Source organism: Peromyscus eremicus, chromosome 10, assembly GCF_949786415.1.
Source record: "Peromyscus eremicus chromosome 10, PerEre_H2_v1, whole genome shotgun sequence".
Classification (NCBI taxonomy): domain Eukaryota; kingdom Metazoa; phylum Chordata; class Mammalia; order Rodentia; family Cricetidae; genus Peromyscus; species Peromyscus eremicus.
In genome coordinates, this window is record NC_081426.1 from 92,444,374 (window position 1) to 92,516,462 (window position 72,089).

General features: G+C 41.9%; 2 protein-coding genes and 1 pseudogene across 3 annotated transcripts; all 3 read left to right on the forward strand.

The window, feature by feature from the left end:
- Window positions 1–5,474: 5,474 nt before the first annotated feature.
- On the forward strand, window positions 5,475–6,048 carry LOC131920842 (large ribosomal subunit protein uL22-like; annotated as a pseudogene).
- A 14,042-nt stretch (window positions 6,049–20,090) lies between these two features.
- Window positions 20,091–28,790, forward strand: Ibsp (integrin binding sialoprotein). Its single transcript, XM_059275304.1, has 6 exons — window positions 20,091–20,756; window positions 20,846–20,896; window positions 20,988–21,065; window positions 24,844–24,906; window positions 26,752–26,916; window positions 27,379–28,790. Exons 1-6 carry the CDS (start codon window positions 20,703–20,705, stop codon window positions 27,907–27,909), a joined length of 942 nt encoding a protein of 313 aa, XP_059131287.1. The 5' UTR covers window positions 20,091–20,702; the 3' UTR covers window positions 27,910–28,790.
- Window positions 28,791–42,994: 14,204 nt separating this feature from the next.
- Mepe (matrix extracellular phosphoglycoprotein) lies at window positions 42,995–53,559 on the forward strand. Of its 2 annotated transcripts, XM_059275305.1 has the most exons (3): window positions 42,998–43,061; window positions 46,762–46,822; window positions 51,388–53,559. In XM_059275305.1, exons 1-3 carry the CDS (start codon window positions 42,998–43,000, stop codon window positions 52,685–52,687), a joined length of 1,425 nt encoding a protein of 474 aa, XP_059131288.1. In that variant the 3' UTR covers window positions 52,688–53,559. The 2 variants fall into 2 exon arrangements, with proteins under 2 accessions (XP_059131289.1, XP_059131288.1); XM_059275306.1 differs by lacking the exon at window positions 46,762–46,822 and having other exon boundaries at window positions 42,995–43,057; window positions 51,389–53,559.
- Window positions 53,560–72,089: the final 18,530 nt, after the last annotated feature.

Genomic DNA, 72,089 nt, shown 5'->3' on the forward strand with positions numbered 1-72,089 from the left:
TCTTCTTTTACTGGCAGGCTGCATTTTGTGGTTACAAAGAAAGGACCAGTCACTTTATTACTTATCTTGAAAGGTAATCTTATAAAGAATCTTAAAGGAATCACAAATCTAAACTTTTATGTATGAAAAAGCATCAGTCAGCTCTACTTTAAATCTTTAGCATACATACCCACTCATCAATAGTTTTTTATATCGGGAAATTGAGGGCAAAATGAGTACAAAGAATTAATCATCACCTTTGATCATCAACCAGTCCTAGCAAGGAAAGTACATCATCTAATAATAATTAGGCTGCTTTGTTCTTGTTCCCTGACCTTGATGAGTTCCTCACTCAACTATGTGCCTTTCTAAAACTTTAGATTGTCTTCTTGGGTTTTTTCACCTTAAAACTATTTAACAAAAACATCTTAGTCTAACTTTAAGTTATTTTTAAAGCTTTGTTTCAGCTATGATGCATTCCAAAACTATAAACACATCTCCCAACATTAAAGTTAAAAGTATTGAAGCTAGCAGGGCCATTGGGACTCAAATGTTTTTCTTAATTATTAACCTAAGCCACCATCTATATGGCTCCTCAATAGAAACGTATGTGTTCTAGCTGTGTGACACTTCATTATTTTATATCATAAAACTCTATTTAAACTAACATTATTATTATCAGTTAGACAGTACAGCTTAGGAAGGAATCATCTTCATAATAATTCACAGGTAAAAATGCCCAGTAGAATAGGAAGTTTCCATGAGAAAAACACACTACATTACAGGCAATGGGGGCCTCCCACACCCACTCCCACCATTGCAGATACCAGAGAAAGATGGCAGCAGCAAACATGTAAAGGCACAGCAGAATCAAAAGACATTCTGGAGTCTGTGGTCTTGGGGACTTGCCTATCTGAGATTTACCCACCAGGGAGTTGCCTCCTGGTGGGTTGACACCTTGGACTTCAATTTCCACCTGCTGCTCCTCTGACATGGCCACTGGCAAGTTACACACATGCAAGGCATTTTCATACAGTCCTTCTGCCCTATTCTTTGGGAGACATGTGGAGACTGCTCTCTAGGGTAGTACCTGCAATGGAAGAAAGAAGGTAGATGGGCTGTGCCTCAGTTTGCACCAAGTGTTGCAGCCAATTCAGCGGGAACTCTAAAGCGGCAGTGGCCCTGGAGCTTATACCCTTGATTAGGCAAGGGGTCTAAGTCTTGGTGTCCCAGTATGATTTGGGGTGAAGCAATTCCCTCAGGAATACCTTACAGAGGGTCTTAGCTCACAGCCACATTTCCAATAGTGGGGCGGACAAGCCTAAGCCCTGGAGGTAGGATCTAGAGGTTCACTTTTCATGGTCCTGTGTACCCCTGAACCTTCTTCGCTAGCAGATCTGTTTGTAGAAGGGTGATGATGTATGTACTGAAAGAAAAGAAGACTGGAACTTTCTTCATTTAGTCAACTTGGTTGTTTTATTTGCTTCCTCCTTGTCCTAGTTAGGTCAATGTGAAATAGGCTAGAGTTGTCTGGGAAGAGGTCCCCTTAATTGAGAAGATATCTTCATAAGATTGGCCTACTGGCTAATCTGTTGGCTAATTTTCTTGATTAATGATTAATGTGGGAGAGTCCAACCCAAGGGAGGTGGTGCCACCCCTGAGCAGGTGGGCCTGAGCTGTATAAAAAGCAGGCTGAGCAAGTCAGTGGACTGTATTCCTCCATTGTCTCTGCTTCAGTTCCTATGTCCAGGTTCCTGCCTTGAGTTGCTGCCCTGGCTTCCTTTAGTGTTAGAGTGTAACCCTAAAAGTTGTAAGATGAAATAAACCCTTTCCTCCCCAGGTTGCTTTGAATCATAATGTTTTATCATATATAGAAATCTAACTAAGACACTTCTCTTGGGGGAATATAGTGACAGCAGAAAATCTATAGTTTTTCCTAAACAACTTCTAGTATCTAGAGAAACTTATTAGTCATACAAAGAAACAAGACCCAAAGAAAAACTAGAGAATGGAAACTGATTCATAAGGGGCATGTGTTGTTTCAGTTGTATAAAAATTCAGTAGAGAAGATACAGCTTGAAGTATGAGTCAATGTGAAATAATCTACATATGAATAATCATTTTTTTCTTTCAAGCGTCTTCTCTTAATATTAAAGAACTTAGTTTCACGGAGGAGCTTTAGTTATGACTGTTTGGACTGGATCTACCTAAGCACAGACAATGTGTTTGTTGTAGTTGCTGTTGAATTGTAGCTAGAGTTTTCCTGCCTGGCCCACAGTCAGGACAAATCTCTCTCACCCGCCAGTCCCACAGCCCCTCAGACCCAACCAAGTAAACACAGAGACTTACATTGCTTACAAACTGTATGGCCATACCAGGCTTCTTGCTAACTATTCTTGTATCTTAAATTAATCCATTTCTATTAATCTATACTTTGCCACATGGCTCGTGGCTTACCGGCATCTTCACATGCAGCTTGTCATGGTGGCGGCTGGCAGTGTCTCCTCCCACCTTCCTGTTCTCTCAATTCTCCTCTCTGTTAGTCCCGCCTATACTTCCTGCCTGGCCACTGGCCAATCAGTGTTTTATTTATTGACCAATCAGAGCACACATTTGACATACAGACCATCCCACAGCAGTTTAATACTAAATTCAAAGACACAGGAAACATATGTTTTCCATAAATGTCCAAGGCTTTGGTTGCTCTGTCCAGGATGGTCTGTGTTCTCAAAGAATAATACTATTGCTCATTCTGCTTCTGGGAATGGCGTCTCTCACTGTTCTTAAGGTATCACTAAAATCCATATTATTCTGGTATCTAAAAGACACATGATTTACAAGACTATCAATAGGCTTCGTTATTCTGCTAAGAGTAATCAAGAATCATGTGAGTGATGATGGATGACCTTACCAACTAGAGGTGCCTCCTTCAGGAATGAGTAGACCAGTAGGATGAAGGATTCACAGTACAATGATGAGTCTTTCTGTCACGATGAAGTAGTTATGAAAAGACACTGTTTGTGATATGGACTCACAAAGGATAAGATAATGCCCTGACCTATATAGATTACTGCATAAGTCCTTAAAATGTCTATTTTAATTATTATAAAATGAATGCTAATTGAAAAAATGAGCCAATAGCAAACCCAGTTCTATATGAAATAGAACAATTACATGGATTGTAAGGAAAAGGAACTTGACGAAGATGAAAATGTAACATGTGATACTTTAGCAAGACTGTGCCAGAAAACTGTGACCTTTCTCTGGATTGTGAAATAAATTACCCACCTTCTTCTCAAAATTAGAGTTCTGACTTAAGAAATCAACAAAGCATTTCCCCCTCTCCTCAGTGCTTGGTCAAGCTTTGAATCTGCTCTGCCTGTCTCCGTGGTTAGATACAGGGATGGTGTAGTTTCTCCAGTGAATTCACCTGGCTTTGCCACACCTGTGTTTCCCACCACTACCTCAGCTTTGTCTGGTGCTGTGCGTGTAACATGCTTCCCCAGGGGCCCTGAGCTGGAATGTGATCTACTGCCTCATTCAATGCACTTGGTTGGCTTTTCTCAGATGACCCATTCCTTTGTAAGTCTCCTCTTGGATGCTTCATAGAATCTGCTTCCAATTTTAAAACATGCAAATCCATAGGAAACTTCTCTCTCATGATGGTCAACACTCCTTCTACCACAGAGACCAATTCTGGCTTCTCATGGCCTGTGGCTTCTCACTGTTTGATACAACGGCACCAACAGAAGCCAGGACTCTTCCCGTTTACCTTAGGAAAGCAGGAACATGAACATGGAGCAGAGTTTGAGCTATTACAGGAACACATAATTACAAGGAGCACTTGGCTCTGGTTTTGAAACAGCCTGAAATTGAAGGCAGATCCCTTGACCCCCCACCCTTGATGCAAAGCCACAAGACCAAGGGAGGGCATCATCTCCCAGTGCCAACTCATCAGATTGGAAAAAAATAAGGTCGTCCATGTGTTTTAATTGTTTTATGACTTTGTAGAATTAGGCCAAGTATCATGACATTTTAATGGGTTGTTTAGTCTAACAATCCATCATTGGATTATCACCCTTACAATATGGAAAACTGAATTTGGCCTATTTAGACCAACTATTACAAAATGTATAATCTCTCAAAGATTTACTGTAGCCACATTTTTAGATATTTTAATAACATACATATATCTTGTAGAGATTGTTATTCTCCCCAAACAGAGACTTGCCAGATGTCAGGTCAAAGCAGGCATTATAGTGTGCATTTGATAGTACCGGCCTTAACAGTGACAAAAGTTCAAGTTTTCCAGAGTTGTCAAAGTTCCTGCTCAGCCTAACTCATTTTTGATGTTAGTCTACGATTTAAGTCATCATTACTTTATTCCATGTGACCTCACTACAATTATTTATAATGAACTAGTAACCATTGGGCAGAGATGTGCTGCTTTGCACCTTGACTTTGAATGCAGCAGTGCCTAGAGAACAAAGATATAGATAATGATTTTAACATATTTTTTAGGTATTTAAGTTTCAATCTAAATAACTGATATTTTCATCTTTGGTGTGGGCCATAGACAGACCTATGTTATTAGCTCATATTCTGGTTTAATCAGAAGGCCTCATACATATCAGTAGGGATAGATACTCCAAGAAATTAGTCATTCAGTCAGCCACCAAACATTTCAGTGTGTGTGTGTGTGTGTGTGTGTATGTGTGTGTGTGTGTGTGTGTGTGTGTGTAGAATAGTGAGAAAATTAGATTATCCCAAAAGAAATAAAACCCATAAAGCAAGAAAAAATTTACACAGGACAATTTAATGAAAGCCCAAATAACAGAAGAATCATGACAGGAACGTGAGCCATATGGGAAGGGAGGGCTCTCTTAAGATGTGGGAGTTCCTTGGAATACCCTGGGTCAGGGGTATCCCTGACAATCGTACTCTGCCATTTCAAGCAGGATATACCAATGTAGTCCCTAATAAGTGTTGACTACGTGGCCGGCTGACTTCAGATGTTCCATCAATGCTGTAACTTTTACCGTCGATGCAACAGAGTAAGCTCTATCATACCGCATTACCACACCACCATAAGTAAAGCCTGGCCATGACTTACTTGTAGTGGACTCACAAACTGTTATTATTGCGGGTTGTTGCAGAAGGCCCAGGCAGTGGGAAGCCTAGGAAACACCCAAAATACAACCCCGCTAGTAACTGAAGACTGTGTTTGTCTATTGTGGAATCCCTGAGAGAATTTCTGAGAACAGATTTCTTTACTCACCAAAGAATGTGCTGACCCAACATAAGGACATTAGGTCTTTTAACAAAACAAAACGGACAGTCATGGAACCTCCAGGCCAATCACAAAGTGATCGAATAATCAAGTAACAGTGTGAAACTCTCTTGGATAATTAAGAATTTGTTTCTTACTGAAAATACAGAAGGGCAAAGAAAATTATCCCACTCTTCCTGTAAGCAGCCTAAGGTGACCTGTGAAGATGGTTAGCTACTCTCTTGACCCAGAAAACCTTACAAAATCATGCAAATCAAGAGGTTCAAATCTTCGGTTTCACTTTAAGAACACCCATGAATCTGTCCAGGCCGTCAAGGGTATGCATATCTGAAAAGCCACCAAATATCTGAAAGATGTCACTGTAAAGAAGCAATGTGTGTCTTTCCGGCGGTATAATGGTGGAGTCCATAGGTGCGCCCAGGCCAAACAGTGGAGCTGGCCACAGGGTCGGTGATCAAAAAAAGAGTGCTGAATTTTTGATGCACATGCTTAAAAATGCGGAGAGTAACGCTGAACTGAAGGGTTTAGATGCAAATTCTCCAGTCATTGAACACATCCAGGTGAGCAAAGCAGCTTAGATGTGCTGATGAACTTACAGAGCTCGTAGGCGTGGTTGTATTAACCTGCATATGACCCCCTCCCCCCGCCCCCCGTGCCACATCGAGATGATCCTCACTGAAAAGGAACAAATTGTTCCAAAGCCAGAAAAGGAGGTTGTGCAGAAGAAAAAGATATCCCAGAAGAAACTGAAGAAACAAAAACTTATGGCACAGGAATAAATTCAGCATAAAATAAATGCAGATAAAAGTATAAAAGAAAAAGAAAGAAAGAAAGAAAGAAAGAAAGAAAGAAAGAAAGAAAGAAAGAAAGAAAGAAAGGAAGGAAGGAAGGAAGGGAGAGAGAGAGAGAGAGAGAGAGAGAGAGAGAGAGAGAGAGAGAGAGAAAGAGAGAGAGAGAGAGAAAAAATTATCCCATCAGGAGTAGACCAGTATTATCCTTTAGAAAGGTTATTTTTTTAATTTTCCTTAAACTGGGACAGGTACAGGATAAGGAAGAAATCCATAGTTTTCTAGAAGGCTAGATTGTGTACCACTAAATGCACTGCATGTTACTTAGCCTGTGTCTCATAATAAAAGACAGTCTGTTGTCTAAACAAGAAAGTGGGATACAAATTTCTTGGTAACTTTAATACACAAAAAATTGTTCTTGAAATTGAATCTGGAATTCTTTGAAAAAGATATATTAATAGCTAGGAAACATTTGAAAGTGTTCATTATCATTAACCATTAGGGAAATGCAAAGAAAAACTGCTTTGAGATTCTCTCTCACCACAATCAGAATGGCAATGATCAAAATCATCCACCCAATGATAACACACACTAGTGAGGCTGTGGGCAAAAGGGACCGCTGTGTCACTGTGGGTGGGGGGTATAGACTGGTACAGTCACTGTGGAATCAGTATGGAGGTGTCTCAAAAAACTGAAATGGAACTTCCTTAAGATCCAGCTATACCACTCCTGGGCTTATTCCTAAATAACTACATCCTACAAGGGAAATACCTGCATGTTCAAGTTGATCACAGCTCTATTCATAATAGCTAGGTAATAGGATAAGTGTAAACATCAACTGATGAGTGCATAATGAAAATGTGGTACACATACAGAATAGAATTCTATTCAGCCATAAAACAATAAAAATATATTCTCCTAGTTTTCTTCCTGTTGCAGTGATGAAACACTCTGGCTAAAAGCAGCTGAACGGGGAGGGGCTTCTCTTCATCTTACAAGTTATGTCAGTTATTGAGGGAACTGAAGGCAGAAACTCAACCAGGAAGTGGAAGCCGGAAACGTTGGGGGTGGCTGCCTGCTGGCTCACCCACTCCTGCTTAGCTAGCTTTCTTCTACAGCCTAGGACCACCTGCCTAGAGAATGGCGCTGCCCACAGTGGGCTGGGCTGTCCTGCATCAATTAACAATCAAGACAATCCATTATAGATATGCCACAGGCCAATCTGGTCTGGGAAATTTCTCACATGCAGCTCCCTTCCCATGTGATTCTAGGTCACATCAAGTTGACAGTTGAAGCTAACTAGGATGTATGTTTTTCAGTTTTTTTCTTCAATGCTTAAGATTAATAATGCTTTTAATGACATAATATATTCTGAGGAAAGCGAGTGAAACCAAAGTTCAGAGAATTATATATGTTCTTACCAAAATTTAGATTCAGTACAAGGCCTATAGATGACTCTTCAACTTCCTCCTTAATCATCAAATACACTTTCTTTTTTTCCACTTTATACTCATGATGCACTAATGTGACAGATTTGCTTATGTATTGCATTTGTCATTGGCCTCCCCCAACTAAAGTATATGGAGGAGATTCTGTCACGATTATTTCCACCATTTAGAACAAATAATGTAATGGTATATTAGAAACAATAAATACGTATTGAAGTAATAAATGAATGAGAATTAGGGCCTGAAATTATCTAGTTCTAAAGTACAACTTCTTTAGCTTTACAGTAAATGATGACATTTCTTGATAAATATTTAAAGCTTCCAGGATGCTTATTATTTATTTTTTAAAGAAAGGTTTCAAAGAAAAGTAATTCCAAGCAACACACTTATTAGTGGCTAAATCATAATTAGATTTGTCAATTTTATTCTTGAGAATTCAGGCTGTAGAAACAAATTACCAACCAGACTATTTACAAAAGAGTGAAAAGAAAGATACTATCTTCTGGTACGGTGTTAAAAAAGAAAAAAGAAATAGAACAGAATCTACAGGTTCGGCTTGAGAGTTAAGAGTAAGCCTGTGGCCATGAACTGAATGTATCTCCTTCAAAACTCCTATATTGTAACTCTAATCTCCAACATGATAGCATTTGGTAGCAAGTTCTTAGAAGACAGTTGACATTAGAATAGGTGATGAAAGTGGGGTCCGTTATGATAGCATTGATGAGCTTACATAAAGAGGAAGAGACATAAAAACCACCTCCCTCTACTATATGAAGACATGATACAAAAGCAATCTATAAATCACAGAGGACCTCCTTCCTGACATCAGATCAACAGACTCCTTGCCATCAGCCTTCCAACCTCCAGACCCAAGAGAAACAGAGGATAGTTCATGGTATTCCTCTAGAGCAGCACAAACTGAAGAAGATATACCCCCATAAAACATCTGGTAGGTAAAGGGGGGCTAAATCTTAATAAACCTTGTTTTGATTAATCTTCAATCTCTTTGGCCACAAACTGTTCCTATAATGGCTACTATATCAAACCTACTCTGAAGAAATTCTGAGAAGCTTTAAACACCAGACTCATTCCAGCATCTAGATTTGCAAACACAGACATCTCCCCTTAGCCTCGGCAAATATGCTTCAAGACCCTTAGTGCTGTCTGAACTTATGGGTAATAGTGAAATCTGTAGATACTGTGGTTTCTCCTATTACTTATCTCTGATAAAATCTAGTTCATATACTAGACAGAGTAATAAATCAACAATAGAACAATCATAACAACATGATGTGGCAAAAATTATGGGGCATGGTCTTTCCTCTTTTTCTTTTACTCTTTCCTCCTCAGACTGTCTTACTGTGGTCTCTATCCTTCTTGTGATGATGGGCACTAATACAAAGCCTACACAATAAGATTAAGATAAATGATAAAGGCATTATGACCTAGCATTAGGCTGCTGCTTCATTTTAGCATGTTTAACACAAGCCGAGTAGTGTTGAAAAGTGAATCTCATGATAGACATAATTCTAAGTGACTAACAGGCAGGAACATAAATAATATGGATACTGTGAATACAGCAATAATCCATATCTTGAAGGAAGGAGCCGGTGTGAGATTTCATCATGCCACACAGAGTGGTGTGCCACCAAAAGCTTACAGATTGTGTATTTCTGGGATTTCCATTTCGTCTTCACAGACTCTGATTGAGTGCAACTGAAACTGTAAAAAGCAACTGTGGATAATGAGGTGGAACTATTGCAACAGATGAACCCTGAACTCCTTGTTCAGTCTCTTACAACCAAAAGCAACCTCAACAGATCTTCTGACATTGTCCATCAGAGACAAACTTGGCTCTCAGAGGGACAAAAGCATCTCAGATACTATAGTGGCTGAGGCCTTCTGAAGTCCAGCCCTATCCCAGATGATCTGATCCTTAGTATTTAACCTCTCCTCAGGGAAACTTTCAATTAATTAAATTTTGGTCTCTAGTAAAGCAATACTGAAAAGTGGTTGAGAACACTATGATAGTCTCTCAGTTATGCACTGTTAGGCATTATTTCAAGATTTATTGAATGTGTCAGGCGGAAGACTGAATGATAAGATTTCATCCCTATTCTTAGCAACTCACAACCTACTTGGAGGGAATGAAATAAGCAAATAGTGACAGTAGAGAGGGATCAGTGCTATCATGGGTACTTGGAGATATACAGAGGTATCTCAATGTAGCCAGGACAGGCTTCCTTCCTGCAGGGCGGGACTTTAGAACTCAATGACAGAGAAGTCAGACAAAGGAAGCCTGTGCAGTCTTAAGAAAATGATTCCCAGTTCAGGGAATGGATGGGAGTGATTGAGTATGCCCAAACTTAGTTTAAGGGAGGGAACTGCACAAGGAGGAATTGGAGAGAATTGTGCACCAGAACCAGATGACTACCAACCCTCTATGCAACTCTGAAATGTCAAACTTCTGTCTTGCCAACACTGGAGTGGTAGGATACTTTATACAGAGGCTTTAAACTTTTCAGGGTTTTAGAAGTTCACGTAGGCTATGGTGTGAAAAGTAGATTGCATGGAAAACAGTGTCAGCCCAGCTCAGGCCATAATATCTCAAGTAAGACAGCAGGGGCAGTATGGATAGCAGCAAGGTTTGCATTGACGGAGGGACAGCCCCACGTTGATGCAGGGGGAATAGATCCAGGCAAGTGATGATAAGGAAGCCATTTGGATTTCTGTCTTGAGGAGCTGGGCAAAACAATGCAGAAGAAAAGTCAGTTAAACCTTCCAGGTAGTGCTATTAATGGTCATCTTGAAGGATGGTATTGGAGCAAAGGAGAAGCATCTGTATTAAATAATAGAGGTGGAGCTGAAGGCGTAGATCATCTGAGACATTAAAGAATGGAAAGAGAAGATAGACACAGAATATCTCCAAAGTGCACAAATCTAAAAATCAGGGAATGATAGTGTGGCATGTTGGGGAATATTATTTTAAGGTGTGTTATTTTTGTTTATGTTGCATTTGTTTAACTCTGTGGAGCTGTGTTACTTTGCCTGTCTAAAACACCTGATAGTCTAATAAAGAACTGAATGGCCAATAGCAAGGCAGGAGAAAAGATAGGCAGGGCTGGCAGACAGAGAGAATTAATAGAAGGAGAAATCTGGGAGGAGAGAAAGGAAGAGCCAGAGAAGGAGGAGGACATCAGGTCCCAGCCACCCAGCTACGCATCAAGCCACAGAGTAAGAAACAAAGAACGGTATACAGGAATAGAAAAGGAAAATCCTGGAGGCAAAAGATAGATGGGATAATTTAAATTAAGAAAAGCTGGCTAGAAACAAGCCAAGCTAAAGCCGGGCATTTACAATTAAGACTAGCTTTCATGTGTGATTTATTTAGGAGCTGGATGGTAGACCCACACAAAAGAGCAAAAGCAACCAACAATAGTGGCAGAGAGGAGAAGCTTGGGAATGGTGGGCAGAAGGGAGGGAGAGAACTGAGTACAGAGCCATGGGTTTGGAAGGAGGAGATAGTGACCGTAGAAACCATGTAAGAATGTGGCAGAAAGTGTTCATTCCAATGTACAGGCAAGACACAATGGTTAAAGAAGATGTTATCAGTGGCCTTGTGCACCCAGGTTCCCAGAGCTGGGCAGGCAAAGGCTGCCTTGAGGAGGCTGAAAGGTGACTGTGATAAAGCACCGTGACTACAGACAACTTACGGAAGAAAGAGTTTGTTTTGAACGCTGGTTCTGGAGGGTTAAGAGTCCATCTTATGGAAGTGAGGCACAAGCAGCAGACGTGGTGACCAGAGCTGGAAGCTGAGACCCCCCATCCTCAGCTGCAAGTAAGAAGTGGAGAGAGCAAACTGGAAATAGATTGACACTGTGATAGTAAAGCCTGGCCTGGGTGACACACTTCCTCCAGGAAGGCCACACCTCCTAAACCTCTCCAAACAGCACCATCAACTGGGAACCAAGTGTTCAAATGCCCAAGTCTCCTGGGACAATTGTTATTCAAACCACCATAGCAGATGTTGGTAACTCTTTTTTTTTTTTTTTTTTTTTTTTTTTTTGGTTTTTCGAGACAGGGTTTCTCTGTGCAGCTTTGCGCCTTTTCCTGGAACTCACTTGGTAGCCCAGGCTGGCCTCGAACTCACAGAGATCCACCTGGCTCTGCCTCCCGAGTGCTGGGATTAAAGGCGTGCGCCACCACCGCCCGGCTAGATGTTGGTAACTCTTAAGAAACCTGAAGAGAAAGCCATATAGGAAGAGCTAGGTAGGGATGTATACGGGGGAGAAGGTTTGTAGTCTCTTTTATGAAAGAGCCTTAAAATCTAAATGGCAATGAAAAAGAGCCAATAGGGAGGAAGTGATGGCATGGTAGGGATACAGGTACGTAGGAACGCTGTAAATAGATCAAACAGATGCCAACTTTGTTCATTCCTGTATGGTTTTGAATAATGTCAATTTGGAAGGCCAGAGGAAAAAAATTCAGGAGTTTACTTTTGAGACAGGAACTGCATCAAGAATGCGCCACAAATACTCTGCCCTTGGGTCTATCATCCACACATAGCATTATGTGTTAGCCGCCAAGTTTCCCCACCCCCTCATTTTCTGAGAATAGAGTCAGTTGATGTGTCTCACTAATGTTCAACTGATGTCAAATCCTATGAGAACTTCCAGTCTCATGTAAATAGCCATAGATGTGGTTTTTCAGTCTCCACATAAAGCAACTGAAATAGAGGCAGCCCTTGTCCTCCAGGGCACAGCAACAAGAAGCAGACGGCATGGAGGCATAGGTCCACCACCACCACCCCAGAAGGACACAGTATTATGAGAACATGGTGGTTTTAGTGAGAGCTTTCATTGGGTATAAGTTTGGAGTCTGTTGTTTCTGGATTATGGGACATGTACAAGTTTTATGCCAGATGGAATCCAAGTGCTGACAGGAGTAGACAGAAGCCCCCATCCCTAACCCAGAAACTATCTCCAACTGATAACCATGCGCCAACAAAAAATCAGTTCTCCCCAACAATCTCACTGGGGATACAAACCACCCTTGAGGGTAGGCCCTTTGCCCAGCAGTAAAGGGTCAACAAAAAGAACTCAGTGATGTCTTTGGAGTTCTTTGTCTCCTAATGTTTTGGCAGGGCCTTACCTTTTTATTTTATTTTATTTTTTAACCTCACAGGTCCTTTGAGTACGTATTATGACTTCCAATGTTGTGCTTTTTATGGGATTTCTGTGTGTACACATGTGTGTGTTTCTGCATCTTTTTTGTGCTTTTCCTTTGGCCCTTTTTCCTCTGTTCATTTGTTTTGCTCTATTCCAGTTTGCTGTTTTCATTGTATCTGATTTATTTTATTCTTTAGTTGTTTGTTTTCTAATGAGAGACAAAAAGGATGTGGATCCAGATGGGAGGGGATGTGAGGAGAAGCTCAGAGGAATTGATAGAAGGGAAACTGTAATCAGAACACATTGTATGGGAAAAAAAATCTATTTTCAAAAAAAATCGTACAGATATGTGTGTGTGTGTGTGTATGTGTGTGTGTGTGTATGTGTGTGTGTGTGTGTATGTGTGTGTGTGTGTATGTGTGTGTGTGTGTGTGTGTGTGTGCTCAGCCACAGTTGTGCCACAGCCCACGTGTGGTGGTCAAGGAACAACCTTGGGTGTTCTTTGCCTTCTATTTTTGAGGCAATGTCTTGTGTTCACCATGAGTAGACCATGCCAGCTGTCTTGCAAGGAGGCTCTGCTTTTGTTCCCACAGAAAGCCAGAGGCTATGGATTTGTTCCAGATTAAGATACATCAGGTTTGACCAGCCAAGACCCCTGGAAAGGTCTTCGATGACACCATGGCCCAGATGATCCAACATCCAGAATGGTTTCAAGGCAACTGGCTCTGACGATACAGCCTCATGGACTATTCCATAATCCTAAAATTTTCTTTATGTCCCCATAAGATACAGCGCCCCCCTCCAGCAGGAAGTAGTAAGAGAAGCTATGCCCAAATTCCCAAATATACCAAGCTGACTTTGGAGATGGAATTGGCTCACTCCTTCTCTAAACCCAGGCATATTGCTAAAAAAAAAAAAAAAAAAAAAAAAGGTTGAGAGATTCTTTTGTCCCATATCAGAAGAGCCCTCTGGTGTGGGAGAGAGAAAAACCAATATTTTTATTTAAATCAGGTTGATTGTAAATATAATATCTTTCTAAAGAAAAAGAGGATATGATATAGATATGATAGGATAAAAGGGTAGATTAATGAACCTACTTTTAAACAGCAACAACTTGTTCAAAATATTTTACATTGGTATAGATTTTAGTTTATTGATACAAATTTGAAGTTAATTTTGTTATACTGTATATATATTTCTACTCTGTTTGAGGTATTATGTTTATGTAACTCATTTAGATTGTAATGGATAATTAAGAAATACAGATTAATAATTAGTCTTCTATGATAATCATACTTGTGGCCATGTTAGTTAAGTTCTCTAGGTGTACATAGATATATTTCAGATAGACAGGCAATCTTCAAATACTTCAAAGACCTACAGAATATGGCATTTAAAATATTTTTTAAAATTTAGACTTTCTGGATAGTGAGAAATGGCTGCTCCTGGCAGCACTGGATTTACTTCAGAGAGGAGGATGGGCATTGAAGACACTCCATATGGAGTTTATCTTCGCCTTGGCAAAAATAGCCATTTGGGCAAGAAACTGTTCTTGCCTGGATTGCTTGATCGACTGGACATGCAGGACCCATGGGAAGGTGACCACTGAACTTTGCTTGACAAAATGGTCCTTTAGGTTCTTGCTTCACATAGGAAACTGCCAGACATTCTACAGGACACGGAGAGAAGTGACTGAGAGACTCTAGGCCTGTGGGCTGAAGACAGATGCCCCAACTTTACAAGAGAACTTTGGATGACTGTCCAGGCGGCCAGCTGTCTCTGTCTAGCCTGCAAGACTCCCATTTCTCAGGTAATATTATATCCTTCTGAGGCCTTTGATGTAGTTGAAGACTAGAGATAGTTATAATTTTCCTTAGTTATGATAAAAGATAATTTAGATATGAAACCTTAGACTCACAAATATAAGATAGATAAAATACCTTCTTTAATTTTGCCAAATAGACTAGATATTATAAATAGACTAGATATTATAACTGTAATTCTTGCTTGATAATTGTTTTGTTATCTGTAATTTTACTATGTGAAAGTTAAAACCTTCCTTTTTGAAAAAAAGAAAAGGGGAAGTACTGTGGGATGTTCTGTATGTCAAATGTGTTGCTCTGATTGGTTAATAAATAAAACACTGATTGGCCAGTAGCCAGTCAGGAGGAAGTATAGGTGGGACAAGGAGGAGAAGAATTCTGGGAAGTGGAAGGCTGGGTCAGAGAGACAGACACTGCCAGCCACCGCCATGACAAGTGAGATGTAAGGTACCAGTAAGCCACGAGCCACGTGGCAACTTATAGACTAATAGATATGGGTTAATTTAAGATAGAAGAACTAGATAACAAGAAGGCTGCTGTGGCCATACAGTTTGTAAGCAATATAAATCTCTGTGTGTTTACTTGGTTGGGTCTGAGCAGCTGTGGGACTGGCAGGTGAGAGAGATTTGTCCCGACCATGGGCCAGGCAGGAAAACTCTTGCAACACTTCCAGGAGATTCTCTACTTTCAAACTCACCGTAGGAGCACTGAGGTTATATACACAGGCACTGGGGATCTGAACTTGGGTCCTCTTGCTTACACAACAAATGCTTTGCTTAACGAGTCATATCCCTCTCTCTCTCTCTCTCTCTCTCTCTCTCTCTCTCTCTCTCTCTCTCTCTCTGTGTGTGTGTGTGTGTGTGTGTGTGTGTGCATGCATCTTTCCAGACCCTCAAAGTATTTTTGGTCTATCTTGTTCCCTTCTTTCTAATTTATGTTTCCTGCTACTTTACTGAAGGAAGCAGGTAGAGTGTATAACAGCATTTTCTGTATTCCAGATGTTGCTGAGCATATCCTGATGGTGCCATTTCATGTGTTTGTCTATAATTACGTTTCCTCTGGCCTGGTAGGTACCAAGACTTGACTAGATTTATGTGCAATTATTTGGCCAGATACTTTATGGGTGACAGAGGCATATGCTAGCTGATAATTTTAAAGAGCTTTAGTGAAAACATCTTTGTTTTTAACCTCCAAGTGGTCACACAGTAAAATCAAGATTGTAGTAGAGTTGAACATAGCACCCCATTCTTGACTTTCAGTCTACCCCTTTCATTCAAGCAGAAGCCACTTGCGAGGTTGATGGCCAGTGATTGCCCGGCATCTGTATGTCTCCACCCCCCAATACTGGGGTTACAGGGACATACAGCCAAGTGTAGTTCTTAATGTGGGTGCTGTGGATTCAAACCTAGATCCTATTGCATGATGGACTAGTCCTCTCATTGGCTGAACCATCTCCCCTTGGCCCCCCCTTTCCATTTCGATTACCTTTTCCTCATGATAACTCAGAAAGTTTCCACTCTCACATTAGAACCGTACTGTACTACTGTATTGCCAGTTTTTTATTTTGTTCATTCATTGAGAAATGTATACAGTATGTTTTATCATACTCTTTTCCATTCTCAAACTCCTCCTAGGTCCTCCTCTTCCTTCCCGCCCAATTTCATGTTCTTTCTTTCTCTCTTAAAAAAGCCACTAAAAGCATAGGGTCTGATGTGCACTGGATAACTGCTCCTGAGCATGAGCTTGCCCTGAGGGTGGTTGATACACCCAGTGTCACTTCAGTGAAGATAACTGGTTTTCCCTCCTCCACCGGCTAATATTTATGAATAGCTTCCTGGCTGGGCGTGGCCTTTGTGCCCACCTCCCTTCCTCTGTGCTTGCATTTTGTCTGTCTTGAGCTTGCACAGGTCCATCTCTGTGAGCTCACACATGCATCGGGCCCCATTGTGTCTGGAGAATGTTTCCTTAAGATCATCCACAACCTCTGGCTCTTACAATCTCTCCATTCCCTCTTCCTCACAGATTCCTGAGCCTAGAAAAAAGGAGTGTGGTCCAATCACCCCACTCAGGGCGAGCACTCTGAAGTCTCTCATTCTCTACGAGTTGTCCAGTTGTGGGTCTCTGCATTAGTTCCCATCTACTGTAAGAATGACCCTCTGATGAGGTTTGAGTGACGCGCTGATCTATGGGTATAGTCATTAGAAGTCATTTCCTTGTTCAGTTAGCAGAGCAATTGTAGTAGGTCTTGCCCTGGAGCTCTGACCTGTCTAGTCTCAGGTTCTTGGCATCATGAACATTTCTGTTTCCAGAGTTTAAGCCGCTTTCCCTCCTCATACAGCTCTGGACTCCATGGATCTTGCAGTTTCTGTGCTCTCTCTGCCTATGCTCTTCTCCACACACAGCTGCGAACACTTTAAAGCAAGGGCCAGGCTTTCTTGTTTAGCTCCTCGTGTCCTATAAAACACTTCGGTTTGGTAGAAAACTGAATTATTCAAACTTTGCTCAACTGAGCTTATGGGCTTGAATGAAATAAAAGGAGCCACCTATTCAGCTTCTCTTTTATGGCTCTATATTAAAAAAATGCTAAAATACTTCTCTTTAGCTCTGAAGAATCTAACAGAGTAACTGGCACCTGAGGCACAATGGATTGATTGATTTCTGTCAGGTGGACACCAACTGAGAGGAATAATGTGACAGGTCAAGAGAAGTGTGCAAAGCACCGAACCAGATTTTCCTTTGCAAGCTTAGAAAGCAGTCTGCCAACCCATGTACCACGGGTTTGTTTTTAAATAATCATTTCAATAACCCTGAGCTACTTTCTGGCAGTACTAGTAAGCTCTGTTCATAGGAATAAGAAATAGAAATAAGCCCAAGTGTGTAACAAGGTGGCTTCATTTGCACAACAAAGGGCCCAGTACCAGATGATGCAAAGCACTCTGTTTTATGAAAGGTTGCGTCAGCTTCTTGGTCTGAGCCGCAAACGTTGGAACTTTCACAATCAGTGCTACACTTAGCAGACCTTAGGCAGTCTCACTGATTTAATCCCATTAATTTTGACTTATGAGCCTCTGAAACATGTTTCAGGAAGACATATAAAAGAATCGATATTGAGATATCACTGGGCATCAACTCATTCCCTTTATTTAGTGCTTTTAAACTAACGCAGTGCTGTGTGCAATAGCCAGTTTTCCTTTCTTTCAACATAGTGGAAACTTGTATAATTGTGAAAGTTGAAATGTTTAAGCCTCTTGCTATTTATTTTATTTGAAATCCAGCATATTATTATATATCTTCAGAACTCTAACTGCCATCTTTTTCTAACCCTTCAATTAAATCCCACAATGCAAACCTCTTGGCACTAGACCCGCCTTTCATGTTTATTCAACTGAGCCCGAATCTTGAAAACGTGTTGAAGTTTGGGGTTTTCTACTGAGCCTGACATCACGCTGACCATGGCTGTGATTGGCTGCTGAGAGGCAGAGAAGGTTTATAGGCAGCAAGAGCAAGTGAATGAGTGAGTGGCAGCAGAGGGAACAATCCGTGCCACTCACTCACTCCAGCCAGGACTGCCAAAGGGTAAGACAACCAACAAACTTCCTTGCCTCACAGCCGGACACCTCAGGCTTCCGTGTGTGGATTGGGCTTGGAATTATTCTATTGAAATGTGGGTCTTATTGCATTGTGCACAATGGCTCTGATCGAACTTCTGTTTACTATGAAATGGGACCTCTGAATTTAGCTTTCTTTCCAGGCTTTTTAACCTGAGCAAGCAAGTAAACTGTTCAGATTGGGAACTAGAAAATGCTGCATCTTCCTCTCTGTTTCTACATCTGCTAGGCAACTGTCTTTCTCATGCTGATAAATTCAGGGCAATCTAACCACAGTAGTATTTACATTTGTAAAATGACTAGATATATGCATTTTCCGTAAGTTATACCTAAACTGTACTTCAATAATACACAATTTCTTTTCAATATATTTTGTATTGAATTTTAAAGTGTTCATATCTTATATCTCTAAAACCAGTATGGAAATGTATACTACCAGAGAAGTAAATGATTTTGCTGCCTTATATGGAATTATAATACAATTGTTTAGAGTGTTTGAGCTGTCCAAGTCAGCAGTGGCCACTGCAGAAGACTCTATTGTTTGGTAAATCAAAAAGTAAATAAAATATGATTAACATGGGCAGCCAGTTGAGGTATTAATGTTTCACTTGTTTTTATATGTAAAATATTATCATTTCTGCCATGCTTTCATTTTGGTTAGGTCATGATTTCATGTGAGAAATTTTTCTTATCACAGCTCTATCTACAGTTCCCTCCATTTAAGTTTTAAGTTCTTTGAATATTATGAATATCACATTTTCATGAAGCTATAAAGCAAAGTTCCTTCTCCTCCTCCTCTTCTTCTCCTTCCTCTTCCTCTATTCTTTCTTCATTGCTATTGTTTTTGTTTTATTTTTTTTTTAACACAGGATCTCATATAGCTCAGACTTACTTTGAATTTCCTATGTAGGCAAGGATGTCCTTGAACTCCTGATTCTCCTGCATCCACCTCCTAAGTGTAGCACCCGGAGGGTCTCATCAGTCTTCTTAAACAGGTGGTCCATGTTCAGGGGCTAAACCCCTTTGCTCCTCTGAATTTGTTAAAGTATCTCTGTGTATGTCTCTCTGTCTCTCTGTCTGTCTGTCTGTCTGTCTCTCTCTCTCTCTCTCTCCTGCTCCCTTCCTCCCTCTTTTGATTGCATGAAAACAAATATGAATAATTCCAAGATACAAGATGAAAACAGTGTGTTCACATCCAATCAAAATTCCCACACCAGCAGTGTGTCTGGGGCCTTACTCTGCATACTGGTTATTTAGTATCTAATACTCAGTAAAGCTGTAGTAAATGCTAATGATGATGTAAAATAAAAAGAAATGTCCCCACAGAGTACAATACATGACATGAGTTTTATACATTTTAAATATTTCATTACAAAACGTGTTTAGAGAAAATGCCATTCCTGCTGTATCACCAAATTGTCGCCATGTCTGAAGCAACTCCCACCAGCTGCGAGTGAACAGGTGTTAGGGTTCCAGTTTGTTCAACCTCTAGAGGACAGAGTTTTAAAATAGAATTTCAGGGTAACACTCCACTGTCTGCTTCTCTTGATGATGAAGCTGTGTGGAAGTGGAGAGCTGTTGCTGTAAACCTGGGGTTGCTCAGGACCACCCACCCCCTGGCAGCCGCATCTTTACTCTGTAGAACATCTACACCTACCACAGAGATCCGCACTAAGAGACAAAAGCTGAAATGGAGCTGGGGAGACCCGATCCTAGAGATTCGTCCCTCCAGATGAGACTCTTGAGTGCTGTTTCCCACGAGAGCAGCATTTCATATGTTATGGGTTGTTTCCCTCCTTTCTCATTCGTTCCCTTTTTCTTCCCCCTCCCTCCCTTCCTTTCTCTGTATCTCTCTGTCTGTCTCTGTCTCTCCTCCCCTTTCTCTTCCTCTCTCCACTCTCCCCTTCCCTCCCTCCCTCCCTCCCTCCCTCCTTCCCTCCCTCCCTCCATCTCCCATCCTTCCCTCCCTCTTGCAGGTCCAAAACCAACTCTGAAGTACTCTTAGGGAAAGGGCCCCTGATGTCTATTTTAAGAATGAACTCTTAGTTCAGAAATCTACGCACAGAAGTCGGAAACGCCTTGCAGTCCACTGGGTAAATGAACCATGTCGACACGTTTGAGCTTTGCTTGATTTTTAACTATCAGCAACTGAACGGGTCACGAAGCCGCACTGACATGCCCACTGGCTGGTGTGGCTGATGCTCCCCTGTCAGTGCCCTTTGGAGATTTCTTCACCCCATGCGAAGCATCGGGAGTACTCAGAGCCTGATGCAGGGATCCAATGATCCCCCACTAACAAGTCACAGAAAAATGGGTGAACCAAATATGGAGCTCAGAGCTCTTCAGACACACCTACAATACAAGTGGAAGGACTTGGAAAAATAAAGAGACTTTTTCACGGCTGGGGGTCAAACAGAGGTCCTCACTCATGCCAGACAAGTAACCACACCTCTCCAATCGGAAATTCGTTTATAATTAGTTTAAATGAGAGTTAGACAAAAAAAGACCAACTGAATTCTTTATGAGCAAATGAGCCATGCACTATGTTTTAATATCTGCTAACTGTATCCCTTCTTGGATTGCAGAAATAATTGCAAAATGAAGACTGCTTTAATTTTGCTCAGCATTTTGGGAATGGCTTGTGCTTTCTCAGTAAGTTCATTGTGGAAAAACCTTTATTTTTGGTAGTTACATTTTTTATGTAAACGGGGTCTGTAACAATAAAATGTTCTTTTGGACAGATGAAAAATTTCCATCGCAGAGTCAAAGCTGAAGATTCTGAGGAAAATGGGGTAAGTAATTTTAGAAAATTTCTCTAGCCTACATTTATTCTAATATAAGTGCGCACTAAATATGATCATAACCTTTGTTTTATTTGTGTAGGTCTTTAAGTACCGGCCACGCTATTTTCTTTACAAGCATGCCTACTTTTATCCATCTCTAAAACGGTTTCCAGTCCAGGTAAGCGCAAAACTTAATTTTCTTTTTCACTCCTTATACTTTGGTAACGAGGATTAAATTTAACACCCGAACATCTGAACCCACTCCCAACACCATTCATCCAGATCCCTCCTTCTTGCTATGGAAACTTAAATTTATTATAAAAAAAACCAACCCCAAGCTTTCTTTCAACACAAGAGACAAAGTACAGTGAGAGAGAGAGAGAGAGAGAGAGAGAGAGAGAGAGAGAGAGAGAGGGAAGGGGGAGAGAGAGAGAGAGAGAGAGAGAGAGAGAGAGGGAGGGAGGGAGACAGAGACAGACAGAGAGAGAGACAGAGAGAGAGAGAGAGAGAGAGAGAGAGAGAGAGAGAGAGAGGGAGGGAGAGAGCACTGGGGTGATGAACACAAGTACTCTGACATCTAGAGTTCAAGCGTTCCTCGAATCTGCTGATAAAAGTGAACATTTTATCAACTACTGACAAGGAAGCTGGTGATGAGATCACTAATTGTGGTAAGATCACTAATTGTGATAATATCATTAATGGTCATTATGGTTGGCTTGGTCCTGTCACCCAGCTGTTCACATCTGACATTTCAGCATCCCCTGAGCTCTCGAAAAGCTAAATTCATAAGCACCTGAGTCTTCAGACAACCAGAGGCCTTAATAACTCCCTGGCAGTGATGATGATGATGTCTGGAACCCTTACCGTGTTAGGTGGCAGGACTGTGGGTCACACATGGAGCACAATCATAGCAGGGTCTGGCCCGAGCACTTCAGAGGACAGAGAGAAACTTGTGAAATGTAGGAAGCCCGTGAGGAAAAAAAATCAGTAAAATTTGTAAACAAGAAGGAAAAATAACTAAAGCTAAAAATGAGGCATCCCATTTTTGCTGGGTTATTTGTGAAAGAGGTCTTTGGATACTGGAGGGTGTGGTGCTGGTCCTAAATACACAAAAAACTAGCGTGACACTATTTTTGTGACTGTACAGTTTGGGTTCAGAGTGTCAATTATGCACCATTTGACCCAGGACTCCCAAGGCACTGTAAGCATCAGGATCCTGTGAACGTTGCCTCAGCGTGGTGGCTTGGCTCCGAGTCTCACCATATGTCAGGCTAACCCCTCTCTAGCTCATGCAATGATAGGAAATCATAATCCTGAAGTATTTCTAGCACCATTATAATTATAGAGAACTTGTGTGGCCACAGAAATATGAGCATGAGTGATACAAGAGTTGTGGGTTTTCAGAATTGTCCTCCGTTCCTTGGTTCACCTCAGGCCCAGAAATAAACAGGGTCCATTTGGAAATTTGTTCCTTTTCTAAAACAGAAATCATATAAATTCTAGTTCCTAAGTAGCTGGCTAACTTTTCTGAAATATCTAATACTTAGATACAACCATTCCCACCTAGATTATATATATATACATATATGTATGTATATGATATATATATATGTATATGATCCAACTAAAAAGTCCATAGTATACTAATATTGGCAAAGTTACAGTCTTTTGTTACTGATAGATTCAAAGTCTATAGAAGTCAAATATGCTTCTATCACAAATTATATACATAGAGGTTTGACCAATTTAAGTAGAACTTGTAAGGTAATTGTTTTAAAATTTAAAAAAAGAACATCTCCACATACAACTTTCTGAGATATTTGTGACAAGCTCCTGTTTTTACAAAGTTTGATGTCTCCTATCTTATGTCAACATCTATTTATTTTCCAAAGTTGTCATCCTGACCCCATGAGTTATATTTTATTGACTTCAAAATTCATGTGTTTGTTAGCAAGTCTGTTTATGGGCCGTCATCCACAAAATAGCAACTTGCATGTAAAGCATTAGATGGTTGCAAAGCCACCAACAACTCTACCATAGATTGTCTCCATGCTGAGCTATAGAAACAGAAGTGTAAATCATCTTAATTAGTATCCTAAGCTATTTTAGTGAAAAATTACATTTTATGATTAAGATGATATTTGATTAGTGTGCCAACTTGTAGAAAGCAAGATTCAATTTTATTTCTTTTATCATATTTAGCTAGCATACAAATGTGGATTTTCAGAATTGCTCTCCATTAAGACACCTGTTCATCTGTTTTTTATCTGCCCATCATCTCTCATGTGTCTATATAAATACATGAAAGGCTCTGGAAGAATCAGTAAGACTTTGTGATAAACTGGTAGTACGTAAAAGAAAGGAAAGTGATTCAAAACATTAACAAAATAAAATGCAAACCTTTAATTATCCCACATAGGTTTTAAATGGCCCCCACCACACACACTAATGGTGGAGTGTTAGCAAGTTAGGGAGGAAAATACAGTGAAGGAAGCATGAAGAATACCTAACATAATCCCAGTGGAGAAAAACAGCTCTGCTTAGATAAATATATGGTCCTCTATATTTGACTTAATAAGTGGAAATAGCTCAAACATAATGATTTATTTTATTCCTCCCTGGGTGTGGAACAGCGTAACTGCTAGGTCATGGCAGTGTAGTGAGGGTCTAATTACTCTTCTTCCACCCAAAGTTATTGTTGGCCCAAGGCAGCAAGCTCCCTTTCCTTGGCTGGGTGACACAGCCACCTGGAGAATGAGGCCAACAGGGACTCCATGAGCAGCACAGGGATGAGCCTCCTCTACAGACTTATTCCTAACTCAGAAGTTAATGGTCCTTCTCAGGCATGTTGTTCCAGGATAGGATGCTTAACTGATCATCAGAATCCAAGCTGACATAGATAGGCAGGAAATGGCAGTTTAGTTAGGTGTGCATGGATCCCTGAGGCTGTTGGGGCTGAGTGTGGAATAGGAAGGGAGATTCCCTTTGGGTTATCTTTGGTAGAAAGATCAAGGGTCTGTCCTCTTGACTTGGAAGTTCTGATGCATGTTTAGATTTACATGTAATTAAAAAAAATAAAAAGAAGAAAGCTCAGAATTAGGGTATATCTAATGTGTAGAGCATTTGCCCTGAGTTTGATCCCCAGCACTGTGAGAATATAACAAAACAATATAAAGGCAACAACAATGAAGACCCAATAAAGCTCACTGACTCATGTTTTATATGTAGGATCCTTGGTTTACTTTATTATCACCCCGCCAAATCGTAAGTGCTTTTATATCTTTCATCTAATTTAACTGTGCATCTATCAATGAACACAATTTTAAAATTAGTTTTAATTAAATTGAGAATCTAGGAATACAAATTTAGTTTCTCTATATCAAATTATGATTTAGATTGTAGTATTTAAGAGAACTGTCAATTAACACTTTACACTTTATAGTAAGCTAAATCATTATCACCTGTATTTTGTAAGAAAATAAGACTATGCAATCCATATCTTAGTCTGAGACCTGCTTAGAAATGGTTGGGGAAATAACACTTTTTTGAATAGTTCCTTCTTGGAGAAGGAACTCAGTAGTTCCTTTATTCCTTCAAAACTAAGCAATTTGTGATTTGTTATTCTGGTTTTTGCATAGAATGTAATATTTCAACATATTGTCTATGTTTGGGAGGTTGAAAGTGAGTAACCTCATTCATAGGCTATTCATTATGAAAACAGCTGTTTCTGTCCTCATTTCATATTCGCCCAAATGTGCTCACATCTTTCTCACTTTAGCTTGACACTGTTCTGTGCTAACAAATCAACCAAGCTGATAATACTAATAAACATAAGTAAACATCTCTGCGTGTTACATTTTAATCATCAGGAAATTTCAGTTGCTGTTATGCATCATATGTGTATGTACACATGCACACATACTATGTGTATGTATATATGTATATGTATGTTTTAGGGAGGCAGCGACTCTTCTGAAGAAAACGGAGATGGTGATAGTTCAGAGGAAGAGGGGGAAGAGGTAAGACATTTTTTTGTATTCTCTGTAACAAGGCAGGCAACACAAGGAACTAAGAGGAAACTATTCGGTGCAGTCTGGACCCAGCAAATACCCACCACTGCCTTGCCAGCTACTCATAACCAGTTATTTTGGACAGGTGGAATATTACTTGAGTTTGAAGCAACTAAAGCAACTCACTTTAAACACCATTACAATGTGGGGTTGAAGTCACCTAGATGCGATACCCAAAAACAAAGATGTCTGCATTTTAAGGGAAGTGTAAAACCCACTGAAAAGCAGCATGACGTTTATTTATATTGGATGCCTATGATAGTAAGCAAGAAAGAAGTAATCTCAAGCTTGGCGCCATGCACCTTCTTCCTTGGTGGGCAGGATGTGAAGCCAACTGACACCTCCACAGTGGTGTCCTGATTTAATCTACAGAATATGGTCAGTCTCTTTAATAGTAATTTAATAGACTTTTGTCTAATTGTTAGATTACAGAAACAAAAATACTCAATATGTATAAACATCTTCCTAAATAGTTAAATTACTGTACTTAATGGCTAAAATTCATTTAGATAGGTTGAAAATTATGGTATTATATTTATAATTGACATCTTGGAAATATACTATTAGAGTATATTGTCCTGGATAGACAATTATCACTACTCCTGGCTTGGGAACCTTCCAAACTCAGTTATTTCTGGGTGGTGTTTATGAATAGAAAATTATAACCAAAAACGGAACATCTGTGTCAGGTATCCTGAAAGCCAAAGATGTGGCAACTTGAATGCCGACCAAGTATTAGTTTTTCCTTCTGGTTAAGTAACATTCCCTGTGCTATAGTTACCCTGACCGTGGGGGGAAGGCCTTAACATAATGCCAGGCCAGGACCAGAAACCCTGTGTGCCCTACATCTTTCAAAATCTTGCTATAGCTCGATCAGACTCCAAAGCTAGGGGAGACTCATCCACGTTACTACAGCTGTTTTCTGTCCAGCACTGTGAAGCGGACTTTGCACGTCCTAGTTCCACGATGCATCTCTTGGCGGCAGTTCTTGGTTGCTGTGGTGGAGGTGAATACAGAAGTGTCAGGCCTCTGGCAAAGTTATGCACACCCAAAACATTGTCAGCCACCCCTGAATATGTAGGCCCTCCCATTTCTTCTGTTCAAATCCCCTATGACCCAAGAACGCTATGTTAAACTCTGTTCATGGAAGAACTGTCCCGTGCCTCCTGCTGTAACTCCTCATAAAATCCTACTTTAGTCAATTCGTTTTCAAAAGAAAGATCAAACTCAGATTTAGTTCATTTTCCTGAAATCTTAACATTATCCTAACATCACAATCTCCCAGAAATGCATTTCAAGTAAATTCAACTCTCCACTACTCATTTATTTAAATTTATTTATTTAAATTTAAACATATAAAATCCAGATTTTTTACTAGTAGGTATTAATTATACTGATAGATTATCTCAGTTTACAAACTATTATAGCATAAATAAAAGAATAAAACATTAAAGATTATAATGTGCATTTGTCCAAGTCATAATTTTTAATCATCCTCATGTAATATCATATACACTACTATAAATTTCTTGTGCAGAAGAAATAATTGTGCACCAAACGTCTAAAGCACAAATACTGTTAAGTTGATAAAACAGAAAGTATAAATAACTGTAGCATTCCACCAGCTGATAAATAGGAGTAAGTAGCGTTGAGTTCTTAGAAATAAGAAGGAGAATGGCACACAGGCAGGTGGTTATGTGCTGAGGGCATTTCCAAACAGTGCCTCAAAGACCCGACAAATCTTGAGCTCTATTCCAGCTATAGTAAATTTTGAACTCTGGGTATTCTCACCAGGAGACTTCAAATGAAGAGGAAAACAATGAAGATTCGGAGGGGAATGAAGAGGAGGAGGCCGAGGCCCAGAACACCACACTGTCTGGTGTAACAGTTGCCTATGGGGCGGAGACCACGATGGGAACAGGGGCTGTAGGGCTAGCTGCACTCCAGCTGCCCAAGAAGGTAGTGAGTCCCAACGTTGATCTGTTTGCATCTCTCTGCTGATGTCCAAGTCTCCCTGGCACTATTCATATAGTATTTATTATCATCTTTACTTATATTATTACCTCATTAAAGAAGCAAGAATAGATAGACTTTCCCTGATTACAAATGAAGAATGATATTCTGCGAATTTCCTTCCCAAGCTATTGTACCATCCCACTTCAGAGGTGCGACTTCCAAGGCAGAGAGTGGGGTGGTGGTCGGCAGAGCTAAGGAAGCATTGTGCAGAGGGTAGGCTTATCAGGTACACGCCGCCAACCCATCAAAACCCATTACAAAGGTATCTCTTCTGAATTTTTAAAGTCATCACCAATTCTTCCACAAATCAAGTTATCTTTAACTCAAAACAGCATCCATAACAAGGCCATCCGCAGAAGAGTTTTTCACAACTAGATTTAAATGATTTCAAACCTTGCCTTTCAGGCTGCAGATGCAGAAAGTGAGCCCGCAAAAAAGAAGGAAAGCGATGAAGAAGAGGAGGAGGAGGAGGAAGAAAACGAAAACGAAGAAGCAGAAGTCGATGAAAACGAGCAGGTCGTCAACGGCACCAGCACCAACTCCACCGAGGTGGACGGCGGGAACGGCAGCAGTGGAGGAGACAATGGAGAAGAAGGGGAGGAACAGAGTGTCACTGAAGGGACCACAGCGGGCAGGGAGCAGATCAGCGACGGCCCCAAGACAGCTGACCTTCTGGACGGGTTTCAGCATACCACCCCACCACCCGAAGCCTACGGGACCACGCCCCCACCATTCCGAAAAACCACCACTGCTGAGTATGGGGGAGAATACGAACAAATGGGCAACAATGAGGACAACGGTGAGTATCAAGTCTACGACAACGAGAACGGGGAGCCTCGCGGGGACAATTACCGCGCCTATGAGGACGAATACAGCTACTACAAGGGGCGTGGCTATGAAGGCTACGATGGTCAAGATTATTACTACCACCAGTGAGGGTCTCCCTGGGGTGAATTCCCCACGCTGTCATTGCATCTGGCTACCATTTATTTTCAAAGTTCAACTCAGGAAGGTGCAAGATAACACATGTGCATTGTACAATGTGGAATGGTGCTACAGTCCCGGAGTGATCTCTGCAAATGCTTCTATTTGTAATGGCTTCTTTTTTATTTTCCCAGGAGTGTCACTTGAAAGGTCATTGTGAGTCAGGGCCATGGATCAAACAGTACACCATCTCTGAGCTGGGACCAGATGGAGTGCTTTGAGGTTGTAACTCTCCAGTATTTGTGCTGCGTGCACTATTGCTAACTGCCTAGACATATTCTTTGTGCAAGAAGGCTCCTAGAGAGAGATTTATAAACAACACTGTAGACAATAGTTGTGTAGTTCCTGTATCACACCCCCTAGCCAATACTGTATTAGGATTAATTCTCATCCTCATGTATTTTATGTGACCTGTATGCATGGGTTTTATCTCAAATACATATGCAGTTCTTGAAATGTGTTATTATTAGGAAGAAATGGAGGGCATTGGGAAGCACGTGAGTTTAAAGAGGGTGGGACAATTCAGCTAAAAAGCAAGCTTATTTCCATTAGGGTTTAAAACTCAGAGGATCTGGAAACATCCTCTCTTCAATAATCTGCAGGAGTAAGGTTTGACAGTTGAGGGCAGAATCAGCTTTATAGACTAGGGAATAAATGACTCAGAGTTGTAGATTTAACAAACATGAATACATGTTGTATGATGCCCACTTCAGTTTAAATTTCAGATAAACAATGATTGGTTTTTAATACAAATACCCCCTCCATGAATAATTAATCTCTGTGAAATATCTGGAACAAAGTTATGCTAAATAAATGACTTATTCTTTATCTAATATTCAACTGTGACTGGGTGTCCTGTGTTTCTCTGGTAAACTTATCCCTACAAAATTTGATCTTAAATGGGATAGGGCATACAATGGGGTAATTAAACTCTTACACACATGTAGATGTAACCAACCTTCTTATTAAATAAGAAATACAGAACCAATGCAAAGAAGAAATCCAAGAGGTCGAGCTAAGAGCTAAAACCTTACCCTTCCTCCTGTGGTGGTCCTACCTCTCCAAAAGAGAGCTACTTCCTGTGTTAAAGTCTTTATAAAGACTTTCGGTTCTGCCTTCTCATTGGTTGTAAACCCAACCACATGACTGCCTCATCACGGTCTGTCTGTATAGACCTCCAGGTTTTCCATGATTGGTATTGAGATTAAAGGCATGTGTATCCAATAATGGCTGTATCCCTGAACACACAGAGACTTACCTAGCTCTGCCTACCAAGTGCTGGGATTACAAGTGTATGCCACCACTGCCCTGCTTTCCTATGGCTTGCTAATAGCTCTGACCCCCTGGGCAACTTTATTTATTAACATACAAATAACATTTTAATACAAATAAAATATCACCACACACACACACACACACACACAAACGCACACACAAATCATACACACATATGCATGCAAACACACACAAAACTGCACATACACATATACATGCAAACACACACCCAACCCCCACCACACACACAAAATTAATATACAAAGTCTTGACAGCAATTGACTCCTTAATATAAACCTAGAAACAAACTTCAAGTAAGCATTATAGACATTTAAAGAAGCAAGATGACCATAATTGACTATCCTTTAATTTATTCATTATGAGATATGTGAACCCACATAGTCAATGTTTAGACATCCAGCACATGAAAATGTAGAATCCTGTCCGAATGGTTTTGGTTTGATTGCTGTCAGTTCCGTCATCACTGGCTCAGTGACCTTGACAGCAGAGTCGGGAGACTGGTCAGTAAGTGCCTTCACAGCACCTCCTACCTCCCTCACTGCCTGAGTGTCTCTTCCTGTCGAGGTGATAGAATACCCTGGCATAAACATTGTAAAGGGAACGGTGTTTATATCAGCTCACAGTTCAAGGGTTCCAGCCAGCTCTCATGGCAGAGAAGTCGAGGCAGCTGTGGTTTGAACCAGCAGGTCACATGGTAGCCACAGTCAAGAATGCTTTCTCCATCTGTAGAGTCCAGGATTCCAGCCAGGGATTGGTGCCACCCACAGTGGGAGGGACTCCCCTTCTCAGTTAAAATCAAGATAGTCCCCAGCAGGCATGTCCAGAGGCCCATCTCCCAGGGGATTTGGGATTCTTTCAGGTTGATAATTAACATTAAACCCTAAACTCATGACTAGTTAACATTCTGTCACATTTATTCTTATCATAGCCCCCTTTGTGTGTGTGTGTGTGTGTGTGTGTGCGCGCGCGCGTGCGTGCTGTGTACACAATTCTTTGCAAAACCATTGAAGAGGAGTTTGTAGAGATCATGATGCTTCATCAATACTTCAGTATTTATTCAGAATTAACCAGGAGATGGTATATGCGTATAATCCTAGTACGCAGAAGGCTGGTGCAATAGGATGGTGACTTCCAGGCCACCACAGTCTGCATGGTGAGATTATTTCCCACTCTCCTCCCCTACATAACAATGATTTATCCTGTATAAGCATAATACTATTCTCATTCTCAAGAATTTTAACATAGGCAAGAATATCTCGTAATATTAAAAGTGTGTCATTCATAAACATCTTAACTTTCCCACTTATTGTCATCCTCAATTTTATTGGTGAACATTTGGCACAAGGAAATCACAAACGGCCAGGCAGGGTTAAGCAGAGTCAGGGTGGCTTTTCCATTATTCAGCACTCACTGCCATGCTCATCTGCAGTGGATGGGCAGGGCACCTCTAGTGCGGGGCACGCTGCTTGGAAATGTATCACAACATGCTTAGAACCAACCAGGTTTTATGACTTGAAGGCTGAATGTTTTCAGAGCCAGGATGCTCTCCTATATTGGTCTATCTTGCTATCTAGGCAGCAGGATATGGTGCAGAGCTCAGGAATGCTGGAGACAGAGGGTCTGGTCTTGCCGGCTAATTTACCCCCATAAGTCATTAGCCCCCCAGCCCCCTATAACATGCAGTAGGCTGCTGCTAGAGTGTGACACACCTCAGCGACTCAGAACCAGCTCGTCTCTCCTCTCTCCTCTTTAGAGGCTGTGCATCAGCATCAGAAGCCTCAGTCTGTTTTCCTTCCTGGAGTCTCATCTTCTAAATTCTGTCTGCCTGTGGAAATGAGTTCCCTTTGTGGCTATAGAATTCCACTGATCCCTCAGTCCTTGGCTTCAGGGTATTTTTGTTTGTTTATTCATTTATTTTACATTTATTTTGAAGCTACCAGGAAGCCAAATCAGTTTATTCATCATGCTTTCCAAAATAACCCAGGTAGTTTTCTGGTAAATTGTATAATTAAATGGGTTTCATCATGCTCCACTCCCACTGAAATGTAGACTTCCAGGACTACATACTCTTAGACCTTGTTAGGGTGTCACAGTTACTAAACAACAGAAGGGTTTGTAGCAGGCCCGTGATGCTGCTGAAGCTGTTAGATTGATGTGCTCCATTTAAATTGATCCACACCAGGGAGACACAGGCTCAAATGGAATTAGACAGTTTATTACTCCTAGAGAGAGCACGCAGGAGCAGCGAGATATCAGTTCTTGGTGTTCCTAGTGTCACAAGACACACTAATCCAGTTGAAAGATGACAGAGGGTAGGACATTCTGCTATTGAGGAGCTGGCTGTAATCAGAGCTGAACAGATGGACTTGCACTGAGGCTGTAGTTGAATGCTAAGGAGATAAAGTTGAAAGATTTTTAGTCAGCTGAAACTAGGGGAAAGGCAAGACAGGCAGGCAGGACAGACAGACAGGCAGGCAGGCAGGACAGGCAGGGAAGGCTGGATGTGAGTTGATGACCTGGGAATATTGATAGGACTACAGAGCAGCTGCTTCTAAAAGATGACTGTGCCCTCCCTGTGGTCACCCTCTATCCTGTCTGCTCATTTCCAGTCTTTCTGAGTTTCATCAATTCACATCTCAGCCAAGTGTTCTGTATGTTAACCCAGATACAACCCAGGTTTATGCTTTGGAGAACACAAAACCTTTCTCTATGGTTTAGTTTATTGTTGTAATATACGCTCTGCATCTACATCTTTCCAGGCTAATGCTGATTTCCATCATGCTTTCTTGTTTATAATATTCCTCCTTGCCGAACTATAGTTTTGATTTTCAAAATCACTATTATTATTATTATTATTATTATTATTATTATTATTATTATTGGCTTTTCGAGACAGGTTTTCTCTGTGTAGCTTTGCGCCTTTCCTGGAACTCACTCTGTAGCCCAGGCTGGCCTCAAACTCACAGAGATCCGCCTGGCTCTGCCTCCCGAGTGCTGGGATTAAAGGCGTGCACCACCACCACCGCCCGGCCAAAATCACCATTTTAAATGCAGGCTTCAAAAGTTTATCCAACAGTAAAGAATAAGATGTGGCTAGGATTGCATTTTGGATTTTTTTCTACTAAAAAGTTTGCCATGATTCTTAGTGACTCTTTGAATGACGAGAACAAACAGCGTAAGTATGAGGAAAATTAAAAACACTAGACATACCTTTTCAGAAAAGAAAGTCAAGAATAATGGGTCTTACTTTTAAAAAAAGAATGAAACTTTATTAAAAGTAAACCATAAAATAATCACTCAGACCTTTTATTTATCCAAGAACAATGTCATATTTTTGCCTTTAGGTTTTTAAAATATTCACTGGCTTAACATTATCGATTTGTTGATTAAATAATAAAAAGTTCCTATGTAAGTTAATTTTTATTAAATTATATTTTTTTCCACAGGGCTTCTACCCTTAATGTCACGACTCCAAACATCTAAGAAGATAAATGATCCAGTAACATGGATAGATCTTGCTTATTTCTTTCTGAAATATAAATTCTATCCTAAGTATTTTAGTCAAGCTTTGTTCTTTTTCTGTAAAGCCAAATTCAGCAATTTTCTTTCTGTAAAGAACCAGATAAGGCCAGGCGGTGGTGGCACACGCCTTTAATCCCAGCACTCGGGAGGCAGAGGTAGGCGGATCTCTGTGAGTTCAAGGCCAGCCTGGTCTACAAAGCGAGTTCCAGGAAAGGCGCAAAGCTACATAGAGAAACCCTGTCTCGAAAAACCAAAAAAAAAAAAAAAAAGAACCAGATAACAGATATTTCGGCAACATAGCTAGGAGCCACATGGTTTCTTTCTCACTGTGCTGAAGGCTGCCCTTGGCAGTGTGTAAGTATGTGTGGTACAGAAGAACACCAAGAAGACTTGGATCCTGAAAAGAGGTGATGCGTCAAATGTGGCCCACAGGCTACAGTTTGCCAACCTTGATTTTAGATAAGCCAAACTATAAGGATTATTTTTAGAAATTGATACACATTTAATTATTTAGGTTATAAACAAACCATGAGTGAACTCATTTTTTTGTTCTCTTCATTTTTTTTCCTCTTCATTTTTTTACCTCTTTCAGCTTGAAGCTTTTATCTTCATTTCAAACTTTACTTAAAAATGTGAAATTTTTATTTTTATTTTTTGGTGGAAATTGGTGGCTGTCTCTGAACATTTCTGGATATAAATATATTAATTTTTGATAAGTAATATTTAAAAATAATTTTCCCACTATGTTATCCTTTGAAATTCTGTAGATCACTATCTGCATGGAAAAAAATCTTGATCTTGATTGTAGCAACGGGAGCATCATGTAAAATCAACAGTAAGACATGAACCACAACTCAAGTTGTGTAGACAGGGTTGTCATCAAAGTCAGTCCTCCAGTCATCTTTAAACTAACCTTTACTGAATGACAAATACCTGAACTGTATAACTGTAAGTTTTTCTGTGTCCTGCCTGGCCCACGGTCGAGACAAATCTCTCACCCACAGTCTTGCAGCCTTTTATAAAATAATCACTCAGTGACTTATATTATTTTCAAACTATATGGCCTAATGGCTCAGGCTTCTTGCTAGCTAGCTCTTATATCTTTTTTTTTTTTTCTTCAAGACAGGGTTTCTCTGTGTAGCTTTGCGCCTTTTCCTGGAACTCACTTGGTAGCCCAGGATGGCCTCGAACTCACAGAGATCCACCTGGCTCTGCCTCCCAAGTGCTGGGATTAAAGGCGTGCGCCACCACTGCCCGGCAAGCTCTTATATCTTAAATTAACCCATTTCTATAAATCTATACCTTGTCACATGGCTTGTGGCTTACTGGTACTTTACATCTTGCTTCTCCTGGCTGTAGCATGAATCTTAAAAGTTCTTATTAATAAAATCAAACCTCAGGCCAGTTATTGTAGTGAACACCGGAAGATCAGAGAGACAGAACAAGCCACAGCTAACCTCACCTGGCCAACTTCTCAGCTGATCTTGTTTCCTCAGACTGGAAGCCTCTGTGTCCTCATATCTGAATGGCTCTCAGCTGAACTGTGCTGCTCAAAACCTAAAAGCTTAACCAGCCAAATGCTTATCCAGCCAAATGCTTCTAGTTCCTGGTCTTCACGCCTCATATACCTTTCTGCTATCTGCCATCACTCCCTGGGATTAAAGGCTCACTTCTTGGGATTAAAGGTGTGTGTCACCATGCTTGGCTGTATCCTTGAACACAGAGATCCCAGATGGATATCTGTCTCTGGAATGCTAGGATTAAAGGTGTGTGTGCCACCATTTTCTAGCCTTTGTACCTAGTAGCTGTTCTGTCTCTGATCCCAGATAAGTTTATTAGGGTGCACAATATTTTGGGGAACACAATAGCACCACACCTGGTGGTGGTTAACAGTGTCTCCTCTCTTTGCCTTTCTCTCTCTAGTTGGAATGTCCTGCCTAACCTTATTCTGCCTCACCATTGGCCAAACAGCTTTAATTATCAACCAATCGGAGCAACACATTCACAGCATATGGAATGACATTCCACAGCAGAACTGTCTACCAGGTCTTGACCTGGGCATCCTGTATTCTCCCAAATGGCTGTACACATACTCCCATTTTACAAGCTACAGTGTGATGTCAACACTCCACAGCCAAAGTGTGGGGGCCTACTCCTGCACCCCGCTCCTCCTGACCGCTCTGACACAATGTGAAAATGTGATTCCACGACAGCTGTAGTCCACAGAACAGCCTGGCAGTCCCCGTTTTCTGCTCCTGAGACTTGAGGCTCTCAAACAAGAAGAGGAGAATCTTCTGAGAAAGGACAAAATAATGTCATTTTCATGGAACACAAGTCTAGCTAAAGAGTTTTCAACCCAGGGCATTTTGTGCCTTTGTAAGAAATATCAAATATGAATCTTTTCTAGCAAATATCATAAAACTTGTGTTTAGGACAAGGAACTCCAATCTTTTTATCTCCCCCACCTCTTAAGATTTTATATAAATGTTTGAATCCCCTGCCCACCCAGGGAAGCTATTGTTTTCCCAAAGGCTGATCACTGTATTCCAGGAACTTGGTGGCGTGGAGTTGTGATCCTTTTCTTCTTGGAGCAGTGGCTCCTCTCCTTTCCTGTGTACCAATTATTGCCAATTAAATTAAGACTGTGAGGTCAGACCCTGGCCAATGCAGAACAGACAGAGGCACCACCTGAGTTAGAATAGCAACCCAATACACAGCATGTGTTTACTCTTCCAAGCACACCCTCCTGACCAAATGTAAGTTTGCCTTGTGTGGACACTTCAGCTGGAGTCCTGGCCTTTTTTTTTTTTTTTTTTTGCCACCTGAGACTTATTCCTAATGCCGAGAGCCACCATGAAAGAAGTCTAGCTTATTCTGCCAGAAAACAAGGTCACATGTGTGCAGCAGCACTAAAGGCGCCATCTTGGATGTTCAGGTTGGGCAGCTTTGCAGGCGGTGTCTACACCTACCCCTATGCTGTCCTGCAAGAGACAGCAAGTGAAAACACACAGGCTAAACCACACCAATGCAGATAACCCTGAAAGAAATTAACGTACTGTTTCAAAGTAAGTTTCGAGATAATATGTTAGATAGCCGTAGTTAACTAGGACAGAGGCTGACAGAATGACTCTGGATCCACGGGAGTTAAGGAAATCATCAAAGGAAAGCTAAAAATAACACGAGGCCAAACAACGTAAACTTAAAAGATAAAGAGAAAACTACATACGCCCCAATATGGTAGGAAAACGTTATGTGTACCCACCACACAGAGTAGCTGGTAAAAGTCACGTTCTGCCTCCTGTGGTCTCACAGCACAGAGCAGCAGCAACCTCTGGAAAGAACACTGTTTTGAGAATGAGCAGTGTTTTCCCTGGAAGTCACACAAGAGAGCTTTGTAGCGACCTCCAAAGATGTCACCACGTCCTGAAGGAAAAGCTAATACCATTATAATTACATTTTAACTACATCCTCTGAGTCATCATCTTAAGTTGTAATAAAACTTCTTTCTAATATAAAAATAAAGGCAAACTATATTGACATACCCTCTCTTCGGTAGTAATAGTTGAACGGGTATGTGGTCTGGAGAAATGGATACAACTAGCTTCATGCTGTTCTGTGGCACTCCATGGTACTGCACTTGAGTGAAATGCCCAACATTGAGGGAAAATAATTCTTTCTAAAGATAAAAATAATTTGGAGGAAAATGAGAAGTTGGTCATCAGTGATGTATTAGAAAGTGACAGTTTTGTAGCTTAGGATGAATATTGATACTTATGAACAAGTATATTTAAAATAAAAACATCTTAATCTTCTGAAACAGGACATGATTTCCAGGATTATTATATAAACAAAACTTTTAGGATATGTTTGTCTGTTTGTTTTAAATTCAGCAGAGAAGACAGGGTTCTAAGAGAAGAGAAACAAAATGTCAGTCTCCCAGATCATCAACGTTAATCACTTAGATGCCTCTTCCCAGAATGTCTCTCTCCAAACTTCTAGCTAGAAAGGGGTCTCACTATTTTTGTTTTTGTCAATTGTAGGTTCTAAGTTTAAGACTTAAGTTGAATGTTTTCCTTTGAATTCATTTCAGCTTTGAGAACATGTATATTTAGCTCCACTCTGTCTGCTCCTTGGTAGGACAAGGAGCTGTGTCAGGAAGTCTTAAAATTTTGGGAATTTTCTTTTCCTAGAACTTGTGCTCTTTCAAACCAGAATAATATATATTATATCTCACATTATATATATGGATTAATTTAATAGGAAATCTCTTTCATAGACAGGAACATTCTTTTTAAAGGAAGAAAAACAGAGAGAAAGTACATTTGCATACTTATGAAATTCTTATAAGCATATAGCAATGAAAAGCCATTTGATATCTATATGTGAGGCACAAACAAAACACTCTGTGTGAATCATTAAAATTATGAATGGTGTAAAAGCATAAATACTGAATGACCTGTCAATTGTAAAGTTTTCTGAATTGATTATTGGCTTAATAGAATATCGTTACAAATGAGCTTTTTTATCTTTCTTTTTCTTTCTTTCTCTTTTCTACCATTTGTGTTTTGGTTCACTGTTGCTTATTGCTTTTCTTTTTTGACTTCCATCTCCTTATTAGTTCTGTCCCTTGTCACCCAAATACTCAGCACTGATGAAGCTGGTGTATGATGTCTCGGGAAATACACCTTCCAGTCCTTAAACTTCAGTCCTGTCAGTTCTCTCTCTGAATTTGTTCACCCATTGGGTAAACCATAGAAGACGTGATAATATTGTGTCCTCCAATATACTGTGTATCTTAATAAACTTATCTGGGGTCAGAGAATACAACAGCCACTAGATAGACATAGAGGCCAGAAAATGGTGGCACACACACACACACACACACATACACACACACACACACACACACACACACACACACACACACACACACCACTTTAATCCTAGCATTCCGGAGGCAGAGATCCATCCGGATCTCCGTGAGTTCAAAGTCACACTGGAAACAGCCAGACATGGTGACACACACCTTTAATCCTAGCACTTGAGATCTCATGTCTTGCTTCAGAAAGACATTTGCCTTTAATCCCAGGGAGTGATGGAAGGAAGCAGAAAGGTATATATAAGGCATGAGGACCAGGAACTAGAGGCTTTTTAAGGTCTTTTTAAGCTTTTAGGCTTTTGAGCAGCAGTTCAGCTGAGATCCATTTGGATGAGGACTCGGAGGCTTCCAGTTTGAGGAAGCAAGATCAGCTGAGGAATTGGCAAGGTGAGGTTGGATGCGATTTGTTCTGTTTCTCTGATCTTTCAGCATTTACCCCAGTATCTGGCTTCTGAGTGTTTTTTATTAATAGGACCTTTTAAGATTTGTGCTACAAGACATGGTAAGAAAACCAACAGGGGACTGGGGCCAGGAACAGAAAGAAGCATGCCTGCTACACCTGGGTTGCAGACAGTTGTTAGTAACAGGAACAATGGGTGAGCCGGGCAAGTAGGCAGTGGGCTAAGCACCCTGCAGAATTGGGTAATGTTCATGCTGACATTATGTGTCAACATAGCACACTGGCCTTAATTAGCCAGATTTCCTATGCTATTTCTGGTTTTTCTATTTGCTGATTATGAGAACTTAAGAAAATTCCTGAAGCACTCTGTGTCTCATCACTAAAAACTATGATGATAATAATATTATCTACATCAGAGTTGTTACAGGGACTAAATTAGTTAGAATAATACTTGGATGGAGAAAAGGAGGCTGAAAAAATTCAATTTCATTGTTTGAGCAATTTGTCACATCTGGGTTTGAGCTCAGATGTGTTTAAGTACAGGACTATGAGGCTAAGTGTCTCCACTATCAATGACAGTGATCAAATATTTTAACGTTCAGTTAGATGGTTTAAAATCAACGTGGTTCTCTTCACACACAATAGCTTGAAGTTCTTGTAAGTCTTTAAAATCAACTCAGGATCCTTAGAAGAGAAGCTGTAGAATGTGTATGAAGCAAGAAGGATTGGCCTAAACTAAATAAACTATCATTGTCCAAACCAAAACTGTATCAGGAATATATTGCTCATTTTTTCTGCTTTTTATTATTATTTTTTGTTTTATTTTTGCCTATTTGAGTTTGGGGAAATCAGAGATTTGTGCTTAAAATTCATTACATGTTATTTATAGCTGATTATAAAGTTGCATTTACGCACAAGTAGCACTCATAAAGTATAAGTCTAAAAACTTACATAACCTTTTATTGGTAGATTTACACATAAACCTAATGTGAGTCATCCCACTAGACATTACTATATTTTTAGACCAAATAAAACCTCCCTAACTATTGTGAACATGAATTGCAATTTGATTTTTAGCATCTACCACCAAGGAAAGGAAGCACAGACTCAATGTCCTAACCATTTAATAAAAATCTTCATCCAAATTAAAACCACAACACATCCTTCAAAAGTATCTTTTGAATATTTTCCCATTTCAATAAAAAGCAACTTAATTTTTCCCATCACGAGGCAAAATCCTGAGTTCATCCTGCCTCCGCCTGAGTCTCCCAGTGAGCATCCCCTGGTGTGAGCTTCCCCTGGTGTGAGCATCCCCTGGTGTGAGCTTCCCCTGGTGTGAGCATCCCCTGGTGTGAGCTTCCCCTGGTGTGAGCATCCCCTGGTGTGAGCTTCCCCTGGTGTGAGCGTCCCCTGGTGTGAGCGTCCCCTGGTGTGAGCGTCCCCTGGTGTGAGCGTCCCCTGGTGTGAGCTTCCCCTGGTGTGAGCTTCCCCTGGTGTGAGCTTCCCCTGGTGTGAGCTTCCCCTGGTGTGAGCTTCCCCTGGTGTGAGCTTCCCCTGGTGTGAGCTTCCCCTGGTGTGAGCTTCCCCTGGTGTGAGCATCCCCTGGTGTTAGTGTCCCTGGTGCAGCCAAGTCCTATGGTCCTTCTTCTGAAACCATGCTGCATGTGACCACTTTTCCTCACTCCTCTGCCCCTGCCTGCCTTGAGACCCGTTGGCCTTTGCTTAGATCACTGTAAGAACTCTAGGCTTCCTTCTCTACTCTGTCCAGACTTCACACCTTCAATCTCATCTCTGCTCAAAAATCTCTAGTAGCTTTCTCGACCTGGAATTAAAATTAAATTAATCAGTTCATTAAATTTTGCCCATTTATTTCTATTTAAGTAGTGCTGAGAATGAATCTGAGGCTGTGTGTAGAGTAGGTAAGTCCTCTAGGTCACAGCTCCCTACCAATCCTGTAGGGGCTTTACCTCTTAGGGCAAAGACCTGCAGGTTCCTGTCCTCTGCTGTGGAATTCCTGTTTTGTATTTTCTGCTGTTTCCTTTGCTTGGCCTCTCCAGCTCAGTGGCTGGCTTCTGGAATAGGCCAGCAGGTCCCTGTTGCTGGAGCTGGCTCTTCCTAGACCTTCTGGCTGGAATGTTCTCCCATACAAAGTCATGCAGCTACCATTCTGTCATAGTCTGTTCATGCTACTGTAACGGACTACCTCAGACTTGGTAATCTAAAGAGAACAAGAGTTGACATCTCACTGTTTCAGTTTCTTGAGGCTTTGGAGGTTGGGAAGTTTAAGATAAAGGTGCTGGAAGGTTCACTGTTCAGTGGAAGATAATTGTCTCACCTTCCAACATGGCATCTTGTTACTTCCTCCTCGGGATATGGTGGGATGAAAGCCGTGTGTTCATGTGGCAGACAGGTGGAATTCAGAAGAGTGGAGGTTTTTTCCTTCAGTCTTTTAAAGTGGTTAATCTCATTCATGAAGATTCTCATCTGATAACTTAGATTCTAAAAGCTTAATGTTATCACATGGGAGTTTTAGTTCTATGATATAAATTTTGGAGTAATACACATGTCTAAGGCCCTCTGAGGATTCTCTATGTAAAATTTCAGCCCTGTGTCCTTACTCCCAATGCTTGAGATCTCTTTCTGCAATATTGCTTGAACTTCATCTGTGTCACCTTCTAATACAATGTAGTTCATTGTCTGTTTTTTTTCATTGGATGGTAAGCCCCATGAGGCAGAGTTATTTTCTGTTTTACTCACTGAGGCTTCTCCAATGCCTGCCATGGAAGAGGCACTCAAAACATCATTGTTAGCTGTTTCTGAATATAACTCAGACACAATTAAGTTTATAAACTTACTTAATGAAAATACTTACAAATTTGTTGGTTTACAAATATTTTCTATTTATAAATATGCAAGCCATCCACCCATTTCTAGTTAATAGTTCTGAAATCAATTCTAATTATCTAGCAGCATAATGTCCAAACTGAGATATTTATATTTTTCTGTTTATTCTACTCTCTGGAACATTTGATAGCAGCTTTCTACCACAAAAACATTTTTAGATTAAAATTACCTTGCCCCCTGTGGTCATCTGTGGGCACTTGTGACAGACTCCTCGCTGGTCCTGAGTGGGCCATGCTGATTGGACACTGGGGGCTCTAACAAACTTTAAATTTCGGCAAATGCCCAGGGACTGCTAAACCTGAAGAAGCCGAGCTTTGCCAAAGGTCAATGACACCAGGTAATTTACTCCTTACAGAGAACTGCTCTTGATTGAAAGTGCTTGCTTAAGCTTGCTGTTTCCTTGCCATACTGGTCTGCTTAATTGAAAAGAAGTGCAAACTGGGACTTTTCTCAGCTGAGGATAATTGTCTAAATTCAGCGCTTTGGTCTATACGATAGGTAGAGCGCTAGAGATCATTAACTAAACTGCATGTCTTGGCAGCAAATTGGCCCATGGGCTGACTATCGTTATTATCAGGTAATAACTGGGAGCTGTGCCATGGACAAACCAGGCACAGGAGAAGGCAGCTGTGCTTCTGGTGATGAACACTGCACTGATGCGTCTACCAGCGCTGAGCTCTTTGATAAACGTGTAGACTGTCCTTATCTACAATACTTAGGAGCCAAAATTGTAGCTTGAATTTAGGTGTAGATCCATAAGATAACATTAAGTTAGAAAAATACAAACTAGGATTATTTTTACAATGTATCTTAGTTGCATTGTTTTGCTGAGCAAAAGTTTTTACTATGAAATGTTTAAATGTTGTAAGAACATTTAAATTACTTTCCCCATAAAAGTATTTTCTTCCAACAAATCATATTATTATTTTTATATTGGTTGTTATATGTTTATATGTCAGTAAAATATGTAATGTTCATCAAGACCAACAGATTGCTGTCCAGAGCTACACTCGTAATTTTTCAGTGTAATGGCTGCTTGAGTTAGCTGAGCTCACCAGGTCCCAGGGAAATATCCATCACACTACATACATGTGCTTTACTCCATAACTAAAAGCGAGTATTCCAAAGTTTGCTCTACTGAAGTTTATATAAAATAGGATTTTCTTTAAGTTGACTGCATGTGGCTTTTATTTGATTAGATGGAATAACAGAATCTTACTTTAGGTGACATAGAATCTCGGTTAGGAACAGCTACTTTGCCAGAATACTAACCCCAGTTCTGCTCATTAATATTCATTAATTATGGAACATATTACATGACATTTCTGAGTCTGTGTCCTAGTCTATAAAACTGGTAAAATCACCTAGCTCATAATTTTGCATTGGGACTCAAATAAATAAACACATGGAAAATTCTTAGAATGATGTTTAGCTAATTTTATTATTTAGTAAATGCTTATGCTTACAGTAAAAATTGCTCCAGCTGTTTCTTTCTCTGGCCCCTACATAGTGACTAATGTTGTAATGAGTGTGAAGGTGTGCCACTGGGGTACTAGCCTCGAACTGATAAGATTCATTGCTCACTTTTGTATCTGCCATCTTGACACACTTAATGATTCAGTTAGGAGCTGATATGTTGCCTTACTGCTTTCAATTATACAAGCATTTAATGATAGTTTTTTAAGCACATAGGGAAAATGTCAGGTTACCAATAGAGCAAATAATTATGTCTATAAAATTAATTTCTATTAATTGATTATTGGAATAATTATAGTCAATGATTTTTGTTTTATGTAATAATCAGACATGAAAATAAATTAAAATATTAACTTTTAACTATGAACTAATGGTGCAAACTACATATATTTATATAGATGCTAATTTTATAGATGTAATTATATATAAGGTATGTAATCTATATATTAAAAGGAAATGAACTGCTGGAGGGGGGATGTTGCATACGTGTGTGTTTATGTCTGTAGCTCATAAGTGGCATTGCTAAGAGAGGTTTTGTTACTTTTTCAGGGAGACTTGTGATGATGCAGGCCATGGCCGTGTGTGTTGGACTGCTCCTCTTCAGTGTGACCTGGGCAGCACCAGTAAGCATTTACCAATTCCTTTACGTGTCCCATGTTCTCTTTGTCTCTCTAGTTTTCAAGCAGTGTTTGTTAAAAAGTGAAGCATGGAGCGTGCAGCTCAGAAGCCTAGCAGCATCGGATGCAAAGTATAGGACGGTGCCATGCTGCTTTTCCAGGAATCTCCGAGAAAACTAGTAGCCAGCCACTGTGTTCCAAGTCAGAGCAGATTCATGAGTTATGCTCAAAGCCTAGAACCATAATGTATCAAAAGAACCTTGTAATATTTTACCAGAACCTTGAAGAATTTGACACGAATGTGTAAAGCTAACTAAATACATTTTGCAAATAGATGGGACTGGGAGGAAGCTAGAATGTCTCTGTTATCTGGCAGTATCCTGGCACAGTGGACGCCTGTTAGAAGATGTTCCCTTCTTTGGTGAGGCTAAAATGGAACTGATACCCGTGAACTTAACCTAAATCAAGCTTCTTCTATTGCCTCTCGTATCTTTCTTCTTCTGACTCACCCAGATGAGCACTCAGGATGTGACTAAATTATCCTGTGACAAAGTTGAGCACTACAGACTCTTTCTGCAATTCAGACATGCGGCTAATTAGATAACGTCTTACCAGCATCCGAGCTCTCAGAGTAACCTTCTGGGCTGAGTGGCTACGGAAACAAGCACTCATTGCATTGCTGACCATGCTTAAATATAGGTCCTGAGCAAGTGGGCGAGCAGCTGGGTAACCAGACTGACAAGGACGAACCATCTTGTGAAGGAGCAGCACTGAGGGAATCACACCACCCCCTTCATGCACAGCCCTTAAACTGCAGTAAGGGCTGTGCTGACTGAACCAGTCAGTCCCACCCGACCCACATGAGGTCAGTCAGTACCGTACAGGCATGCACTGAGCAGGGTGGTGGTTGAGTGGGTCTTGCTGACCTACTTCAGTCCAACCAACTGAGGCTGAGTTATTTTGAACCACACATTCTGGGGAACGGCCGAAGTGTCCTTTCTAACCAGTTTCCAGTAAAGTGCTAGGCCAACATCAATCCAGTGACCGCCAGTCCAAAGAGGCTGCCAGCTTTCCTTCTTGGGGCAGACAATGTCCTATCCATTACAGTCAAGTTCAAGGCAACTGCCAAGTGGGTGTCAGAGAAGCAGGGAGGATTGCAGATTTCAAATTAAAGAGTCGTAGTAGGGGAACAGGGACAAAATTGGGCATTATGAATTGCAGTGTCATTTTTTCTCACAGATATATGCATTCCATTTGGACATTTACCTCAATTAGTTGGTTGTAGATTGTTGGTATAAAAAATGAGTCTATAGTAAGTCATGTGCATGCATCATAATTATAACCCAAATTCAAACAGTTTTAAAGTGTGAGAAAAGAGAAGGGGCAGATCAAGCAGTAACATTCAATTAATATCCATCGTATGCAATTGAGTGGGGGAGGCTTTGATCCAAGTCACAGTGGATCAGGAACTATACTGGGTTAATCCACAGCAGCAAGTACATGTTCTAACACAAACGTCAGTGTGCAGGCACTCTGTGTTAGAAGACACTCCTGCTGTCATATCCTCATTGTTAGACCTCACCATGTTATGTCTGTATTCTTCCTCCTATAGCTCATTTGATATTACTAAAATGAGGTAACAGTTTAAATTTATTTTCACAGAACCATGGAAGAACTAACAATAAGAAATAGATGCAATAAGGAAAAAATTATGAAATATATCTTGAAGATTTGACATAAACTTCAGGAACATATCTCCATATTAGTAAACATCCCTTCAAATAAAGCTACTTTAATTTTTTGCTTTTATTGCTTCAGTCTTGGGATTTTGGAGGAGGAGGTTGGGGGCGGGGCACCTCCCTGCTTCTCCACCCCAGCTGTGTCTGTGTGGGTATTCTCTTTCCTACTGCTCATCTCACGGGCTTGTTAAGGTACTCAAGTGAAATTTTTATGCAAAAGTCCTTTGCAAACTGTGAGATTCTCTGAAATATATTGTGTCCTAGAAATATAAGATGTTACTGACAAAGCAATTGTTTGTTTCTAGGATGAAATGGAATAGTAGTCCAAATAATGGGATATTTTCACTAACCACCTCGTTTATATTTCTGTGAAGATTTTATCAATCAGAGCAGAGCCACATAAATACAATCCCAAGGCTTTGAGTGTTGTTTAGGAAAAGCACTCTTCAGGCCAATAGGACAGGTGGACAAGGTGGTCCTCAGACTGCTTGCCTTTTTTTTTTTTTAATCTTCCCCTGGGACTTCTGTCTCTTCTGTGACTGATCCATCATGATGCCTGCTTCCACTTTAGCATACACATAACACCAGCATAATCTACTCATTTTTTCCCTTTGCCACAACAGTGATAAGTGAGAAATATCCAAAGGAAATAAGGAAATGGAAATACTAAGATTCGAAGAATTGTTACACGACTTTGTTGACAGAAAACTTGCCCCAGGATTCTTAGGTCCTATATTTGTGTGACATCTCACATGACCTTGACTCCAAGACCTGAGGCAGCTATCATATCTATTTCTCAGTGTCTGACCTCTATGTACTTCAGTAAGTCTCAGTAGATGAGTTACCTATGCTCAAGAAAAAAATTGACATTCAACACTGATCAAAGAGAGTGCCTGATTTATTGGCCATGTCCATTATCTCTTGCCTAAGCAAAATGTTTTGCCACGTAACTAGGTATCACTGTGCACCTGTACACACAGGGCTGAGGTAGGTGACTAGTCACGACTGTGTACCTGTACACACAGGGCTGAGGTGGGTGACTAGTCACGACTGTGCATCTGTACATGCAGGGCTGAGGTGGGTGACTAGTCATGACTGTGCATCTGTACATGCAGGGCTGAGGTGGGTGACTAGTCATGACTGTGCATCTGTACATGCAGGGCTGAGGTGGGTGACTAGTCACGACTGTGTACCTGTACACACAGGGCTGAGGTGGGTGACTAGTCACGACTGTGTACCTGTACACACAGGGCTGAGGTGGGTGACTAGTCATGACTGTGTACCTGTACATGTAGGGCTGAGGTGGGTGACTAGGCATGACTGTGCATCTGTACATGCAGGGCTGAGGTGGGTGACTAGTCATGACTGCATCTGTACACACAGGGCTGAGGTGGGTGACTAGGCATGACTGTGCACCTGTACGTGCAGGGCTGTGGTGGGTGACTAGTCATGACTGTGCACCTGTACATGCAGGGCTGAGGTGGGTGACTAGGCATGACTGTGCATCTGTACATGCAGGGCTGTGGTGGGTGCTGTGCTTCTTCGGCACCACCACATTGTAACACAGCTGTTGACTTACACTATCACCACACCTTCTCACTTCCAAGTTACCTCACTTACACCTAACACTCGGGTTTGCAAATGAACGCTTCTCTCCTGTGGATTCCAGTGTCCATTACTCCGACACTGGAGCCCATGCCTGCCTTTCCCCTTCCATGCTGTGGGGACACTTCTGCACACTGGAATTTGACTCTGTGGTAGAGATGACATTGCCATCTAGTGGGGAGGAAAATGATGTTTTCTTTCCCAGCACACATTTAAGGAAGAGTGAGTCCAGTCCTCTTTCAGTCAGAATGATTTTCCACACTAATATAATCCACTGAAAGAAAAAGAAGTGAAATGTTTGTTGTTTGAAGAAATGAATGAAAGAATGTTCTGTTTGGTGAAATTGGGTTCCTTGTTTCCTTGCAGAATTTCAACCACAGACTGTGAAAACTAGGCAAGGCTGTGTAGAAGAACAGAGAGCAAACAGAATTTTTCCTCTCCAATACCTATTAAAATAGCTCTGTAAAGAAAAAAAAAGCCAGTGAGGGAACATTTTTAACTGCCAAAATGTTCTTGGGTGCCTAGGCTAGAAGTGCACATCATCCAGCAGAATCATGACATATGCTATAATTATCTATAATTATAATTCCTACAGTAGATGATTGAAAATGTCCACATATTGATGGCTTTTTGTCAGTGGGATTTCATCCTTCAAATGGAACAATGGTTGACTGCACAATTTCAGAGGGATAATAAGACTTCTGGACATTGTCACTAGCAAATGCTATTCCCCATGTGTGCTGTATGTGAAAGCAACCAGAAGTGAAGAAAGGTGTGGGGAGGCTGGTGAACAGGCTTCGGTAGAGAATTCGGCTCCCATGGAATTGGTTTTCCACTTATATCAAGAAAGGCAAGGAAATACTATCAGATTTGCATGTCACCAAATTACAGCTCATTTCTACCATGGTTTGTCCTGGCAGTCCCAGTTCTATGTTCTGAAACTCTCAGCTGAAAATTACAAAGGTCCAAACGGCAAACCCGAAAGCCGGAATGCTCATGTGGTGGCATTTGCCAGCTGGACCTCAGCCAGGAGCGTACTAAAAGCTGTCTTTCTTCTAATGTCCTCTCCATCCTACTCTGGAAGAGTTTCCTCAGGTTGCAGTTCCACTGAAGTATAGTAGTAAGATCGACACAGCGTGGTATGACAAACAGTTGACAGTGACATGCAGGAAAAATGTATTTCAAGATTTATACAAAAGAGAGCCCGAGGTGGCTGTCTGCTAGGGTGGCCAACGCTCGCCCTCCTGTGGTTATAGGAGGTAATACCGATTTTCAGAAGCAAAATCAGATTTTTCTCAAGTTAAAAAATATACTGTAGTATTAGGAAGAAATCCAGAAAATTTCTTGAGACAAAAAAACACCTTAATATGATGGTGCAGGTTTTTGCGTCATTTATAAGGATCACCATGAAGAATACGTCTACTCTGAAAGTATCCTAAAGATGAGTGACTAAGTTTGCATTTGCAAGGGGGACTCAGCAGAGACAAGGTGGTCCGGCATTTCCAGCGGTGGATGTTGCCTTTCTTCCCTCTCCCACCAGGTTCTGAAGTCATTGTGGTATGCAACTCTGTGTTCCAGAACCCTCCTTACCCCCATCTACTGCTTTGGCTAAAACCACATTCTGCTTTGGTACCTACTTGGGCAAGTGTGGCCTTGGTGGACCCCAGGGCCTTGCAAATGTCATTGTGCTGTGTCTCAATAGCACTGCTTCTCAGGAGGAGGTGCTCTGAGCAGATTCCACCATACACTAGGACAGGGTAGACTCCCAGGGGAAGGAAGTTACTATGACAGGCCGTCCTGTACTCAAGAGTGGCACACGTCTCTGTATCTTAAACTCACTCCACAGATGACCTCATCCATGTCCGGTCTCATTGGAGAGAAAGAGTGAGGCACTTGTCACTGGGATGACAATAATTCTTTCACTCAGTGGCTTCTTGCAGACTCATTGCCCAAAGACCTTCAAACAGCTTCAAATGTCTCCAACTAAAGGACAGTTTACTTTCCTAAATCTGGCTTCATTTCCCCCCAGAAGTGAGAATTCTTCTGTAGAATTTTGTTTTCCTTGGCTAGATATTCTCTGTATGGCCATCTCTACGGCTGCATTGATCTGTCTATTAAAGTCAGTTAATTTTAGTTCTGGGGTGACAGAGGTTTTCCGTGCTTCCTGCTATGTGAGATATAATGCCAGCTGAAACAACTCAGGGAATACAATTCCTTCTCTCTCAGGACTTAAAGACAGAAGAGAGAGACGGAGAACCCAAGACAGGATGTGGAAAGTGTCATGTGAATGGCACAAGGGATAAAAAAAATATCCAGTGGGGCGGGGAGTAGAAAGATATCAGTTCTGGGCTGGTGTTCAGGGAAAGCTACAGAATGGAAACTGTGAGCTAGGTTGTGGGGGGAGAAGACAGAAGTGAGTGGGAGGGCTGTTCTCCAGTGAAAGAATGCCATGGACTAAGGCGCGGAAGGAAGGAAGGAAGGAGGAGACTGACCAGCCAGCTGACTCATAGCCGGTCATGCAGCTGATGATGGACTGGAAATCACTTCCCTGAGCACATGTACAACAAGAAGCTTTTGTGTTTTAAAATATTTTTCTCAGACAAATGGTTAACTGTCTTATACCAAAATTAAAACATAGCCTCTTGCTTTTCTATACAAAAGTTTTATTTGCTCTTCTAGTTAAATATACACCAGTCATTAATAAGCATGCTACCTTTCTAAAGAGAAAAGAGGAAAAAGAAAAAAAAAACTAATAGAAACACCAAAATGGAACAAAATTTCCTCTAAGAGTAGGAAGGAAAAAAAAAACACTAAGAATTTTTAAATTTAAATTTAATTTAAGATACTATACTGATTTTTCTAACCCACCTGTTCACCTCTAAATGTCTCATCAGAAATGAGTAAATAAACATAAATGCCCAAGGCCAGCTTCCTGAGACTCAGTGGCTTAAGCTAAGTATTTAGAATGTTTTCTATTCAGAAGTAAACCGCTACAGTTCCTTTTTTTTCCCTCTCATAACAAAATCTTACCTTTTCCCCAAATAAGCTTGGAACTATAAAAGCTAGTGAGTAATAATGGTATCATCATTTCCATATGTAAGATCATTTCAGATTATATCTTAAAATTCAGACAAATGGACACTTTTGGAGACTTCCTACTAACAAGTTCTGCCAGACTAGAGGGGACTTCCACAAACTATTCTTACCTGCAGTTCAAGTGTGTGCGGAATTAAAGGACTCACAATTCCAAACACTTAGTCGGATACATTTTAAAGCAAGCAGGGGTGGAGGGGCACAGCAGGATGGCTCAGAAGTGGCCACCAAACCAGACAACCTGAACACTGTCACCAGAACTCACATGGTGCAAGGCGAGATGAAACTCCCACAGGTTATTCTCAAACATCCGTCCATATATGGGTGTTGACACATGCAGGCTTTCCCAGCCCCGCAGTGAGCACACGCGCGCGCACGCACACACACACACACACACACACACACACACATGCATGCACATGTGTGCACACACACAGTATTATTAATTAGAGATTGAAGATATCACAACTCTATCTTAGACAATGTGTGATCAGTGGCCACAAGCTCGCAGAACCCACAGCCAAAGGGTGGCATTCAGAATGCAGGAGTAGTGAAGGAAGAGTCCACAGTTAGCTGCCACTGTGCAAACCATAAAGACAGGAGAGGACAGTTGTGCATCCTATGAGGAAATGATTGCTGTTGCCACTGTGTAGGAAAGCCAGCTAGCATTGCATCAAGGGCGTCACATGACCCCGTATGAATGACCGCTGGCGCCATTTATATAGATCTTGGTTGATGAGAGACACTGTGATAGATGCTTTGCTTGCGTTATATCCTTTAACATAATTATTTCTTTTTAAAATCCTGAAATGAATTTATTTTCTTATTTTGTAGTGAAAAATCTGATGCTCAAAAAAGCAAAGTAGCGTCCCTGGGTCATGTACCTCTCTGAGCCACATGTCTCCACAGCTCGCCCAGCCCGAAGAGGGATGGCAGCTGAGGTGGTACCTGAGCCCTTCTGTGGCACAGTTGCTTCAGTGTGCACTGGAGTGAGAGATTTGAAACTGTTTTGGGGCTGGAGAGATGATTAGGCAGTTAAGAACACTTACTACCCTCCCAGAGGATCAGGATTTGTCTTCCCACACTTCCACGGGAGCTCACAACCATGTATAGCTCCACTTTCAAGGGATCTGATGGTCTCTCTGGCCTCTGCGGGCATCAGGCACACACACGGTGCACAGATACACATACAGGCAAGCACTCCCACACATTAAAAATAGTAAGAATCAAAATGTTTGGCCATTCTGTCTGCTGTCTGATTTGACGCAGCTCACCACGGCCCCTGCTTGCCCAAACTACTTTAGCAGTTACTTATACTTCGTAAAGGTGTAAGTTTCTAGCTGATTTTTCTTTTTCTCCACATGGGAGCTTTCATCTATTCATATCTTTAATTATCATGACCAAGATGTCAATATGTTCAAGGAAAGCCAACACACTGAAGCATGTCCAAAAATATATGGATTCTGCCACTTAGTCTTAAAATTTTCTCACCGTTTTGCTTCTGAATATTTGAATCTTGCCTGGCCATCAAATCTACCTCATTCTTCTTTTTCCATGAAATCTGCTTTGCTCCATTCCATCCTCATTGGGTTGTAGACTTTTCATTAAATATATTATAGTTTTTAAACATTTTTATGAATTATGCTTTAAACACTTTTTAAATAAATTATCAGGTTTTTTAAATTTAACATAAAGTAATCACTTTATGCTAAAAATTTTACTTTAGCAAGAAGAGAAAGACAGAGACAATATTGCTTTTCAACAGCTTGGCAAAGGAAAAAAATCACAAGTCAACACCTAAAGAAATCATTACCGAGAAAATAGAGAAAGCTTTGTCTCTTTTTGAAGCCAATGAAAGTAACAAAAGTAGCAACCCCCCGATCTTTTTGTAAATCCACAGATGCTGAATGAAGAGGAGAGCACCACCAACCAAGGCAGTGCCCATGGGGACCTAACAGCATCTATGCATCCTGAGCCCACAGGGATTAAAGGAGCAGAGAATGTAGGGGATGCCCTCCTTAACCGGCCTGACCAGGAAAGATATGGTGCCACTCTCGTCAGAAGTAACCCACAGCCTATAAAGAGACCGGTGACGAGGACTGAACTACGGAGGGACAAAAACAGAGAGAAGAAACCTAAGAGTGTTCCAAGCATGATTCCAGCAGATATCAACGATGCTAAAGACCACTTCAAAGATGAAGAGAATCAACAGAGGTATCTGCTATCCCGGAACAGCTCAGTAAAAAGCAAACATACCCATCAGGTCCGACGGAGCACTCACTATCTAGCACATCTGCCCCAAATCAGAAAGATCCCCGGGGACTTTGAAGGCAGTGGTTCCCCATACACTCAAGTGAGGGGGGATAATGACGTCCCTCCTTTCAGTGGGGACGGGCAACATTTCTTGGACATTCCTGGCAAAGGAGGTGCTGTAGGGCCTGGTCTGGACAGCTCCGCTAGTCACAGGGGCCTCTCGGGCTCTGACAAAGCTGAGATTGGTAACCCGCAAACAAGTGGATTGGGTTCTAACGAGATCCCAGAGAAAGAGAGACATGGCGATGCCATTCCAACCGGAGACGGAGACGAAACGGCACACCGGGCAGGTGCTGCTGGTGTGAGCCTTGCGGAGGGCGGCAACGACATCACAGGCAGCACTAATTTTAGGGAACTCCCTGGAAAAGAAGGAAACAGAGTTGATGCCGGCAGCCAAAATGCCCATCAAGGGAAAGTCGAATTTCACTACCCACGAGCGCCCTCCAAAGAGAAGCCGAAAGGGGGCAGCCGCGACAGTGCGGGGAGCGCCAGTTACAATGAGATTCCCAAGCGCGGCAAAGGAAGTTCTAGGAAAGATGCCGGAGAATCCTACAGGAACCAAGTGACCTGGACTGAAAAACAAAGATTTCCGGGAAAAGGCAAAAGCCAGGGCCAGGTTCTTCCTTCTCACAGTCTTGGTAATGAGATTAAAAGCAAAGGCGATTCCTCTAACGCTCCCAGTAGTGAGGGGATTATAATCACACACAGCAGAAAAAACCATTATGTACTCCATGGACAAAATAACTCCACACGGAATACAGGGATGTCACAACGGAGAGGCGCCTGGCCGTCACGAAGGCCCCATGCCCACAGGCGCTTTAGCCCGCGCAGAAGCGACAGCAGTGAGTCATCCAGTGACAGTTCAAGTGAGAGTGATGGGGACTAGTCCCCAGGAATTTGGACCAGTCCTCGGCTTCTGTCCTGGAGGAAGAGAGGACACAGCGGGAACTGAGCAAGCTAACAAGCCTGGTCCCCTCAGGACGTTGTGCTGTTACATATACGGTTACAGGAAGAATTTCTACTCAAAGTTCTAATGCTTTTTTTAAATAAAAATTTTCATTAAGAATTGATATTGTAGGTAATATTTGGATAGCCAACATCTTAAAATGGCCTGTGGATGTCATGTGTGCCTTGATGTGTTGTTTGCTCTTCAGAGTGAAAATAAATGTGCTTTTTCTATGATCGTCTGTAGTTAAATGAGCTATAGGGGACTGTTGGCCGTAGTGGAAGGATTAACGAGGTTTAATCCACCCCCAGCAGAGAGGTAAGGTGTGTGAAAGGACTCCCCGGAGCAAGGCTGGAACCACTCCCTGACTGTGCTCTAACGGGCATCTCCCAGTTGGTGGCCAGCTGCGCTCTTCCCTCACGATGTGCATTTACAGAGTCCTACACGGCAAGTTTTATTTCTGAAACCAATCTCATGATCACTTTGGCTGGTTCTGTCTCTACCTAGAGAGGAGAATGGGATGAAGTGCCGTGGGAGACCGGGAGAGAGACGCACAAAGGAGAGGGCCAGACAAGGACCCGGTTCACAGATACCACACACTGACCACTACCAAAGTATTCCCAGCTCTGTGTCTTTCTCCCGTTCTTGAGCACAGAAGGTTTTCTGGTCAAGATGGTCTTGTAGCACAGGTCTGGAGAGGGGACCTATGTCTTCTGCTGAGGAAAGCTTTTGTCCCATGGCAAGAGAAACGTACCCAGCTGGTGCCCCGTTTTCTTTTCTCAACCTTCTCCTTGGCTTAGCATGAGCATGCTGTCTGGATGTGTAGGAGCCAGTGTGTGGCCTTAAGCATAGAAAGGCCACAGGGTCAGCTCCATCAGTCTCCTGCCTTAAACATCCTGTGTGCCGGAACACTAGCTCTCCTCATGTCGGGCGTCGGTATGTTGCTGTTACCGATGCCTGCTCTGAATTCATTACTAATATACTTCTCCTTTCTCAACACTCTCCTAAATAGTGAACATCCAGGAAAGGAAAGGAGGAATGGAAGATACAGGAAGAAATGTGGGCATTATTTCTTCTGCCCCTCGTAGACTCTCAAACAACAGACATCTTGACCAGTGTGTTCTTTGTGGAATCTGTGTTTTGTTTCCTGGTACTCTCGTTTTTTAAATAAAAAATTCAATTTGACCAAGAAGAAAAAGCACACTGAAAGCAATTAAGTAGAGAAATCATAACCAAATTTAAATTATAAATAAAAAAAAAATGGAAACCAACCCAGTAGCTTTTGCACAGGAATGGTCTGAGCACATGGAAACTCTTGGGATGGTGAGAGAAAGCCCTTAGTAGATGAAGAAAGCAAATGCCATTCTAGCTCTTTACCTGTGGGGACTCCAGGGGCCATGGTGGTCTTGTCTGTTATCTAGGGGGATGGTTGTACACCTCAGTTCCCTAGCTAGAGTGTTCCCTCTCCCCATGTTTGAACACTCGTGTGCAGCCCTCCAAAGCCCTGGTGAGGGTATATACATCTGCTTCTTTATAAGTGAAGGAAGGAAGGAAGGAAGGAAGGAAGGAAGGAAGGAAGGCAGGCAGGAAGGCTTCACCATGACAACGTGCTGTCGTCAATGCCCACACGGGGGGCACTGCTACAGATCCAGACCTGCAGAAGCTCACAGGACGCTCTGCTGTATCTACACTCATGTTTCAGCTCCACCGTCTTCATTCAAACATAAACACAGCTGCCTTTGGAGGAATGAGAAAAGTGAACGAAGTCTGCCACCTTGTGCCCCAAAGGGAACACTGTCCGTTACCAGCTGTGGGGGCAGTAGGGTCTCATTTGTCTGCCTGCCTGCAGTGCACTCCCTGAAAGCCACTTGCCTGGATTTCTCTGTTTGTAAATGTCTGTCTTCCATTTGCCACCCAATACTCCAGTCAATCAGGGCAGACTACCCAATCCCGTTCAGCTTCTTAAACTTGAACAAAAACCAGGAAATGAAGACATTTTACAAAATTCGGTGAAGCTCAAAAGGGAAGAAATGCTCCTGGGCTTTACTGAGTGGATAATGTAACTAAAGAGAAAGGTGGTCAAGAACAAGGCAGGATACAAGGAGATAGCTTGGGTATTCACCTATAACATTAGCAACCAGTAAGCGACGCCAACACAAGCGGATCCCCAGAACTTATTGGCCAACAAGCTTAGATGTATTGATGAGCTCAAAGTTCAGAAGTTCAGTGGGAGAATTTGTCTCAAAGTAGAAAGTGGAGAACAACCTAGAAAAATACTTTAAGTTAACCTCTGGCCTACTTACACACACACATGTGCATGCACACCCTCACTAATACATGCTTACACTCCACAATCTGTAACATGTACATACATCACACAGATGTGCACTCATGTGCATGCGTGTGCGCGCGAACACACACACACACACAGAGGATAAGGCAGAGGATAATAAGAATGACATGTTTACACAGACTACGTATTTACAGGTAAATAAGAACTTTGCAGTTGACGACCTTAAATGGTACAACATGTATTTTAGTTTAAGAAAGATCCCTCAGATGCAGAGATCCATGGCTAGGCCCCGGGTGGATCTCTGGGAGTCCAATTAGTGAGAATGAGGAGGGTTTATATGAGCGAGAATTGTTGAGACCAAGGATGGATAAAGCACAGGGACAAATAGCCAAACGAATGGAAACACATGAACTATGAACCAATGGCTGAGGGGTCACCAACTAAATCAGGCCCTCTGAATGGGTGAGACAGTTGATTGGCTTGATCTGTTTGGGAGGCATCCAGGCAGTGGGACCAGGTCCTGTGCTCACTGCATGAGTCGGCTGTTTGAAACCTGGGGCCTATGCAGGGACACTTGGCTTGGCCTGGGAGGAGGGGACTGGACCTGCCTGGACTGAGTCTACCAGGTTGATCTCAGTCCGCGGGGGAGGCTTTGCCCTGGAGGAGGTGGGAATGGGGGGTGGGTTGGGAGGAAGGTGAGGGGGGCGGGTGGGGGGAGAACAAGGGAATCCGTGGCTGATATGTAGAACTGAATTGTATTGCAAAATAAAAATAAAAAAAAAATTAAAAAAAAAAGAGAAATGCCATCTTTATCATCCTCTACTCCCATATTGGGAGGTGTAACAGCTATGGAGATTGCTGTAAGCCATTAATAGTTTTTTTTTTTTAATATATATTAAGAAGGAGGGACCTGTGGGAGCCCGTTCTCGGGTTCCTCGTGGCTTTACCCAGCAGGTCCTCATAGAGGATGATTAGGACCATGGGCCTGAGTGCAGGTGTCTGAGATGGTCTGCACTTGGCTGTGCTGGGGGAGGAGGTCTTTTGCTCCACCCCTTGGCGTCTCTATAAAAACCCTGGGGCAGAGACAGTCGGGGCCCGTTGGAATAGGTTCCAGGCCCTCTCAAGGCTATCCTTTATTTTCTATCTGTTTATCTCCGCAAGATTCTCTGCAATAAATCCTTCTATCTAATATTTCCTGCTGCTCACACTCAAGAAAACTCTGGGGAACTGTGGGGGTAGTGGGTAAACGCCCCGCCCCACACTTCTCAAATAAATATCTTTCTCAAAAGAAAAAAAAAAAAAAAGATCCCTCAGTCAGAGGATTAGGAGGCTGCAGTGGTGAGCAGGGGCCTCAAGACAGCAGGATGGAAGAAGACTCACCTTAGACACATGTGTGGTAATACATTGTGTATCCTAATAAATTTGCCTTTTGTAGCTAGAGTTTTCCTGCCTGGCCCACAGTCAGGACAAATCTCTCTCACCTGCCAGTCTCACAGCCGCTCAAACTCAACCAAGTAAACACAGAGACTTATATTGCTTACAAACTGTATGGCCGTGGCAGGCTTCTTGCTAACTGTTCTTACAGCTTAAATTAATCCATTTCTATAAATCTATATCTTGCCTCGTGGCTTACTGGCATCTTCACACGCTGTTTGTCATCATGGCAGCTGGCAATGTCTCTGACTCAGCCTTCCACTTCCCAGCTTTATTCTCCTCCTTGTCCCGTCTATACTTCCTGCCTGGCCACTGGTCAATCAGTGATTTATTTATTGACCAATCAGCAACACACTTGACATACAGACCATCCCACAGCACTTCCCCTTTTCTTTCTTTCTTTCTTTCTTTCTTTCTTTCTTTCTTTCTTTCTTTCTTTCTTTCTTTCTTTCTTTCTTTCTTTCTTTTTTTTCAAAAAGGAAGGTTTTAACCTTAACAAAGTAAAATTACATATAATTTTGGAATTTGGGCATAGCTTCTCTTACTACTCCCTGCTGGAGGGGGGCGCTGTATCTTATGGGGACACAAAGAAAATTTTAGGATTATGGAATAGTCCATGAGGGTGTATCGTCTGAGCCAGTTGCCTTCAAACCATTCTGGATGTTGGATCATCTGGGCCATGGTGTCATCAGAGACCTTTCAGGGGGTCTTGGCTGGTCAAACCTGATGTATCTTAATCTGGAACAAATCCATAGCCTCTGGCTTTCTGTGGGAACAAAAGCAGAGACTCTTTTCCAAAGCAACATATCCTTACATCCAAATTTTGAAGTCAAGGTATTTTTAAAATATACATATTGGTTTAACTCAACATCTTTTTTTACAATCAAATGTTTTTCTGCAGTTAAAAATCCCAAAGACAACACAATCCAGATTCTCTGTGTAATATTCATCTTCACGTGGCTTATTTTTTATATTAATTTTACTGTCTCTTTAAAGACTTTATTTTTTAAAACTATGTATTTGTTTATATAACTGTATATACCACCTTTTTTGTCTCTTTCAAGCTTACGTATCTTTTACACACATTATAAACTATTACCTCTGAATCTGTCTTATTGTGAATCTATTGCTTTAAACTGCAGCATTTGTAAGACTGAAATGGCACTATGGCTGCTGGCTCCGCCCACCTCAGCTTCCCAACATGGGAGCTATTGTGGGTCTATGCTTTTATCAAAGTAGCGTGTAGCCCCAAAACCTCTGTTTTTGTTTTGTACTAGCAAAGGCTAAATCCACCATGCAGCTTAATGTGCCACTTGCAGAGGCCTCATTCCTGCCATACTGCAGGTTGAGCACGCACGCTAGGAACCCACCAGTGGCTCAAACCAGCTGCCGCTCATTTGAGAGAGACAATTGGGAAGCTGTTTTTAGCTCCGTTTTAGAATATTTTCTCAGATTTTAGGTGGAAACTCTTGCCAACACGTTGGGTGCCATTGGCAAGGTATAGATTTATAGAAATGGATTAATTTAAGCTGTAAGAACAATTAGCAAGAAGCCTGCCACGGCTATACAGTTTGTAACCAATATAAGTCTCTGTGTTTACTTGGTCGGGTCTGAGTGGCTGTGGGACTGGCAGGTGAGAGAGATTTGTCCTGACTGTGGGCCAGGCAGGAAAACTCTAGCTATAGCCTAAGGATCAGAGAATAGAACAAGCCACTAGATTAGACACAGAGGCCAGACAGTGGTGGCACACACCCTTAATCCTATTACTCAGGAGGCAGAGATTATCTGGATCTCTGTGAGTTCAAGGCTACACTAGAAACAGAGCCAGGCAGTGGTGGCACATACCTTTAACCCCAGTACTGGGAAGCACACATGCCTTTAATCCCAGGAAGTGATGTCTGGGCAGAGAAAGGTATATAAGGTGTGTGTGCTTTCCAAACAAAGGCATGAGATCTTAAGTGCTGGGATCAAAGATGTGTGTCACCACTGTCTGACCTCTATGTCTAATCTAGTGGCTGGCTCTGTCCTCTGATCCTCAGACAAGTTTATTAGGGTACACAGTACATCACCACACACATGGACACTGGATAAGAAAGGCCAAGAAGGAAGAACTGTAAGCAGATGCTACCACTCAATGGATCGTGCTTTAAAGTCCATGGTATAGTTTATTATGCACATCCCATACTTAGAAATATAGCTGGTGCTGTATTTGAATTGTTTTATAGATTGGGTTGTTAATGAATTAGTAACAGAAGTTAAATCATTTTAATTTAAACTTTTTTTTTTTAACTTAAGACGGTGAGGCAGAGGAAGTCTGGAAGCTGTGGCAGGTGTGTTCTATTAAACCAATCATTCATTTTATTGGTCAGTTCTGATGGGGGTGGTCTGGCACCAATCTTGGAATAACATGTATGGTAGAAGGTCATGAATAGGGAATCTATTATTTTCATTTGTAACAGGTCTTCAGATGACTATGAGCCCATATTTGAGATCACTACCATGGGTGTTTTTTTTCAGTGACTTCCAAATCATTTTCTGGGTCCCCTGTAGGTCCATGGACAGCACAGACTTCTTACTAACCTGGTACTGGGGGGATAGTTCAGTCTCGGATGAAGAGAACTCTTCTTTATAGATATTACACATCAACAAGTAAAAGAGAATCACAGGTCAAGGTGGCCCTAGACGGGCTCTTGGGGAACAGACGTTGTTGGAAGTGTACGTGTGCCTTCCTTAGTTCACAACTCTGTGTAAAAAGTTAGGTATCAAACGTGATGTGCTGCTGGTCCCATACTGAATGGATGCTCAGACAGGATATCCCAAATTGCTCAACACGACGTGTCTCTGTAAAAGACAATGGAGTGTGAGGAGGAGAGAAGAAGGAACTGGGGTGGCCTTTGCTAGTGTAAAAGAGCAAGAGTGACGTGTGCAGATGGCAGTGGCATGTCCTGCTTCACATTGCTCAGTGCTCTGAGTGCTGACAAGATCTGCTTACTGTGAGCAGAAACTTCAGTCTGTAGAATCTTTGAGTAATATTCCTCGGTTATGTGGGATTCCCCTGCCAAGCTGGCCTTGGTCCTTGGTCAGTGTTGAAGCTCTCTGATCCACAAGCGTCCAGATTAAGTGAAGGTATGAGCTCTCCTCAGGCATGGGCCCCAATCACTACCAGACTTCAAAACAATAGGTGGAATGAAAATGGAGTATACCAGTGTGAAAGTTCCCTTGGTCCCTTGACCGCTGGAAAAAGAGTCCATCTCTAACTCTTGGATGTGGCCCAAGGCTTCTTCAGAGCCCCAAGTGAATGAAGGGGCTTCATTATTTCAGCTTACTCTTGCTATGAAAAAAACCTTGGATCTGTTGACATGTAGCTATTTTATGAAATAATATTTCTGACCATAAAAGTAAAATTATGAAAGTAAATATATAAAACAGTAAAATAAAGTAAATAAAATAAAAGTAAATATATATGTAAACAATATAAATTTAAAAAAGAAAATATAGAAAAAGTAAAATTATAAAAACAAAAAATACAAAGGAAGAATTATTTTTTTTTCTAGTCCTTTGTCTACTGCTTACATGTATTGTAAGAAAACAGTATTGGACATTATTCTTTTTAGCATTTCTCTCATGTCATTTTATCATGTGACTATTTCTTAATCATCTTAAATTTGATTATATAAATATACCAGAATTTGTTCTGTGTATTGTTGAGATGACTTAGTATTTTTCCAGATTATTTTCTTATGAATTATTGCTTTGTTATTGAATTTCAATGCTGCTGACATTTCCTCACTCTCCATAATTTCATCTTTACTGAAGGACAATAGATGAGCAAAAGTTATATACAATGGCTGCCCACTGGTTTTTAACGCTGCATAGAATTTCACTGCTAGGCTCTCCTGACATTTTTTCAAGTCTGGTCCCTGTTGACAGGTATTTATTTTTTAATTAATCATTCATTAATAAACCCAGTATTATAAAAAGCATCCTAGGCTAGGCATAAGTTAAGTTCACAGCATGGCCAAGGTGGGAATTAAATATTAACTACTGGGCAGAGTGATGGAGACACAGTTCAGTAGCCAAGTGCTTGCCTTGTGAGTCTGCAGCCCTGGATTTGATCCCTAGCATAAGAAGACAGATGCCAGAGAGGAAGCTGTAACACGTGCATGCTTGAGTCCAGATCTTGGGGCAACTGAGTACATACAGATGATTCTCCAATTTATGATTAACTTTTTAAACTACCCTACAGTAATATGAACTCAGATTGCATTTCATAGAAGTAACAATCAGATTTTGATCACCATCTTTTCCTAGACCCTCAAAAATGCCAATCAGGAGCAGAAGGCTGGCAGGATATCGTCGACATGAGAACAGACAGTCTACAGTGCAGTGTGTCATCAGTATCTTTCAGACACAGAGGCTCAATAATTAATTGCATGAGATAATCCACACTTTATTATAGAAGAGGCTTTATGCTAGTGGCTTTGCCCAACTATGCAGCAGTCCGCTGGCTCAAACGCCATTACAAGATGGCGCTGGTTTCCTGTTTATCCCGAATGCTAACGTGTCGCTCTCCCGCCCGATAGTACTGACCAATCAGCTTACCGCCCAAGCTCCGCCCCCAGAACCTGCATATAAGCCAGCTTGCCCCGGCGCCCGGGGCCCTCCTCCCGTACCAGCTCTCCCGAGAAGCCATAACCGAGCAGCGTTCAATAAAACCGTGATAGAGGAAGAATCTTGGAGTCGTGTCTTGCTTCCCCGCTGGTCGGGGCGCGCCGCAACTGGTGCCGAAACCCGGGAAACTTCGGACCTTGCGAACGACTCGGAGGAGGGCCGAAGATTCAGAACCTCACACGGGAACGGTGAGTACTCATAAGGTATGACTGACGCCTATGACACCAATCTTGCCTTTTTGCTGGACTTTTTCCCGTTGATAATTTTTGTGTGGGTTATCTTGGTGATTGGGTGCTGCTTTTGGCTGCGCTGCCACCGCGCGGAGGAAACTTGTTTGTGTTGCTGTGAGCGAAACGAAAGTAAAGTTTGTGTTGCTGCGAGCGAAACGAAAGTAAAGCTCCTTAGTGGGGACAGTCTTTCGTTAGCTCGTTGTTTTCTTTGAGTAAACCTGGTGTAGAGAAATCAGTTTCAAAGATGGGGAACTTTGACTCACATATTGAGTTTTTTGTCAAACCTGTGAAGGAATTACTGGGTGCAAGGGATATTAATGTTTCCTCCGGTTCTATAAAAAGGGCGCTTAAAGAGATAGATCAACATGCGCCATGGTTCGCGGTATCCGGTGATCTCACGATGAGTTCCTGGGAAAAGCTAGGAAAAGATTTAGAAAAACACAAACAAGATCTAGGAAAAGCCACCTTGCCTTTTTGGAGATTGGTGAAATCTTGTCTGGATGAGGAAAAGGCACAGGAAGCAGTAGCAAAGGGGAGAAAGGCTATGGCAGAATGGCAGGATAGTCAGTCCGAAACCGGTAAGGAAACAGAAGCTAGCAAAGAAAATTCTAAACGTAAAGAAAATAAAAGAGAAAAGAAGAAACAAAAATTACAACATACAGAAAGGGAACCTTCAGCACCAGCGTACCTATGGTCGGAGCTGGCCGCTATTAATTTGTCTGATTCTGACTCAGAGTTAGATACTGAGGATGAGATAGACCTAGAAAGGGAGGCTGCGGGGTATGAGCGTGAAAGCTATGGCCCAGGGCCCGGAGCCGAGCTATCACGACCACCGCCCTTCGCTCCTAACTCACAAGTGAGTACAGGAAGCTGCGCAGGAAGTCATCGCATTCCTCCCAAAACCTGGACTAAACTAGCAAATGCTTTCCCGGTGTTCGAAGACCCAAACACACAGGTCAGGTCTCATGAGCCTGTATCTTACAAGATGTTAAAAGATCTAGTACAAGCAGTTCAGACCTATGGCCCAACTGCCCATTATCCTCTGTCTATTTTAGACAGAATAGCTAAGGATGTTTTGACTCCGGCAGACTATCAGGAAGTTGGAAGGGCAGCTTTACCCCCTGGTACTTATCTAGAATGGAGGTCTCTGGTCACAGACCATGCCCAAATTCAGGCCCGGCGTAATGCACAAAATGGCCAGCCAGCCTGGACGGCGGATATGTTGTTGGGTCAAGGACAATGGGTAAATAACCAGATAAACTTCCCCATTGAAATTTACAATCAAGTGAAAGAGATACACGTATCCGCCTGGAAAAAACTGGTCAGAAAAGGAGAAGTGAGTGGAAACCTTACTAAGATCATTCAAGGACCAAATGAGCCTTTTGCTGATTTCGTAGCCCGGATGCTTGATGCTGCGGGAAAAATTTTTGGGGATATGGAAACAGCTCTCCCCTTAACGCAGCAACTTATTTATGAACAATGTACAAAGGAGTGCAGACGGGCTATCACGCCCTGGAAACAGAAGGGGCTTGAGGCTTGGTTGAAAGCATGTAGGGAGATAGGGGGCCCTCTCACCAATGCTGGCCTCGCTGCAGCAGTTATGACAGCTGTCAACCGAGGAAGTGGCTCTAAAGGAAAATGTTATAATTGCGGAAAGCCAGGACATCTAAAGAAAGAGTGTCGGTCTCCTTCAGGAGGAAACCAACAGAGGATGCCAGGCACCTGTCCCCGATGCAAAAAGGGAAAACATTGGGCAAATGAATGTAGATCAGTGAAAGATGTTAATGGGCAGCCCCTCCAGCCGATGTTCCCTGCGGTCTCAAAAAACGGATCACGGGGCCCGCGACCCCGGGGCCCGAAAGTGTTCGGGGCTATTCAGAACGAGGCATCGGGGGAATTCCCCCCGCCTCCCTCCAATCAGGGCAAAGAGCCACGTCAGCAGCCGCAGGGTTGGACTTGTGTGCCGCCTCCTCAATGGTACTGACTCCTTCTATGGGGGTGCAGGCCATTGATACTGATCTTATGAATCCATTAAATAAAAATGAGGTGGGCCTTATAATTGGGAGATCAGGTAGTTCCATTAGAGGATTGATGGTTTTGCCAGGTGTTATTGACCCTGATTACCAGGGGAAAATCAAGATTATGTGCTGGTCTCCCAAGGGATTGTTTTCAATTGCTCCAGGAGACCGCATAGCTCAGATGTTAGTTCTCCCCTCTCATCATTCTAGATTTCCAGCTTCTGATAGGGAACGAGGCCTTAATGGGTTTGGATCTACAGGGAAAAATGCCTTCATGCTTGCCATGGGTTTGGATCAGAGACCTACGTTAGAATTAATAATAGAGGGAAGGCGATTCCTTGGATTATTGGATACAGGAGCTGACCGGAGTGTCATAAGACAGGAAGAGTGGCCCTCAAAGTGGCCACTTACTATCGCCTCCCAGTCCCTTCAAGGCTTAGGATACCAAGAAACACCTAGCATGAGCGCTAAGGAGCTTACTTGGCGCTCAGAAGAACAAGAAGGAAAGTTCCAGCCTTTCGTTGTATCACTCCCCGTTAATCTATGGGGACGGGATGTGCAGCAACAGATGCATTTGCAGCTTACCAATGAGTATTCCCCTGCATCACAAGCTATCATGAGGAAACAGGGATATTTTCCAGGAAAGGGGTTGGGAAGGAACCTTCAGGGAAGAAGTAGTCCAGTTCAGCCGTCATCCCATAGGTATAGAGAAGGGTTGGGTTTTTCATAGGGGCCTCTGAGGATAAGCAACGATTAAAGATACCCTGGCAAGTTGATACACCCGTTTGGACACCTCAGTGGCCCTTGTCAAAAGAGAAGCTCCAAGCGGCAAAACAATTAGTTGCAGAGCAGCTTCAGTTACATCATATTGAGCCTTCCACGTCACCGTGGAATTCTCCCATCTTTATTATTAAAAAGAAATCAGGAAAATGGAGATTGTTACATGATCTACGCTCCATAAATGCACAGATGGTTATTATGGGACCCGTACAACGAGGTCTCCCTATGCTTACAGCATTACCAAAAGGATGGCCTGTGATAACAATAGACATAAAGGATTGCTTTTTTTCTATTCCCATTCATGAAGAGGATAGACCTAGATTTGCTTTTACAGTTCCAGCCGTTAATCATGAAGCTCCTGATGAACGCTTTCAATGGCGAGTTTTACCACAAGGCATGGCTAATAGCCCGACTATGTGCCAACTTTATGTTGGCCGCGCCATTGACCCTATTCGAAGTCAGTTTCCCAATTTGAAAATTATACACTATATGGATGATCTTCTTATAACTGGAGAAAAGGTTAAGCAAGTCGAAGAATGCTTGCAAAGCCTTTTGAAAGCTTTAGCAAATGCAGAGCTTTATATTAGCCCTGAGAAGTTACAAAAGGGCATACTTGTTGATTTTCTTGGTACCCGTATTTCCCCAGATGAGATTATGCCCCAGAATATTACCTTACAAACTTCATGCCTTCATACATTGAATGATTTTCAAAAATTTTTAGGAAATGTTAATTGGCTAATGGGATATTTGAAAATTCCAAAAGGAGACCTTATGCCCCTATACAAGATATTGGAAGGTAATCCTGATTTGACCTCTCCCCGACAATTGACATTGGAAGCTCAAAATTCTATCCAAAAGATACAAGAAGCGTTAAAAACAGCTCAATTAAAGAGATTAGACTATACACAGTCATTCCAGTTAGTAATCCTCCCCACAAAGGTTGTCCCTCTAGGAGTGGTTTGGCAGAATGGACCTCTTTGGTGGCTGCATGGACAAGGATTGGGATCTAAAAATGTCCACTATTATCCCGATTTAGTGGCAAGGCAGGCGTTAAATGGTCTAAAGTGGTGCCTTGAGTTTTTCGGCGAGCCACCAGCAACATTGATAGTGCCCTACACCAAAGAACAAATTGAGATTTTAACAGGTGCGACCTCATGGTGGGCTATTCTTGTGGTTAGTTTTGCAGGATATATTGATAACCATTACCCTAAACATCCTCTGTTAACATTTGCCTCGGAGGATACTGTTTATTTTCCTCGAATCACATCTCAAAATCCCATCATGAATGCCCCTGTAATTTATACTGATGGCTCAAAGACCGGCAAGGGTGCCATGTCCATCGATGGTCAGACCTACAGTTTCCAGTTTCCTACCACCTCCCCTCAGGTAGCAGAATGTCTTATTATACAAAAGGTTTTTGAGAAATATCCTAATATTTCTTTTAATTTGGTCTCTGATTCCCTATATGTTGTCAATTTACTTAAAAATTTGGAAATTGCTGCCTATATACAACCTTCTAGTATGGTGGCGCCGGTATTAACTGCTTCAAAAACAAAAAGGGGGAATAGGGCGCACCCCTGGCGAGTGCCTCTCCTTGGCTCTTTTCACTCTTAATTTTTTAACTTTGGATGAAGCATCTAAGACCTCTGCTGATCGCCATGTGGGCGTAACACCAGTCCTTCGGGAGATGGTGTTATGGAAGGATGTGCTAACAAATAAATGGATGGGCCCTGACCCCGTATTACGTAGGTCAAGGGGATCTCTTTGTGTTTTCCCACAGAATGCAAGAGACCCGATTTGGGTGCCGACAAGACTAACACGAGGGGTACAACAACATGAGGAAGATGGAGAAGATGATGCTGACCTTCCTGAGAATTTGAAATGTTACAATTGAATTTCACCGCCTCTATTGCTGCCCTAAATCAGACGCGTGCTCATTTGACCACCTTGGGAGAATTTACTGATTTTTTGGTCACAGCTGCATCTTATGTGAAGGAATGGGCTGGGGTGTGGGCGATGGGAACAGTGGGCTTGATTGGTCTAGTCATACTGGGTTGGATCCTCTGTAGGTTGATAAAGCGCAATCGTACAGAGCGTACACTTATGCTCAAAGCTATGGCCGCCCTGGATGCTGGCGGTTCCCCAAGTATCTGGTTGGCCCAGCTGAGGGAACTGTAGGCTGTCCTTGCACTCGGAGGGCTCTGCCCATTGCACCCGATTAGGAAGCCTATGATACTGCTCCTGCACACGGAGAGCTATGCTCATTGCACCCGTTTTGAGAGTATCATTGTTCCTCCTACTCAGCACTCGCCCATCGAGCAGGAAGCTCATCATGAGGAGACTCCTAGCTCTGGGTTGCCAAAAACAAAAAGGGGGAACTGCAGCAGTCCGCTGGCTCAAACGCCATTACAAGATGGCGCTGGTTTCCTGTTTATCCCGAATGCTAACGTGTCGCTCTCCCGCCCGATAGTACTGACCAATCAGCTTACCGCCCAAGCTCCGCCCCCAGAACCTGCATATAAGCCAGCTTGCCCCGGCGCCCGGGGCCCTCCTCCCGTACCAGCTCTCCCGAGAAGCCATAACCGAGCAGCGTTCAATAAAACCGTGATAGAGGAAGAATCTTGGAGTCGTGTCTTGCTTCCCCGCTGGTCGGGGCGCGCCGCACAACTACAGACTAATGTAAGCATTAAGGAAAGCCCAACTATGATATAAATTCAGTAATTTAAATGCATCCTGATTTACGATATTTTCAGCTCACAGTGTAAGGCTTATTGATACACGAGCCCTTCATCACTTGCAGACTACCTGTATTGCAGGAATCAACCTCCACGACACTCTCTGCCTTTCACTCGGGCTCCGAATGTTGACTGCTGACTTGGTCTAGGTGAATCACCTGGAGCTCTCTGTGCTCCCACACAAAGCTTCTGATTCCTTGGTTGTCTTGGGAATCTATAATTTAGGACTATGTCCAGGTGATAGCAATGTGCAGGCTGGCTTAAGAGCAACTGTCATTTAAGAGCCTCAAAATCTGACAACCAGAAACAGTCAATAGGTGGCACTCACTCGCTTCTTAAATATTTTGAAACAAACTGATAGTTTTTTTTTTCTTTCTCATTTACAATTAAATTTGGAATATTGTCTCACTATAGAAGATTATTTTTTAAAAACGCAAACACACTCATCCCCAGAATACCGACTCCCCTGACTCAGCAGTCTGATGGCTGTCAGCTCTTCCTCTAAGAGAGGGGTCCCATGATGTTCCCCCTTCCCTGGTGACATGTCATCTAGGGCTGTCACTGTTCAGGTCTTGCTTAGGCTACCCCACTGTTGTGATTTCATCCTTGGAGCCTCCCTGTCATGTCCTCTTTCACAGTGCTCTCTGAGCCTTAGGTAGAGGTTGTGTTGCAGACACAGCTGAGGCCGGGCACTCCACAGTCAGACAGTTGTTCTCTGTATCCGGACCTTGGCATATTGCAGTGGTCTCTCTCTGCTGCAACAGGAAGCTTCTTTGATGAGGGCAAGAGCTGCACTGACCTGCAGGCATGAGGATGAGTACTGAGAACGAAGTTGAAGATTAGATTGCTTTGGTGGCTGTTGGTTCACTTTTAGGTTCCGTGGCCTCACCAAGTGGTCAGCCCAGAAAACACATATATAGCACCAGCTCTAAATGGACCCAGCAGGTTCTGTTTATATATTTACACACACACACACACACACACACACACACACACACACACACACACACACGTAACTAAAAAAGGAGGCCATGAATTTGAGGGGATACAGAAGAGGTTAAAGGAGGGGGATGCTATAACTGTAGAACACATGCATGGACTTTCAAAATAAACAATAAAAATGCAAGCAGGTGCTCCTCTTTACAATTCCCAAACCCCATTCCCTTCAGACTCTATAAGCAGAAGCAAGAGCTCTCTTGTTAGAATGACACCAACCCCTGGGGCTTCATCCAGCTTCTGTTTGTACACCTTTCCTTATGAAACTCTGAGTTTCTGTCTCCTTAGATAATAATGGAATTCATCTTAATTGAAAATACCTCTTTTCTTTCTTACTAATGTTACTAAGGTCTGGATCTCACTAACACACAGCCAGCTGTGCTCAGTTTTATGATGCCGGCCCTTCCCCCAGCACCCATTACCACTTTTCCTTTCTCCTTATGATTCAGTCCTTGGAGATGTGCAGGCTCTTTAAGGAAGCGTAGAGTCAGCTGGTCCAGAAGCACCTTGTTTTATCCCCACTTGCTCGGAGTTCTTCTACTGTTTACCAATTTATTTTTTAAAAAATACTTACTTAATATTTAATTAATTAATTAATTTTACATGTGTCTATGTGTGCCTGAGTGTATGTATGTGCACCACCTGCCCATGGAGGTCATAAGAAAGTGTAGTATTCCTTAGAACTAGGGTTAGAGGTGGTTGTGAGCCACCATGTGGATACTGGGAAATGAACCCAGGTCCTGCGCAAGATCGGCAAGTGCTCTTAGCCACTGAGCCATTTCTCCAGCCGACACACTTGTTCTTACAGGGATGTCTGCATGTCTGGCGCTAGGCAGAGCGAGTCATTGTTTTTCCACTGTGTCATCAGGCATGGTTTCTTCCCTTCTCCTCGGGAATTCAGACAATTTTCTATCACCTTTCATGTGACCTTCATGTCACCTCCAGTCAGTGAAGCACAGAGTTCCGAGTATTATTTGGCATCACACACTGTGACAGTCACTTCTATTTTGGCCGCTCTTGTTAATCATCCTGAATTGTATTTTTTAATGTATTTTTATTTTTAAATTATGTGTATATGGGGAGAGGTCTGTGTAACTAGGAATGCATTTGCCCAGAGTCCAAAAGAGGGTGTTTTGAGCTGTCCACGTGGGTACTGGAAACCAAACTCAGGTCCTCTGCAATAGAATTAGCTGCTCTTAACCACTGAACCATCTCTCCAGACCTCTGGCTTTCTTGACATCTACAAGAAATCTAGGTTTTGATGCTATGCCAAGGCGTGGCCCTAAACTAATATAGCTTCTCTTCCTGCAATTTAATTTCTAAGGTTAAAATGACCAATCTCTTTCAAAAGAAAAACTTAAGACAAATCTGACTTTGCAAATCCTAACTGGTTTTATTTGAAGCTCTGGAGCCAGGCGGACAGCTCAGGAATGGTCTGCAGGGTTCCACCCTACGACATGTGCCGGTTGGTTTTATACAGAGAAAAGACAGTGGCGTGCAGCAAGCGAAGATGATGTTAATTTAGCCCAACTGCCACTTGTCGTGTTTGAACCTATGGACAATTGTCTCTGACTCACTTAAGTTCAACTGCTGTGCTTGTCTGGAGATGGGCTCTTGCTGTTAGAGTTGACTACAGTCTGTTGGCATCTCAAGTTAGGTTACAGTTCACTGTGTTCAGGTCATATCATGTTAGGTTACAGTTCACTGTGTGCAAGGCATATCAAGTTAGGTTACAGTTCACCGTGTGCAGGTCATATCATGCACAAATTTGGCAAAAGACAGCAGCCTACAAATTCAAGCTAGTATCAAAAATTACAGTTCACCAGGTGCAGGGAAACCACCAAGCCAAGCGTAAAGTACATACAGAGGAAGTTTTAGGCCAAATCTAACATGGTTTAACATCTCTGTTTGCACATTTGCTTGCTCTGCAGGAATCTAATATTAGTCCGGCTCTGTCCTGAGATCATGTGATATAATTTACTCTCTGAAGAAATGAAATTGTTGTATTTCCTAACGCTGTTTTATCCCAGGGGCTTTGGGTTCCAATCTTGTGATCCTGTATATTAACTGTCACTCTCCCTTTTCAATATGTAGGTGCTTCCTTGGTGTTCATCTCAGCTGTTTGTAGACGTCTTCAACAGGTAGGAACCAGGTGGGGCAGTGCCCTGTAGCATATTGTTGTTGGCTTACCTGCTGACTGGAGCCAATGCATCAATCAGTGTCTTTTGAGTGAGGTGTTTAGTTAAGTATAAGTAGGCCTATTGGGAGAGAGATGCTTTGTTGACGTCTCCATACTGGGCTCTCAACACTCCCGAAGTCTGTAATATCAGCACTACTAGCAAAAGATAGACTAGCTCCAAAATAATATTAAAATGTGATTAGAATAGACTTAAGGAACCATAGACAACTTCACTCCTGGGAAGGAAGTGGTTCTTTTCTCTATTCTTCTTATTAATTGCAATTAGAATACCTGGACATATTTAAAACAAACCAAAAGACATTCTGAAAGTGAATAGAATTATTGGCCAGGGCCTTAAGACCCAAGGAATGACCGGTGGTGGACGTCTAAGTTCTCTTCTTTCCCCTCATGTCCCAGGTTTTAAAGCTAAACAGTCTGCTCATGTGTCAGCAAGTACAGACAAAAACAAAACTGAAAGGCCTGTGAAACCTTACACCCAAAGGAAACGGGAAAGGGACAGCCGGGAAAGACTGGAAACTTCGGGCAATAACCACCACTGCAGTCAGACACCACAGAGGAAAGTACCCACCTATGCAGGCCAGTGCTGAGCAGAGTCTAGACTGCCCACCCTCGAGAAACCATACAGGTATTCCAACTCCATCACCACCGCCACCGGGGTTGTGCCAAACTGCTAGGAAAGAAGCTGAGACTCTCAGCCCAGACAAACAGCTGTCCCTGTGGCATCTGTGGAGAGTATGTGGGGAGCCTGGATTCCACCCACACCTGGCACAGTCCTGCTGCAGTACCCATATGTACATAACACACACACACACACACACACACACACACACACACACACACATACACACAACTATAGTCACAGTCTCAAAATACGTTGTGGAATAGATACCCAGGACTCAAATGAAAAGCTGTCATTATCATGTGAAAAGACAAGGATCTAAATTTGAATGAGAGAGCAGTATGCAACACACATCAGTGCTGAATGCACAAATGTTAGGATCACCCAAAAGGTCATGGTAAGGCAATCATACAAAAGTTTCAGGGAGGAAGCGATGAACGCTTCACACAGTGAGACATGGACTTGGTCCAGAAGCGGAAGACCCACATGAAATGTTAGAACTAAAAATATTGCTGAAAAAGTTTGACAACTCAGTGGACAAGAAGAATGAAGGGACGAAGGAAAGAATCCTGAAACTTGAAAATAACACGAGAGAAGTTACTGAGTCTGAACAGAGAGGAACAGCCTTAAAAACACACAAAACACATGAAAACCAATCAAAAACCAAGCAATCAGAAACAAAGATTCCCCAGGGACTCGTGAGGTATAACAGAAGCTCTAAATTTGTGTCATTTGAATTTCAGAGGCAGGAAAAAAAAGGAAAGAGCTGAAAAGAGATTTGGAGGATTAATGGGCGAAATGCACAAATTTGGCAAAAGACAGCAGCCTACAAATTCAAGCTAGTATCAAAAATGACAAAAACGTGACAAATACTAGCAAGGGTACAAAGACAGAATTCTCACTCCTTGTTGAGACTGTCACGTGGAGTGGTCATTATGGAAAATAACTTCATCAAGCAACTAGAAATGGAACTGCCATGTGACGCAGGAATTCTACCTCTAGGTAGAGAGCCCTTATAGTATAAAGTATAGTATATAGTATAGTATACAGACACTTATGTACTTATGTGCTCAGTGGAGCATTATTCTCATTACCCAACACATGAATCAACTGAAGTGTTGATAAGCCAATGAAAAACATCTTGCAGTCATAGAAATGGCATTGTGTCATTCACAAGAATGTGGCTAGAACTGCAGAGTATTATAAAATATGTCAAGATCAGAAATACAAGGTCTGTGTGATCTTACTTACAATATGTAGAAGCTAGAAAGTTGATCTTGAAACACAGGCAGGAAAATAGTGTTTTCAGGACCTGGGAAGGAGTTGGAGACAGATGGCTAGTGGATGCAGCTGGGGAGGAGGAATA

Coding starts and splice junctions, on each gene's coding strand:
- Ibsp (XM_059275304.1), top strand. CDS start 20,703: ATGAAGACTGCTTTAATTTTGCTCAGCATTTTGGGAATGGCTTGTGCT. Junction 24,907..26,751: donor CAGAGGAAGAGGGGGAAGAG/GTAAGACATTTT, acceptor TATTCTCACCAG/GAGACTTCAAATGAAGAGGA. Junction 26,917..27,378: donor CACTCCAGCTGCCCAAGAAG/GTAGTGAGTCCC, acceptor CTTGCCTTTCAG/GCTGCAGATGCAGAAAGTGA.
- Mepe (XM_059275305.1), top strand. CDS start 42,998: ATGCAGGCCATGGCCGTGTGTGTTGGACTGCTCCTCTTCAGTGTGACC. Junction 43,062..46,761: donor GACCTGGGCAGCACCAGTAA/GCATTTACCAAT, acceptor GTTTCCTTGCAG/AATTTCAACCACAGACTGTG. Junction 46,823..51,387: donor GAAGAACAGAGAGCAAACAG/AATTTTTCCTCT, acceptor TGTAAATCCACA/GATGCTGAATGAAGAGGAGA.